The sequence below is a fragment of the Melozone crissalis genome, unplaced genomic scaffold, assembly GCF_028551555.1.
Source record: "Melozone crissalis strain CALT ecotype California unplaced genomic scaffold, PUWL_Pcris_2 ptg000016l_1, whole genome shotgun sequence".
Lineage (NCBI taxonomy): Eukaryota > Metazoa > Chordata > Aves > Passeriformes > Passerellidae > Melozone > Melozone crissalis.
In genome coordinates this window covers 43,269,311-43,336,934 of record NW_026535794.1, presented here as the reverse complement: position 1 = coordinate 43,336,934, position 67,624 = coordinate 43,269,311, and the positions used below count along the sequence as shown (strand labels likewise).

Sequence of the window (67,624 nt, the reverse complement as noted above, 5' to 3'; positions counted from 1 at the left end):
CCTCAGATGCAGCATATCAAGGGTGGCCTGTTGTTCATGAGCTGTTCATGTGCCCTTTTCCACACACAGGAGAGTGACCACAGCCTGCTGGAGGGTGTGAGCCAGCCAGTCCTATGAGTGTGTGAGCAGCCCCTCCTTCCCTGCCATTGTCCCAAGCTGCTCCTGGCATCTCCTGCCTGAGGAGCTCTCTGGCATCTCCACCCTTCCCACAGTTCTCAGGTACTTGGAATGTGTTTTGTGGAGGTGAACCATGCATAGGCAACTTCTAAGATCAGAAAAGGTGGCTGCCACCACCAGCAGCAATATGTTGACTTTTTTCTGAATACACCTGTGTGTTTTAAAGCCATTGCCAGCCTGGCATTTTGATTGAGGCCCTTGAAATTTTATGGTTTTTTATGTATTAAGAGACACTAACTGTTGTCTATCTGTTCCTATTGGATGCCTGCTCATTGGTTCATAACTTGCAGTAAGTTTCATTTGGATGAAAAATTGAATCCAAGCAATTATTTTGAATTTTCTTAATTAGTTAGCAATATATTTAACATGCTGGAAAAATTGTTGACTAACATGTTTTGATTAGGCTTGTTAATGAAATAAAGTATTCCTGATTATTTGTGGTAGGTTCTAACCCTGCAGGATTTTAGCACTAGCACATCTTATCACCACACAGTAATTCTTCCACATAAAGCAGGAATTTCTTTTATATGCCAGTTAAAATGTGGATTAACAGTGTATGTGGGGTACAATTATGAGAATGAATTGAAACAGGATTTCTGTGCATTCACAGAGCTGCCTGCTGGCCACGGCAGGGTGAGCAGTTCAAGGCAGCTTTGGTTTCTGATGGTTTCTGCTGTTCAGGGACTTCGTCCATTTCAGTGGTTTGGCTTTCCTTAAACTTCACCAGCAAACATGGCCTGCTTATGACTTCCCATAACTAGAATTGCTGTAGGAGTAATAAACAATCATGATTTAAGCAGATTGTCACAATTTCAAAAATTGTTACAATTTTTAATTCTTTTTTCATAAAAACGCTCGGTTTCCAAAGGGACAAATTCAGTCATCTGCTTGTCCGGGTGAGATGTCTTAAAATATAATTGCAGCAATGCCTAAGCTTGTGTCCCAGATTTTAGTCATGTGCAGAAAAACATCCACCCATCTCTGCCCTTGTTCCAGCCCCAAGGGCTGAGCAGCCCTGCCAGCAGGCACAGTTTGAATCATTCCAGCCAAACCAGAGGAACAGCCACCTCTGGGGAAAAGGTGTCCCAGGCCCCTGATGAGAGTCACATGTGGAACAGTGGGTGGCACTGCCCTTTCTTGTTCCCCCAAAGCATCCCCTCCTCTCACAAGTCTTGGCTGAACTGATTTTGTGGGGAAGGCAGCCTGATGGAGAAAGGTTTTTCTTCAGCATGTCTGGGAATAGCTCTGCGTTTGACTTTGGGTAGTGCATCTATTTTGAAGATGCTCTGCCTTAGTTGATGTGCAGTTTCCTGTATTATAGACTAGATATAGGCCTGTTTATGTATAGAAAGAGTTTGATGTGCCAAGCTTTACAGTCTTTTTTTCTCTTTCAAAGTCCATTTACCTGAGTTGTCAAAAAACCCTAAAAAGTTCAACAATCTGTGCACGTCAACTCTTTTTTTTTTTTTTTTTCATTTGAAAACTGAGAGAAACATAGCCTGGAAATGCATGTATTGGAGAACACTTATTTTCAGTAATTGTCTTTGCTTCATTATTCAGTGTGCTAGCTGCTGAGTCAGAGAGATCATGTGGAAAACACAGCTGCCCAGGAATGGGCATCTTGATGGGATGAAGGCTTCTGATGTTAACTGTGGATTCAGCTGCTGATGGTGAATGACAACATTTTGGGTCTGTCTGGTTATTTACAGTTTGTTATACTCACACGAATACGAGTGCCATCAAAAGGAAAAGAGTATTGCTGATGCTTGCCTCACAAACAGAAGCTGCCATGTGGAGGACAGACATGTGGACTAAAAGCTGTTGATCTACACCCAAACCCTGTTCTCAGAAGATAAATGATCAACAGAACTAACAGTCAGTTAGGCAATAGCTGCCTCTGGTTTATGTGAGAAGGGTGTGTATATAAAATGGGAAAGTCTCTGTTTAGCTGTTGCTTCCTATTCCCACTGCTTACACTCCCTTCCTTTCTTTCTTTTGTAATTCCATTGCTTCTAGCATAGTTATGCTTTCTGCTGCCAAAAAGTCCTGCAGGAATTTACAGGAAAGGGGGTAGGTGTTGAAACATTACAAATGCACTGGCTTTATTTATCCTTGCTCTAAACTTACTGTAAATACTGTAAATTACAAAGACCTTGTGAATGGACTCATCTTCCTGCCCCTCCTTGTCTTTGCTTTTTAGGACTAAGCATTATTCCTTTGGACAAGAGGAAGAAAGTGCAAGATGACAGAGGGTGAAAGACCTCAAGCTGATGCTGCATATGTTGAGGATGCTGTCATGGAGCCATGGCCTGAACTAGCCTGACTTGATCTCACAGCATTGTTGTGAATTGGACACAAAATTCATCGCTACCATTGTCCTGTGGCTGGGAGGAGTGGAGGTTGGAGAAAAATTAGGTTGAAAATACCTTGCTAAAGGAATTTGTGCAAGAGTTTTGAGGGGATGATTTGCCTTGCTAAGTTTTGTTTAGCTCTGTCAATGAGTTTTTGTGTGTCCTGTGTGTTGGAGTTACCCCCACTTCCCTAACTTTTTAGGCAGATGCTCGTGGAAGCAGGGACTGGAGTGAAGCTGACATGTTTTGTTCTTCTGTGTGCTGTTGGATTTAGTTCAACTGCATGTTTTTTAAATGGCACTGACAACTAAATGAGACAACTGATGGGATATCTCAGAAGGAATTATATGAATCTGACTTGAAATCCCACAGAACCTGTAGGTTCTGGTACCTCTGACTGCAATTTTCATTCTCATAAGCTTTTGTAAAAATAGGGCTTTGTGAAGGGTAGAGTGTAAAAATGCACTAAATACCATGTTGAAGGTTTTACATGAAAATTTTGACCTGTGTTTCTTCCCAGACCAGCTAGCTTTGTGGTAGGATGTTGGGTGAAAATCTTTGATGCACACTTGTACAGGCTCAGCTCTGAAGGAAAACATGCACTGTGTGCTCACAGTAAGATATGATTGTCTGCTCCTTTGCCACCCCAGTCAGCCCACAAATTCTGCCATCACCCCTCCATAACTTGGGAATTGGCTTTTTCCTCCATAGCTCTGACACCTCCTTAACGTTTTCTTACTGCCAGACATTAACAACACTATCAAAACTGAACAAGCACCTGCTCAGGAAAACAGCTACTGTTTTCGGTGAGCATCATGGATTTTGCTCCAGTGCTTCAAATAAGTATAAAGATTATGATAGTCTGCAAGGAACACAGAGGCTGTGCTATGAGCCCTGCATGCTCATCACACATAACAAAGATGACAAAAAATTGTGTAAGTGTATGGGACACATACCAAAATGGTCAATTACACTGGAGCCACAGGCTGTGCCACGTGTGCATTGGGAAGCTGAGTGGGAGGAGAGGTTTGGGAGTGGTTTGCACAGAGGAGGTGACAGCAGGGCCATTGATGGGACTGAAGTGGAGAGGACACAAAGGTGAGAGACCACCCAGTGATGGCAGTGTTCTGTCAGCCATCTTTATGGTGGAGAAGTTTTGAATGTGCTGAGAGTCACTGGTAGCTGTCACCCTCTCCTTCACAATGTAAGAAGTGTTTAGCTATGCAGTATTGTATATTTAGGTATGCAGTTATTGTGTAATTAGGGAAGAGACTCCAAGAAGTGACTTCCAAAGCCAGCTCTGTTCTAACCCTGTCTTACTCCAAATTAATTTTTCAGGTTTATGCAAGACACTAAGATGTCTTACCTCAGAAACAGAGCCAGATTTTTCTTCCATACTGCTGAGGCTGGACTCAACATCATAAACAAGATGGTGTAAACTAGAAAATAAAGCCCCTGATTAACCATTAGCCAGTCAAAATACCAAGCTTGGTGGTTAATTAATCCAGCCAGTGAACTCACCTCCCAAATGCCATGAAGAGATTTTAAGGTGCAATAAATATATTGCAGCTGTGTCTGTGCCAGCAAGCAGTACAGCCCGGGAGCAGATCCATAATGCAGGAGAGTGCTGAGATTGCAATGTGCACGCTGTCCGCCTTTCATCTGAGAGGAAGCCACCTCTTGTGCCCTCTTCATGATGCAAACCACAGCAGGGTAAGTAGGGATGATTGGGGCATTCACTTTGTAAGTGCTCTCCTGACCTGGGCTAACTATTAATGCGTAGGCACATTGCATGAACTGGCCCCATTCCAGCTTCTCTGCAAAAATACTGGAATAAGAAACACATTAAGAAATACTGCTTAATCCCAGAAGCATATTAGGCCTTATGGAGACATTCTTGGTACTGCATTAATATATGAATCATACTGAATAATAATAACAGAGGATCAAATACCTAAGACAACCATTTAAAAAAAAAATCTTTTTCTACATGAGAAACTCATATTTTCACAAGCTCTAAGGCATGAACAGTATTCCTAATTAATACACACAAATCTCCATCTTATAAGGTGCTAAAGGGACTATGCCAAATCAAAAGGAAGGCTGTTAGAGCACAGCTAGGACCAGGCTCGACTTTCCCATCTAATCCTATCAGCAGCCTCATGCCCATGACATCAGCACAGGGCTTGCCCTTGCAGGAAGGCATCCCAAGAGACTGAGGCTGTTTGCTTTTAGGAGCTTAGGCTAACCTTGGAAAGGAGGGCAGCTTTCTTTTCCACGGGGTGTTGGCCCAGCCAATGTCATTGCTGTCACTGCCTGTGCTCGGCTTTTCACTACTCTTCCCCTAAAGCAAGTGGCTGTGTCAGAAATAAGGAATGCTTCCAACATCAGTGTGGACTTACAGAGCAATTGCAGCAGAAGTTAGGGCAAGGTCTGGGCCAGTGCTGTGCTTGGGAAAAGACCCTCAGGGTATGATGTGCCAGATACTGTGCTATCTGTGTCAGTTCACACCAGTGCTTGTACCAGTATCCTTTTTTTCCCTCGTACACAATACAGTCAATTTTCCTCTGCTTCTCCCCTCCTTTAGAAGGAAAGTAAATTGCTGCAGTTAAAATCGTAAGTCCTCTTAAAAACCTGCTTGTGCCCAGAAAGCTAAGTATCAGAGCTTGCCTAAAGCTTAAGAAGAAGTGGCATCTTTTTCAATAAATTTACATCTCTAAATAGATGGTAAGTGTTGAATCAATTTCCATATGTTAAAATAGCAGAGCATTAAGGATTCTGGCACTTCAAGCAATCAACTAATTTGCGACAATTATGAGAATATCTTTTATATTAGTGGAGCAATTCATTTGGAAATCAGGGACAGTCTGCAGCTCTGTGCCCTCTCAATATCATAAAGGATCACAATTTGACAAAAAAATCCTGTTTGTTTGCCTGAAGAGATTATGGTGCATTATGACATTCAAGTCTTTGCAAAGTCACCTTTCAGCTCTTAATAAGCCAATTCATAATGTCTCCCCCACCTGGCTTTCCTGGCTACATGGTCTGCTCATGGATACACAGACCCAGCAATAAACAAGAGTGTTGACAGATCCTTCCTGGTGAAAAAGGCAGGAACTATGATGTACCAGCTTCTGTGTCCAAAAAAGATGCAGATGCAAGGGCAGAAGGTATCCAGTGCTCTGCTCCCAATTTCTCCCACCCCTGTATCCAGTCTGGGCTCACTAAGCCTCATGTCTGGCCATGTTGGCTGGCTGCTTGCTGAGCCTCAGCTGATCCTAAACAAAGTTCACAACTCCTCATTCCTACCTCATTCATACAGTTTCCAAAAGGACACAGAATGTGAAATGTGTAAGCAGCCTGAGCTTCAGAAAGCTTCAAGAAAAACCAACTTCTTTCAACATCAGCTGGTGCTGGTTTTACCAGCATGTGGCAGGATGAGGGCTTTGTACCAGGCTTTGAGGGTCAGAATAAAGGGAAGATGGATGAAAAGTTTCAGGTGAAGAAATACACAGTTAATCCAGCCTTGTATCACTCTCAGCTTGCAGAGTCATCAAATATTCCATCACATTTCAGTGCACTGTTCACAAATGTAACATGCCATTGCCAATACGTGCATGGCACTATCAAACCAGTGGGGGGACACTGTGCTGTTCAGGCACAGCACCCAGCAATGTGGTGTGATACACCACCATCCATTGCCTGGATGTCAACAGCAATACAGACCTCAAAAGTGTCTGCCTAAAGACCAGGAAGATGACAGTACATCAGTATATTCTCCCTCACATTTAACACACGAACCTCCTATTTCTAAAAAGCAGGAACTAGAAGGAGGACGGATGCAGGGGTTGTTTGATGCCTTTTTAAAATTTAAGTTCATATTTTGGAGCTGGCAATACCATCAGGAAAAGCTGCTAATTAAGTAAGTGAATTTTTCATAGCCCAGATCTTATCACTGTTTATGTGTTTAATTTCTTACTGCCAAATACATAGGATGTTGAACCATTGACTTCAAAAGGAGGATTTGTGGGAGCAGCAGGATCTTCATTTTATATAGATTTCTAACTAACATTTTAATTTAATTGAGAAATTGTGCATTTCTAACTCATTTTCCCTTTACAACATGTTCTTGGCTTGGATTATTCGTCAAAATTTTCTTGCTCTATCCTCAACTCCATTTACCATTGGGTTTAAAAAAAAAAATAAAGGGAACCCAAAACAAAGAGGACAGCTACAGCTGTGCTCCTCATTAGAGACAAGATAAACACAGACTGCTGTCTGGAAAGCTGAGTATCTCCAGGAGCAGGGAAGTAAGGTGTGGGAACAATTTGCAAGATACCAACATGTTAGCTCTTGGATTCCAGCCTAGAACTGATCTGTTGGCCAACAGTCACTCAGCTTGAGTCCTGGAACAACACCCTGCTGCTGTGCTGCAGCAGGACATGCAATGGTGTTAAAGGCTCAGAGGAAATGCTGTGAGGGTGCAAACACCACTGGAAGCCCTGTGTAGGCTTTTGCAGGGACAGCTCTCCCAGCACCTCTCTCAAGCAAGTGCAAGTGTGAAGGACACTCTGGATGTGTGAAAAGCATGCTTGTGAATGAACCAGTACTGGTAACAATAAGAAATATTTTCTTTTTAAAGGTCCATGGTATAAAGGTCTATGAGGGGTTGTCCATGAAGGAATCAACCCTCCTCACCCTATTTTATTTCCCCTAGGATTTCTTGATGCTTTTGTTTTCTGGAAGAAGGGAACCAATCTTTCCTTAGGAGACCAAGCTGAGGATACAGTGTAGAGATGCCAGAGAACAAGCTGACACAGCACAGCAGCTAAGGGTGTATCTCTTGTAATTTACTGGAGCTCACCCTCCTGACCTTTCTGTATTTGGATCAGCAGGGAGGGTGCTTAATGAGGGCTGCAGGAGGGCAATCGGGTTCTTACAGCTGGTCAGGCGAATTAATGCGAATTGCTTGGCAGTTCACCAGAAGCAGACCAGAATGAGGGCACTTCATCAGGAAAAAAAGAAAAAAAAAATCTTGAAGGTGGCCAGTTCATGAGTGGAATTTGTCAGATTTCTAACCCACTGTAGAGGAGAGCAGTGGCTTGGTGTTTCAGAGAGACACCACAGCTGCGGGTGAGTTATGTTTGTCTGGCACATTTCAGAAACCCTTCTGCTCCTCCACCTTCCACAGCTTTTCATTTTGCCTTCCCTACATGTCTTTTCGCAGTGTCATTGTGTCCAGGGGGAGCAGAGAAATAGAAAACACCTAGTAAGGTACTCTGCCCCTCCTTAGCCTTCTAGACCACACTCATCAGCAGGCATTGCACAGGCAAGGGCTTTTGTAAAGGTAACTCCTGTCAGCCAGGTACTTGGAAAACCTTCCCCTCCACACCTCCTCCAATCCATGAAAAAGGCAGAAAATTGGTTTATCCACTCAGCCCTCATGTTGACACTCCCCTCTCACCTGACTCTTTAATTTCTGTGGAGGTGTAGAACCTGCAAAAACCAGAAGTCACCAGTAGAATGCTGGTATTTATATTTTTTGTTCCAACTAGCATGGCTGTGGCAGTGCACGTGCTCTCTCTTCCTAATGCTCTCCATATGCTCTTCAAAGTGAAATGCCTTTTCTGGCTGGCCATAGTTACTGGCTACTGGCATCCCTCTGAAATGATCCAGCAACATTTCCCTGCCCTTTCTATGGCCTGGATCAGGGCAATGGCAAGCATCAGAGCTGCTACGTTCCAGAAGGAGATGGAAACAAAGTGCATCCCCTCAGGATAGGGGAAACTACTTTTCCTCTGGTTTCTCTTCTGTAAACCATCTTTGCTACAGCAGATAGCTCCTTGATCCTCCCCCCTTCTTCTCAAGAAAGTACTTGCTCCCCTTATGTGGCCACGCTTTGGGGCATGGATGCTCATGGGTATTTGAAACAAGTAGGAAGAAAAACCATGTGTGTGATTTCAGTAGACACTATTCCAGAGAAGCTGAGGCATTGTACAGCACTGTTGGCCATCTCCTCATCTCGTAAAAGAAGCAGCAGGTGCTTCTGATATTGACTTGCAGAGAGGCTTAAGGGTGTTGTGAGCATTGCACCTGCCTGACATCCACATGTCCATCCCTCAGCCCCTGGCATCAGCACAATGGTCAGGGCCACTGAGCCTGGCTTGCTCTGCAAGCAGCACTTCTGCATTGCCAAAAGCACTACCCTTTACCAGACTGTTTTTATAATCTGCTTTTGGGGTACAGGTGTTAGAGCAGAGAGACTCATCACATGTAAATAAACAAATAATCACATCTGTCTGATTTGAATGGCTTTACCCTCAAACGTGACACAGGATTTTGCAGTGCATGCTGCAATAAGATATTTAAAATCTCATTTGAAACCTGTCAGCTTCCCTACTCCACCAAAGGGAGTTAATGAATACCACATACTTCAAAGTGATGTTTTAAGGACTAAAAAGATGCTCATGTGGGGCTTTGAAAAGGCACATAAATCATAAGAGTTAACACTGAGACACCATTTATTTGAAACTGTGCCCATTTGCAACACAGCCATGACCTCCCCTTGCCGCTATGGGCCAGGGCACTGCCAGACAGGAGGACACAGCTGCCTGGCTGCCCACCTTGGGAGGCCCCAAACCCAATGGCCCCAACAGTGGCGGGAAAGGCAAGGCTTCACTCCCACCACCACATCCTCACCCAATGCCAGCACAGTCTTTGGGGAGAATAGAAAACAAAGCCAGATCTCTGGGAAGCACAAAGAGGCAGTGGGATTGGGATTGACCTTGGTGGCTGAGCCCTGTGGCAGGGGAGATATCTGCCCCAGTGGTGGCTCCCTGCCCACTGGTTGCAGGCAGGCTGTAAATGTCACATATTAGGAGAAAAGATTTTTCCATGTCCTGTTTTTGTGCTAACTATTTAAATGTGTTTGGAAAGGAAAACACCAAATACCCAACGATGAGTGAATATTAAAGCAGAGAAGTCCTGCACAGGACTCACAGCTGTGCCAACACCTGGAACCCTGACAGCCTGCGGTAACATTTTGTTTTCTGCAGGACTCCTGGCTCCGTCAGGAAGTGGCAAGAGGTTTAGGATTTCCTTTCCAGCTATTCAGGACTCACTGCTCCAGCCCCAGGCTGCCTGCAGAGCCACAGGTCTTCCACAGGTACTGCTCAGAGTGAGTGCTTTGCAGGTGTTACTGCACTCACCTCCCCAGACTTATGCAGGAGGTAGGAGACTGATGGTGCCTCATTTGCCAGGACCAGGATAAGTACCTACAACAGCACACCCAGATTCTGAGATTTGAGGCACCTAGACCTAGAGGAGTTTTGGAACACTGGTAATTTTTACCATGTTTTGCACATTCAGAGCACAGCTCTAAGTGTAATGAGGAGTGTTCGGCACTTGCCACTCTAAGAGCACCCCAGGAATGAGGGCATTATCCAAAATATCTGTGCAGAATAAATGGAAAATCTCTTGGTGGAAAAAACAGCAAGCACTGCCATCCCACCACGCATAAAGGAGCTGAGTTACAGTTGCACAAGCAGTCATGTTGCTGGCATTTCCTGACACTTCAGTGCTGGGCTGCAATGCCAGTGGAGGATTTTCTCCCTGGTATCACTCGCACCGAGTTCTGCTGCACCCATGCCCAGACCTGTGACAAGCCAGTGGCAGGACACAGTGACCATGGGGCTGAGCACAGCGCCGTGGGTGCTCTGGGTGTGCCCCAGGTCAGCCAGAGGCAGTGGGAATGTGTCCTTGTAGCAGCCTTGCTGGTGCCGCCATGCTCAGCCACATTCCCTCTGCAGCTCAGGATCACAGGATCGTTATTGCCACCACGCTGCAGCCGAGCCAACCTCAGGGTCATTAAGGCTGGAAAAGACCTCTGGTGACCTCACCATTACATCGAGTGATTTATGCACCAACTGATACATAGATGGGAGCACTCGATGTGTGACACCGACACAGTCAGCTGGGCTTCTGGTACCTGCCATGGGAATGCAGTGGAACAGCATCAGGAGACCAGAAACAGTCACTGGGCTGTTTCAGAGGCCAGTGTTCTCTTTGTCCGTGCAAACTTTTCTGCCTGCTGCCACGTATGGGCTCTGTGCTTCCCATTCACCTCTATGAATTCCCGTTCACCTCTATGAATTCCTGGGCTTCCCGCTGAAAACCCACACAGGCCTGTGAGGATTTGTTTTCCTTTGCAGCACAGTGTACGCTGATGCAAAGCTAAGGCCCTTTATAAATGCGGATCAGCTCTGCTATCTCCTATGCTTTGGCTGGACATATAGGTAATCCCTTGGGATAAGCTTGGAAGAGTAATGCAAACCTCATTGTAAACCCGCAGATCCACGTTAACAGGACAGTGGGCCAGGAGGAACCTCTATAAAGCTTTCCAATGTCACGGGGTGATTCTGCCTGTATTTGGGCAGCCCAACAGCCCACACGTGGGTGGCTCCCAGGGAACCCAGAGCAGGGGTACCCGTGTGCCCAGCACAATGGGCGCTGCCGAGGTTCCGGCCCAGCTCCAGGGAAGAGGGATGGGAAGCGGCGAGGCGAGGCACGGTGTGGCCGACAGCGCCTTCATGCGTGGGGCTTTCCTTTATTATTTATCTTTGCTTTCCCCTCTCCCCAGGTTGCCAGAGGGAGCCAATTGTCTGCGGCGATCCCGGCGGGGCCGGCGCCGGAGCGCGCGCGGGTCGCGAGGCGCGGCGCGGGGGGCGGGAGGGGCGGCGCGCGGGGCGGGCGCGGGGCGGCGCGAGGCGCGGGCGGCGCGGGGGACGCGGGCGGGAGGCGGCGGCGGCGGCGGCGGGGTCGGCGATGGCTTTCGAGGCGCTGGCGGAGGCGGCGGAGCGATGGTGCGCCCGCACGCCCTTCCAGCTCATCGCCGCCGAGGAGACGGAGCGGCGCATGGACTTCTACGCCGAGCCCGGCGTCTCCTTCTACGTGCTGTGCCCGGAGGCCGCCTGCGGCGACAATTTCGTGAGTGCCCCGTGAGGGGATCGGGGGTCACGGGCGTGCGGGCCACCCCCTGCGCGTCTGCGGGGCCGCGCGGGGAGCGCTGGCGCCGCTCCGGGACGCTCCGTCCGTGCGGATCCCCGGAGCCCGGCGGGAGCACCCGAGGGGGAGCGCCGGGGGAGGGGGGGCGGAGGACGGGGCCGTGCCCGGGAGGGAGGGATGCGGTGATGGAGGGCGGTGGGGCCGGGGGGATCCTCCCACCATCTGCAAAATGGAGTCCGCTGCCGGTGGGGGGCGGCCCCGCGGGCAGGGACACCCCCCCACCCCCCCGTTCCCCATCGCCCGGCCCGGGGTGGTTGCGGGCTCCGGGCGGGCGGGAGGAGCGGTGCGGTGCCCCCAGCCCGCCCCGCGCCCCGCGGGGACTGCAGCTGCCGCTTTCCCCCGCGGCCCCTCCATCCTCCCGGGGTGCCGGGGCTGGGGCACGGCGCGGGGACGGGAGGACTGGCAGGGCTGTCACGGCAAATGGAGAATGGGCAGGAATAAAATGGAGTCAGGATGACAGGAGGGCCGCGGCCCCCCCTACCCGCCCGCCGCTCCCCGGGCCCGCAGCGGGGTCCGTGCAGGTGCCGGCCCGGCGCCCCCGCCCCGCCGGCCCTCGCGGAGTTCCGCGCCGAGTTTGTGCGGAGAAGGCTCCGGCACCGCAAGCCCTGTCTTTGGGAAGGGTCGGGGGGTGCTTTTCCCCTCGGCCAGACCCTCCCGGTGGTGAGCAGAAGTGCAGGAAGAGTCACGGAAAAGCGGCGCCTCGCCACGGGGCTTGTAAGCTGCCAAGTGCCAGTTAACTTCAATGAAAGGATTTTGGTTTGCTTATTTTAACAAAACAGCTCCTAGCACCATTATTGTAGGTGTTGTAGGTTTTTCCATTCATGAAGCAAGTTTCATCCCTCCACTTGCTTGACAAATGTTCGCTAATTCCCTTTCCAACAGGTAAGTGGGGAGTGAGCCCATTTGACAGATGGGTCCGTGGAAACAAAGAGCAGTGGAGTGACTTCTCCAGGAGCACAGATCCCAGCGAGCAGGACATTTGTTTATTTATTTATTGTGCCGAGTAGATGGTGATGCTGAATTATGAAAGAAGATGTCTGGAGTTTAGTTATGCATCTGTCCAGGGATTCCTGAGACGTTCAGATGTAGCAGTGGGGTATCTCAGGATGTGGATTCTCTGAGTCCTCTGTGGGAACAGCTCTGCGCATCTGTCTTCCCAGCACCTCTGAGCCTGTCAGACCCCAGTGCTCATTGCTCTCTGGAGATGCCTGTACCCAGCAGGGGCCATGCCTGCTGCACTCCTAAACAGGAATACGTATGAATCCAGTGCAGCACTAGGCTAAAACTGAGATTGAACATTAATTATATTGGAAATGGCAAAGAAAGTCGATTTATTTTTCTTAGACATGTATTGTTTCTTTATATGCTGCTCAATAATTGACTGAACTCTTTCATACAAAGTCTAGTCAACTTCAAAAAAAATCTTAGGCAGCTTCAGACCCTATTCCAATGCTGGCTTTTTTTTTTTTTTTTTTTTTTTTTTTTTGGTGTTTGAAATCACATTTTCCCTTTGTTTTTTTTGAAAATATTTTCATTCCACGGTTGGTGTGGGAAGAACTCCCTGCCTAGAGTCACCACTAGTAAAAAGGAGCAAAGGGCCAACTCCTATCAAATCTGGAACATAAGCAGTGGAAAACTAGAAGTGATGTTTTCTTCTGTCTTTTCTAGCCTTATTAGTTGAGGCACTTTCTGTAATGCTAATACTTTTAAGACAAGCAGATAGGTGTCATTCTTAATTCTTTTTCTTTAAAGAGATGGTGTTTCTTTAATATGATTAAGACCCACTAATGATTAGATTCTCCAGCATCCTGTTTCCTTCTCCTAGTGCACTGTGGGACTTAATTTCTTCTCCCAGCTTGATTATCTTGGTTTTTTCCAGTCACTTTCCTTTTTTTTTTTAATGTTCCAGATTATAACTTTGCCTTCTGTGTGCAATCACAGGCTAAAGTTTATTTTAAGGAGACTTAATACAAGCCAAGGGACTGATTATCATTTGTGCTTTAAAGCCTTGTTGCATGGCTCCTTTAACACAGTGTGGAGTGTGAAAGTGAGTAAATATAAACAGAATTCACAATGACACACTTCACAGCCTTCTTGTACCCTGTGCTTCTTATAAAGGAGCCTCACATTTAATAAGCATCTGATGCCTGGTATTCTTGTTCTTTCTTTACGTCGTCATTTCATAATGATGCGACTTAAAAAGCTATGTAGGAGGTGCCAGAGAATTCCATGATAACCCACTTGTAAGGAGGAAATGATGAGCATGATGAACTTAAAAGGAAAGAGGAGAGGAGAAAAACTTGGAAAGATTGCCAAGATGCAATCTGGGGGAGAAAAACACTAAATTTTGTCTAACATCAGAGATCCCGCATCATATCAATCTGATAGTTTTCATTTCCTGAAAAGATATCTTTAGGCTAGGCTTTTCACATGCTAGAGATGCAGGAGACCCATGTAGATGCTTGTTGGCATTTTCAGTACCACCTGGACACTGAAACTCCAAATCAGCATTTTAGATAGCTGAACAATGTACTATTCAGCTCCTGATGATCCTGAGGTTCTCGAGAAATTAATTTGACTTGTGTAGCCATAATCAAGGAGAAAGATGTTGTGATGCTATTCTTTACAGTCTGTCATTTGTTTTGTCACCATGTTATTACTGGTATTCAAAGTATCTAAATAAAATAAATAAAAATATGATGCCATCTTGCTGCAAGATTTCCTGAAAATATTTCAGGAAATAAATAAAAATATGATGCCATATTGCTGCAAGATTTCCTGAAAATATTTCAGAACAGAGTCAGCGGGTCTGAATATTTTATGCAAGTCAAATTATCCCCATAAATAAAAAGTTTTGCTGTCATGCACAACAAGTGGGCTGCTTAGAGAAAGGTGGGCCAGCAAGTGGTTCTGTCATCCAGCTACACTGAGTCATCTAAAGGTGTGAAGGAAAGCAAACCCCTCCAGATACAACCCTATTGATTTCCTCAGCTATGTGCTGTGTGTGGATGCTGAACTAAATAATTCAACCGTGATATTGGGTGGAAATTAGTGGCTGTGTGCTTTTGTAGTGACACAAAGCAACAGTGAGCAAAACTGGGCAAGCTTTGGGAAAACAAATACTCTGATGATGGAGTTAATATTTTTTAATTGCACAGCCACAACCAAGCACTGTGCTCCACCAGTTTGCCAGCACCCACCTTCTCCCGCTGCAGAGAGATCCTCAGGCATCGGGTTTTCCAGGAAAAGCATGTCCATTTCAGCCTTACTGAACTTTCTAAGCAGGAGCTGAATCCTGAAATTGCATTTGTTTTTATTTTGAAAGGCTGAAATTCCTTTTGCAGGTTCCTCTGGAGATGGGTGAGTCAGTGCTGAGAGGGTTCCTGTGCTGCCTGGGTGCAGCACTGAGCCACCACAGAGAGCTGTAGATGCAGCTGAACCTACAGACATCACAGCCCTGCTCTTTATTATGGTTGAGGTTTTTGAGGGAGAAGATTAAATCAGCCCATTTCCGAATGAGATGTATGCACTGATGGCACATGAAACTTTTCATAATGCATTTGTTGCTACAGTCAACAGATGGGGAGATTTTTGGAATTGTTACTTGCTAATTGTCCTATGATGCTATGCAAAAAAATCTCCTCAAAAACTCAGTGATCAGGTTATTCTCTTAGGTTTTCCTCTTGTGTTAGGTCATCTTCCTCTGCCTACTGCTGATGAATTCACACTGGTGTCTAAAATGTGGTGCAGCTTGAAAAGAGATTGTAAAAACACAATTGGACAGCACGGGGTTAACTTGCCCTGGGGAATGAACCAGCAATGATTTATTAAAGGGCAGGGCCTGATTTTCATTTGTGTGGAAGCTCCTGTGTATAGCTCTGGTAGTCAAAAGAAGCCACAATTTAAACAAGAATGAGGATCTCAGCAGTCATAATTGTTTTATGTATATAAACAATTGCAACAGGTTTGGCATGAGCTAGGAATTGCCAAGCTGCAACAATCAGCTCTGACGTTTAGGAGTAACTAAACAGTTATTGCTAACCCCAAGTATGAAGAAATCATGGGCCAGACCTCCAAAACCTTCTCCAGGGGCTGTTTTTAAAATGTGATTTGGAAGTGTTCATTTGGTATTTTGAAGAGGGCTTATTTCAGTTCACTTCATGTATGTTCTGCCTTTTTAGGCCATAGGAATCACAACGTGCAGATTTTTTTTTCTGCTTTTTTTTTTTTGTTGTAAACAGAAACTGAGATTTAGTTGTATATTTATAGGATTACAAGGCCCATGACTCTTAAGATGGCATGAAGCATCATGAGACTTGTGGTATGTGTGTTTGAGAGTTGGCAAGACTGTAAAGAACTTATTTTTATTGCCAGAATGGTTAAGACATGACTCTGGTTATATGGAAAGAGCAGAACCTACTCGGTAATGCAGGGTTTTTTTCATAACAAAACATTTCACTGTGTTTATGCTTGTAAAGTGCAACAAGCAGCAAAGAAAATGTAGGTCAAGTGAGGTTCATAGCAAAGCAGCTACAGGTTTTATCTTAAAGGTGCAGTTTAGGTGATGTTAAATACTGTTTTCTTTCGCTAAGTGCAACACTGCGTCCCTGGCAGGTACTCACACTGAAGAGGAAGGCAATATGCAAGTCTTATGCTAGGGATTGAAACATCTGTAGTTTTGAGTCTTTCCCTGAATGTTAGTTAAGCTTTGGAGAGATCCTCCTCTTCCTTGTTTAAGCATAACCTGCTGTTTATAGCAAGTAAAAGGCACTCTGGGGAAAAGAGCTGCTGTGCAAAAAGAGAGGTACAAGAGTCTCAAACCAATTTGGCAGTATTGCACTTCTCTGTGTGACAGGCTGCCTAAGACAGTCCCATGCACCAAGTTTTCAAACAGAAGGTGTTTAAGATGATGCATTAGCGTGTGCCCTTGGGCACAGGAAGCGTTGTTGTTGTCTGGGTGCTCCTTCCATTGCTTGCCAGCTCTGTTTCAAACAACCTCCCAGCAGCAGAATAAACATCAGTTTTGAGAGAGGCTTTGAGTGTAAGGCTGGGGAACCAGCATCTCCAGAGCAGGAAGGTCTCAAGTGTGTTTAAATGTGCCTGCCTGGGAAGAGAAGACTGTGTTCCAGGAGGAGTAAATCTCAAAACAGGGTGGGAGGCTCAAAGTGTCAGGATGCTGTGAGTGCCCAAACATCTCTCCTTGGCTCTGTGTCTAGCCTGCAGGCAGATTCTGCATCTTTTCTTCTGCATCGTTGAGAGAATTACACATCAAATTCCACCTCCAGGGTCGCATCATATTTGCACTAATGCCAGAAGACAAAGAGATGCTTTAGCTCTTCCTGAGGGCTTCACTGCAGCAGATGATGCAGAAAAAGAGAAAACCCAACATGACTTCCAGGTCTGAGCAGGGCTGATGTTGAGCAAAAGCACCTTTATAGGTAAAATGTGTGTGTGCCAAGTGCGTGTACACTTTATGGTTGGTGCAGCCATGAGGATCCAGCTTCTGGATTGATTTCCCTGTTTTCTGATGCATGATGTTAATAAAATCCAGGTTCCCCCTCAGAAACACGGCTTCTGCAAGAGCCTGCAATGCCTGTCCCCAGGGCGGGTCTGAGCTGCAGGAGGCTCGGTGTACTTTGGCAGATGTTTACAACATGTCACCTTATAAAATCACATGGAAAGGTTGGCGTGAATTCCTGTTAATGCCTTTCCTTTCTTGTGTTGCTGTTGGCTTTCAGCATGTGTGGAGTGAAAGTGAGGACTGCTTACCTTTCCTGCAGCTTGCACAGGACTACATCTCCTCCTGTGGGAAAAAGACGCTCCATGAAATATTGGAAAAAGTCTTCAAATCCTTCAGACCTGTAAGTGCTTTTTTTCCCTTCTAAACATTGACAGTTAGCTGTGACTTTTAATAGGACAGCACTGGATAGAGCAAGCTGGTTTTTCTTCTCCAGAGATTTACTTCTCCAGTTAGCTGCCTAGGTACAGGAGTGTTAGCACATAAGCTAGCATCAGGCAATTGGAAATTGTTTCTTGGAAGTCAGCTGCCTTTTTATTTCCATCTCTGTGCTTGAGAGGACGAGATTCCTGTGTGGGATGGCAGGCCAACTGATGTGTCAGCTGGTGGCAGCGGGCAGGGGCTCGCATCCTGCTGATACAGCTCTCACTCCAAGGAACGGGATACGAGTCAGCGCCACGGGACTTTGTGGCAGAGTTGTTTCCTGGCCCTGGAATTGGAGAGTTTTGCAAGGATATGAACAGCAAGAGTAAACCTCTGGGAAACTGGAGGTTTCTCCTCAGGGTGGTTTATTTTATGACTGGGGCTTTTTTCCCCCAAGTGATGCAGATTTTGCTATTAGGATGGTTGCCACTTGGTATTTGCACGCACTGGCTTGGTCACTGCTTGAGAAGAAGCTGGAGGAGAAGCTGGGTTTTGTGTGGAGGGGGCCTGTATTTTCCTGTTTTGCTGCTACTCAGCTTTCTCTGTCCTTGTTTAACACTAAGATTTGTGCCACAGCCAGGATTTCATCAGGGTGAGGTGTCTTAGGCTGGCCGTTGTCCTTCATTTCTGCCAAATTCTCCTTTGGCATGTTTAGGGCTGGCTAAGGGCGTGGTGCAAAGCAGGGGAAGGTTTGTAGCCAGAGCCATTCTCCTGTCGTGTTCATAAGAAAGTTCACCAATGGATGTTTTTATACTCAACTTTCCCCTCCTGTCTTTTTCTGGCTGACTAGTTGAGAAGACTGGAAATGTATCCCAAGTATTTAGTGTGAAAGGGAGGGCCTGGAGCACCGATACGAAAACACTGGCCCTCCCTGTGTTACACCCTTGCACAGATCACCACAGCTGGTCGACATAAAAGAGCATCGTTTTAAAGAATCCTTTGAGAGGCTAGAAATAAATAGAACAGATGCACACTTTTCTTAGAAAGGACTGGAAATCTGATCTGTCACTACAGCTGCTTGTAATTGTGAAAACATGCAAAAAATATAATTATGCTTTCCGGAACAATATTGGGCTCTGAGATCTTCATAGCTGTCTTCTCCTGCTCAGGGAAGCTGTGCCTTTGATGAGGAACTTCCATTGGTTTAACTAAGGAGGACTTAAAAAAGACTTAATTAAATTGGTACAGATTACTTATTTCACTTAAACCACATTTATTGCAGCATCATTTAAGTTACTGAGAAATTGACTTCAGTCAAAGCAAGTTGAGCTACTCTTCAGAATAAAAAGGTTGAAAGCAAGGTGAACCAATTTGCTCATGTATCCTGAGCCCTTCATTAATACATCACATTTCACCTCATGGTTCCCACAGCTGACCATATAAAATGAGGCTAAACTAGAATGTGTCTTTTCCAAGGACACTGACTCTTGATGCAGTCTTCAGGTGACTAAAAGGATACAACACTGCTGGGCACTTTTTCTTCTCATGGCTGGTTACGGTGCTCTGAATAACTCTTTTGTTTATAATCTGCATTTTGCTAGTTTTGCTTCCTAGCTGTTGAATTTCATTTTGTTTTTGTTTGCACAAAAATGGTGTCCTCAGTTGCCAGAAACCTCTTTCAGACTGTAATCAAGTACCTCTTCATTTTCTCGTGGTTGTACCACAGATATTAAGTTTCTCAGATTCTCCTTTCACCCAGTATTGAGAGATTTGCATCAGCGTAAGGGCTTATCATTTGAGGTATGGCTGTGTGTGGACAAGTCTAATTAAGGAGTGTATTGACATTTTTTCCTAATAGTAACTATTAAAAATAGCACATACATGGGAGGAAAGATTTTAAAAATTGAACGGTATTACAGTAGATGTATGGAAACATCTACTTTGCACCCTCAGGCCTTTCCCAGAACAAAACCTCTTTTCTTTGAGATTGGGAAATTATTTCCTTGGCATCACTTCATAGTGTCTCCTGTCCTTTCTGAACTGGACCCATTTTACTAATGAGACCACCTTGCTGTCAGCTTCAAGGCAACAGTTGCATTTGCTGGGCATTTCTTCTCTTTCCCAGCAAATCAGCTGACAGAGACCAGTCTGGCAAACTCCAGTGTGAAAAATGGCAGGTCAGGAAGAAACTGCAACTGAAGGTCAGACTGGACTTTTCTGAAGTATCTGGTGGCTCTGGCTCTCAGTCTGGGACACTGGGGACCAGGTTTTTGGCAGGTTCTTGCTGAGCACTGTAAAGCACCTTCTGAAAGTCTTCTTCATTTTGGTATTCCCAGTAGACATCTGTGATTATTAGACAGTTCTGAAATTCTTTGCCGGGGTCCTTTGAAGGGGAATATTTAGAAGAAAACAGTGGCAATGCATCTGCAGCTTTTCATGCCGTTTTGCACAGCATGAGCATCTGCCTTCCCATAACTGAGGGCTCCAAAAACAACTTTTTCCAGTAACTCAGCTCAGCCCTGCTCTGCACGTTCACGATAACAGCCCAGCCGTGTCTCCATGAGCTTGCCCTGGGGCTGTGGAGTGGGAAGGGACTGGCTTCTCATGCTGCTGGGCCCTGTGTTTTGGAGACAGTGAGAATATGAATGCCCAGCAGTTGGCATCTCTCTCAGTGAGAGACAGAGAATTCCCTCTGCTCACCAGTCTTCCCTGGGCACAGAAGGCAATGAGGGTGGTGTAGGTCTGCTCACTGTCCCTCACTGCTCTCAGGATCTCTCCCTAATGTTTTATGTGCCTAAACACAGTGCCAAGCAGGATATTTATTTAGATAAGGCTTTTAAAAAGTGCTGGTTTGCCTGCAACAACTATCCACACCTCTCAAAGTGTTTCTTTACTGAAGATGATGAGGGGTATGCTCTCTCTACCCAAGGCAGGAAACTGCCTTCCTGGGTCAGTTTCCACAAAACTTTGTGATTTGTCTTATTATCCACTTCTTCACGGAGCATCCAGATGTGCCAGACACCACAAATGTACATGATATCAACCAATAGCACTGGGCTCAAATACTGTTATTTGCCTCAGAGCATCCCATCTCCTTCTGTGTTTTGGTCTCTCTGGTGTCCGAGGTGCCATGCTCTGGTGCCAGGAGGTGCCCATGCTAGTGCTTTCAAGCATATCTGTCTGGAGATGTAGTCCTTCCCACAGGGATTCAACAGAACTGGTTATCTCTAGTGTAGCATCACATGGGCTGCTAAAGTTCAGTCTTGTACGTGGTTTATTTTTCAGTGTGCTTGTGTGCCAGCTTTTGGTAGGAGACGGTGTCACTCTGCTTCTGTGAGTTAGTAACTGAGAGGTTATTTGTAAAATCAGGGCACTTTGAAAGGGTTAAGGAAGACAAATACAAGAAATGCCTGAAGGACATCACACCAACTGGCAAAGTTTGCAGGAAACCAAGGCATGAGTCATGCAACTCAGCAGCAGATTCCAGGGGTCCTACACTGAGCTCATCTTCAGCCTGGAAAGCCTACATCTGAAGTGGGGAGTCTGCAGTGTAAAAGCCATTTATTCCACGTGCACTGTATTCATGCATGTCCCATGACCTCTCCTTTACCTCCAGATGGGTGGTTTGGCCAGCAGAAATAAATAGCTGTCGTTCAGTCAATGCTGCTCCCTCCTTCCCTCCTCACCATGCCCCTGACCTCCTCCTAAGCTATGCATCCCTGCCTGGCAGTTTTGGTTCCCCTTGGCTTTTCTGCTGATGAATCAGCTCTCTCTTTTTACAGCACTTTTCTATTTTATGTCTTTTCTCCTTGTTTTTCTCTGCAGTTAAGTCCTTTCAAGTCTGCTGCATAGCTGATACTTCAAAATACGTAGCAGTTACGGCCTAGAAGCAGAAACTAGTGTGTGGGAAAGAAGATAAGGGAGTCAATCTAGGATCAGCCCAGGCCATCTTCATCATCTTACTTTGTCCTTACCTTTTGTACATCCTCCTTCTGTTTTGTCCCAATGTTTGTAGAGCTCCCTGCACTTTGGACCCTGATTCTCCCTTCATGTGTTGAAGGTGTGGGCTGATTTGTCACTGCAGTCCGGAGAGCAGTAAGAGGTTAATAGCAGTGAGGGGCCATGATAATCCTGTGGGAAGCAACAGGATATGACACCTAAAAGCAAGACCTGCATGGCTGAGGTCCTTGGTGGCTTGGAGGGTCATAAAATGTCTGTGAGAGAATGAAACTGCATCTCCCTTGGAGAAGAATCCCATCCCACCTCGCCCCCATTCTTCCTCTGTAAAACCACTAAAGCCTACAGCATCACTCTGATTTACACTGCTCCCTCTGATTTACACCTCCAGGGAAAGAGGAGCTGAATTTCCTGATGGCAAAGAGAGAGGGGATGTGTGAAAAGCAGGATGTACTGCCCATCCTTTGGGATTGTGTGTGTGTTTGGACTTCTTGTGGTGCATGTTGTGTTTTCCATGCTAATTTTGCAGTATAGTATCCCATAAAATGAAGATTCATGTGACTCATTTCCTTGCACATCAAAGAGGAATTATGACCAGAGGTGGGGAAAAAAAATGCAATCAAAACTCTTTCTGCCAGGTGATACAAACAGGAGTACAACATTCACATCTAATTTGAATATGCCAGATTAGTTTATCAAAAATAATACTGGTGTATAAGAAGGTCTAGAAAGAGTCCTTAATTTTGCCTTTTGAAAATTGAGTATTTTAATTTCAGCTTCAACACAAAATAAAACCCCCACATCCTGAAAATGAACTCAGCAGTTCATGTTCAGTTAAGCATTTGATTTGAAAAATATGTATGCAGAAGGAAAAATTACTTTGTTCTGCTCAGAAAACAAAAACGTTTTCCATTTGGGGTCTCTCTGTAAGTATTTTTAAAATGCGAAGGAGGGGATTTAGTCAGCAAATTTCTCCTTCCACTTCCCTGCCAAAGAAAGCCTGTAACAAAAATCTGATTTTCTCCCAGTGACAGTGAGGAATACAAGCTTCATTGCACCCAGAAGCTAATTCTATGCCTTTTATTTATGTCCACTGAATAATTTTGAATGTCGATCACAGATGAATTAGTTTAAGTCCCTGAAAATCTGCCTCATTGCAGCCTTCTCATTTCCATGCTCTCACCTAAAGAGTGTCACCCTCCTCACGATTTTTCTGAGCTTTGCCTCTTTCAAGAGCTAACAGCTGCATCACCAAAGAGGGTGTTAGATGCATCTGTGCTGCTCTTCCAGCCCTGCAAGCTAAATACATGGTATTCTCAGTAATGCCAGGCCTATGATTTTGCTTTGTGGCTATTAATAGCTGTTAGTGGAGGAATCTGAGATTTCCACAACAGATGTGTTATTCTGTCTTCCTGACTTCTGTTGGTGTGGCAACCTTTTGGGGGAGAGGGGAGAAGTTCAAACGTGGCTGTTTGCTCTTCTTCCTCTGCCGAAGAGGTGACATTGCAGTGGTTGGAGCCATCAGGTGGAGGCATCCAAACATTATCCAAGCAAGATGGACTGGCAATTGCTTGCAAGCCCAAATCTAATTTGCAGAAGTTTAAAGGGCCAGCATTTCAGTGGAACATGCAGTAATTCTTATTGCAAGGGCTTCACACAGCAGGCAAGACTTTATCTGGTGTGATGGAGTGAAGGTTTCAAGAGCATTTGACATGACAGGTTCTTTGGGCTTTTAGTGATTCCTTGCCTATTCCACACTAGGCAGTCCTTCACGAGGATGTTTTCTGCTTTACTTTTATAGGGCTGATGAAAAACAAACTTAAACCAAGACAACTACTGCTACAGTATTATCATGGTTCTTTCTGAAGTTAAACCACTGCCAAGTCTAAACACTCAACAATTCATAATGTGACCTCAGGGAAGAATGTGAAGCTTTTTGCAAGTGCTTTGTTTTGGTTTTATTTATCTTCCGGTCTCTGAGCGCTTAATTTGGTGTGAGGATGCATTTTCAAATCTTTCTTTATCCCAGGAGGGAAAAAATGAGAGTCAAAATCATTATGCAGTACTGTTATTCCAGGGTTTGAGGTTTTTAAGAAGTGCACATAGGATTTGTGTGAAGATTTGCAGCAAAGCTGCACGAGTGGGTAATTCACTGTTACACAGTATTTTCTCTTCTTTGTAGTTACTTGGGCTTCCAGATGTTGATGATGATGCATTTGAAGAATATAACGCAGATGTGGAAGAAGAGGAGCCAGAAGCCGATCACCAACAGATGGGTGTCAGTCAGCAGTGATTTTCTGAGAAGCTATAAAAAAATTCGGAAGCCTTTGGTACCAGGTGGGGTCAGGTGGTCCCACGTTAGCCTGTTTGAATTAGCACATCACAAGGGGATATCTGGCTGCCAAGATAAAAGTTTTACAAAAAATGGTTTAAAAAAAAATAATAATAATCCGTGATGAGCTTTGCTAAGAAGTGACCTGAATTTTGCTCCTGCTTCAGTGGGTTTTCTATGGAATTGTCTTGGTAGCATTCTGCCGTTATCAGTCTAGAAGTAGTTTTGTCGCTGACTTGTCTCTTCGATTTGTGTTCGGGAGTAGTGTTTGCTGACATGAATGTAGAGTACTGAGAATGTAGGAGGCGCGTGGGGAGAGTCCTCACCCATGACCTTTCCAAGGAAACCAGCGCAGAGAGCAAACACCACCTGCGCTTTTCTTTTTAGTTCAACAGCTATAGGTTTTTGACAAAGTACCAAACATGGAGAGACTTCTCCTGAAAAACAATAGTTTAGTAATGGTTGGTGCTGCAGAAGTGCATATGAAGGCTTAACAAAAATAATAGAACATAGGAAATCTGGGGGGTGTCAGACATATTGATGTCATTTCACTGACACCCGAGTTTTCAAGTGCTGAATTAATACCTGGGAATAACTGGCACCAGCAGCACACATTGTAACCAGCCCTGGCACTTCGACGCCATGGGATCCAAAGGCAAGTGCTGCTTTCTACAAATCAAGTAAAAAATAGCTGTCGCCTGTCCCACTTCTGCATGGCAACTAACTTTAAGCTTTGCTGGTTTTGATACACTGCCAAATTATTACTCAAACCTTGTGGCATTGTGCATTAGAGTCATGGAATCATAGAATATGCTGAAATGGAAGACACCCATCAGAATCCTCGAGTCCAACTCTTGGCCCCTGCGCAGGGCAGCCTAAGAGTCAAGCCATGTGCCTGAGAATGTTGTCCAAATGCTTCTTGAACTCTGTCAGGTTTGTGCTGTGACCACTTCTTTGGGGAGCCTGTTCAGGTGCCCAGCCACCCTCTGGGTGAGGAACCTTTCCTGATAACCAACCTAAACCTCCCCTGACAGCTTCAGGCCATTCTCTTGGGTCCTGTCACTGGTCATGAGAGTGAAGAGACGTGTAGCTTCCCCTCCTCTTCCCCTCCTAAGGATGCTGAAGAGCACAATGAGGTCTCCCCTCAGTCTCCTCCAGGCTGAACAAACCAAGTGACCTCATCCAATCCTCACCAGGTTTCCCTTCCAGACCCTTCACCGTCCTTTTTGCCCTCCTCTTGACATTCTCTAATAGTTAAATGTCTTCTTTACATTGTGGCTCCCAGAACTGCCCCCAGCACTTAAGGTGAAGCTGCCCTAGTGCAGAACAGAACAGAGCAGAGCAGGACAGTCCCCTCCCTTGCCTGGCTGGAGATGCTGTCCCTGATGCTCCCCAGGACACGCTTGGCCTCCTGGCTGCCAGGGCACTGCTAACTCACATTCAGCTTGCCATCAACCAGGACCCCAGGTCCCGTTCCACAGCACTGCTCTCCAGCCTCTCATTCTCTGGTCTTTACACGCAGCCAGGGTTGTCCTGTCCCAGGTGCAGAATCCAGCACTTGCCCCTGTAAACTTATCACAGTTGGTCATTGCCCATCTCTCTCTGCCCTCTAGAGAGTTGACAGCTCCTCCCAATTTAGTGTAATCAGCAAACTTACTTCGTATTCCTTCAAGTCCTGTGTCCTGGTTGTTAATGAGATGTTGAAGAGCACAGGGCCAAGGATGGAACCCCACTGGTGACACATCACCAGTCTGATGTCACCCTGTTCACTGTAACCCTTTGTGCCCAGCCTATGAACCTTTACTGACCCATCCCATGACATGTTTATCCAGCTGTGTGCTGGACATTTTGGTCAGAAGGATACTTTTGATATAGTATCAAAAGTTTTACTGAACTCCAAATATATGGCATCAACTTGCTTCCCTTGATCAGCCAGATGGATTACCTTGTCATAAAAAGAAGTCAGGTTTCACAAACAGGACTTTGCCTTCATGAGGCCATGCTGGCTGTGACCAGTACTCCAGGTGTTTTTATATACCTTCCAGAATAATGTTTTCCGTGATTTTACTGGGCACTGAAGTGAGACTGATAGGCCTGTAGTTTCCAGAATCTTCCTTGAACGCAACTTGAATGCAACTTAACACTGAAGCCATAAGGGTATCAACCAGCACCTGGCTCTTAAAATTCTGCCAGACCTCTTCCTGGGCCTTTGAGCAAGTCTGGGCATGTACACCTTATTTGAGGGGAGCTAAAATATGGCTTCAGCTGATATAAAATCTAATGAGGTTTTACTTATCAGGGGAGTTGCTCCCCAAGGGGTTTGGTGAGGCTCTTAGTATGAAGGAGAAGATGACCCCTCATACTTTTTACCTGTTTTATGTAGTTCCAAGTAACTTGGATGAGTGCCAGACTGTGAAGGTGCAGGGTCTCTTTATTTACTTGCCTTTTGTACTGAAAATATAAGAAGCAAAGGTAATTCTGTTGTAATACAGCTGTTTTCCACAATCAAGAATGATGTTTCTAAATTTACTCCTTTTTTTCCAGTTTTTTAAAAATTGTAAAATGAAGGTCACACGCTTCAAAAGCCCTTTTATACAGAATTAGCTTTGTAAAAACAGAGAGTGAGCGAAGAGAAAATGCTTGGACAATTCCTATAAATAACTCGCATCATTTTGAAAACCCTGTTGTTAATGATGTTTCCTTTTCCATAGATTTTTTAAAGACTCTTTTTCCAGGGTTACTAAAGAGAGCAAGTTTTCTTGATGGTTTACATTTATGATGGTTTGAGAGATGCATAGCACATGATTTTTCTGTCAGAGGCAAAGATCTTCCATAACTGGGATGATGTGTGTTACCGGAGTCTGCACCGAAGTGTCTGCAACACTGTAAAAGCCAGAGTCTAAGAATATAAAAAAGAAATATGGAAGAAACCAGAGCTTAATGCAACTTTGTACATTCTTTCAGCATGCAGGCATAGACATGGTAGTTGCAGCACCTTTTCTATGGACTAGTGATGTGAGAACTGTGGCAGTTCACTGTATAACACTGTAGAGCAGCAATAGGCTTTTTGCTTACTGAAATAAAGTGTAAGACCAGTGGTTTCCACCTCTGCTTTAAGCCCCTAAATTTTTCTTTCTTCTGCAGCTAGGACAGATGCTACAACCTTAAACAGAGCCTTCCATTGGAAGAACCACTCTCTTCATAGCATCCAACCCTTGGGTTGTGGCTCACACAAGTAGACCTTACAGGGCTGACTTTCCTCTGCTCTACTGTAGTGCAAGAGAGCATTTTACAGTTGTGCAGGCTGGAGGCAAAGTCCTGCTGTTCAGGTTTGCTGGGCACTTCACCCATTTGTTTGAGGGGCAGGTGGCTGGCACCAATGTGCAGGTGCAGGCGCCCTACTCACACCTGCACAGTGAGCTGGGCTGAGAGCCTGGCCTGACTGAGACACAGCCCTGTGCCTTTTACAGACAGGCAGGCCTCCAGCTGGATTGGTCCCACAGCCTGGCTCAGCGTGTGGCTGCACAGAGTGCTGGCACAGCAGAGGGGAGGGTGCAGGGTGGACATGGGTGGTAGCTGAGGGCCTGCTGCTAAATGCACCTTGCACGGTGTCAGGGGCCTGTGGCGGAGATGGGGATTGGCCTAAATGCTGTGAGGGATTGACTCCACAAGTTTCAGTGGGAACTGGGCGCTGGTGGCAGCAGGATGGGCAGGAATTCATGAAATGAGGAAAGACTAAGATCCAGTGCTTGTAATTGCATGCAGGTTGTAATATGTACTGCACTCTGCTACCTTTCCCTGCATATTGATTGAATTGTTAATGAGTAGTTGAGCATTAGTACAGTTGCAAGCAAACAATGCTGTAAATTATGTAGATATGTTATTATGATTTTCTGTATTCACTAACTCACTTTTCTTTGTAATGTCATGTGCCATTTGAGTGATTTCCACACAGACTGCAAGTGCTGGACAGCCAGCCCTTCTGCAGTGCTGTCCCCTGCAAAACTCCCACTGAAGGCAGGGAGATTTTGTTCAGGCAGGACCTGCAGGACCAGGGGATGTGTGAGGAGGCTTGGCCCTGCAGAAAGCTGAGCACTCTCGTTTCCTCTCACTTCGCTAGGAGCCGAATGTGTTGAGCCCTGCTGCTGAACTGAAGCGTGACCAGGCAGCACTGAGAATAAACTGGAATTTTATACATAGAAGATTTAATTTACATGTAATAAATGTGAATGAGCATTAATATAGAATGTATTATATCAAAAAATATTGATTCCTTACTTTGACCAAATACATTTCTGTATTACTGTGTTACTTTTCCATACTTGCCAAATGATGCAAGAGGTGTGGAGCTGGTTTGGTTGTACTACAAAATGTTTTTGTATTTCATTTTGATATTTCACTTCATTTAATTTTGTATTTTATTTTTCCTTCCCTTCTACCACATCTTGCCATTAGTAGCCATTCAGTAATTAATCAGGGGTAGCATGACCCTGTGACTAGGCTGCCAGACTGAGACACAAAATTTGCCAACACATGCATAACTGCTTGCAGGCCTGGGTACTCAGTGGGATGTGGGTTTGTAGCTCTGCCATTGCCTTGCCCTGAGCTATAGGTGGGTCTCAGACTGAGAATTCAGGGCAGGGCTCCAGTTATGCATGCAGGCCTCTGGAAAATTTAAGAGGTGCAGGATAACTCCTTTGAAAGTCCCACCTTAAGCCTTTTCTAAAAGGGACTGTTAGTATTATTTGTCCAGCAGTGTATACAGCACTTTAGGTCTGTGGATGAAGGGGGATAGACGTAATCATTGCCTATCCTCAGAACAAACTGGTAATGAAAGGACACAGAAGGGTTTCCCTTTTCCCTCGGCCTTTCTCATAGGCATTTCATGCTCTAAGTAAATATAAATACAGCAGAGCAGAGCCTCTTGCAGAACTGGTGCTTCTGAATATGAGTTGCATGAATGCAGTAAGCAGAGTGCTGCTTGGGTGATGAGAAATACATGGGATTTCCATCTGCCAGATGGAAAGGCAGATTTCAGAACTGTGACAGGTGCAGGGGCAAGAGTGAGCAAAGCCCCTTCAGAGAGAGAGATGCTGATATTTGTGAGACAGCCAAAGCCATCCTGCCAAATATCTGCATATTGATGACCATTTATGATCACGCAATTTATGAAAAAGCTGCTCTGGACACTACTGAGGCCTTGAGCTCAGTGGTATTTTCCTGTTAGTGTCCTGCCTGAATTAATGCATTGAGATGGTAGAGGAAGGAAGGGATAGAGAAGGCAAACTGAAAAGCCTATTCCTCTTCTCCAGCATTATGATATTGTGTGAGTTGGTAGGAGCAGCAGTCAGGGTGCAGGAAGCTCCTTTTTTAGGTGTATAGTATCATCTCTTTAAAAGGACTTGTTCATGAGAGAAAAAAATTTGTGAGAGTGTTACCTCACAGAAACGGGGGGAATAGCTCAGCCCTGAGCATGATTACCTGAACCATTACCAGACTTCAGCTCCACCTCCTGCCCTGCTCTCAGCTCTTTTCCAGGCAGTTTCCCTCCATGCATAGTGCTGTGCCTTTGAAAGTCTCATGCGTGTAAGAATGCCACTTTTTCTGGGAATAGCCATAGTTAGCTTGCCTGCATCAGTGGCACGCATGTCAGCCGCTGCATCTTGCCACCGTGACCCACGGAAGATGTGCTGTGTCATAGGGTGGCTGGGGGCAGCAGGGAGGAGTTTCTGCTGCAATATTGCTGAGTAGGTCCCTGCCCTTTACCCCTCTGCAAGGTGGGACATGAGACTGTGACAGGAAAAATGATTACAATAATATTGTTGACATTGTTTTGGAAAGCTGCCATTCAGGACATATTCCCAGCCTCTTTCAGCATCTTTCCCGATCTTTGTCTGGGATCCAGGGCTGATGTCTATGGCTGTTTTACTCAGTGTTAGCTTTAGCAGTGGCAGGAGGTGAGGTTGCATCCTTATCCTGTGTCCATACTTCCCTCCTGTCCATCCTTACCATTCTGTTCTTCTCAGAAGTTCTCACTCCCAGAAGAAGGGAAGCATAGGAAGGAGGAGAGAAGCACCTCTTACATCCCACAGCTTGAAGCCAGGTGCATCAGTGGAGCTGCAGTTCAGCACAGTGTGAGTCACACTGTCCTTTCTGTACAGGAGGATGAGGTGGCATGGGAGATGTGTTATCTCTTGAGTGAGTGGTCCATGCCAGACAGGGGTTGTGCAGAAGACAGCAGTCATTCATGTGCCAAACCCAGTGTCTTTTCACAGGCAGTTATGTCTAGCCAGATAATCCAGTCTCTGAAAATCATAACCCATTGAGACTCTCCAGGTTGGACATCAGAAAATGAGACTTGTCTGGTTGCCTTAGTCACTGGGAGGTCTCTTTCTCTGCTGGCTGTTTTTGGTCTGGCCAGAGGACATGGGAAATTGGGAAAGATCCCTTCAGGGGCATTAGCTGGATGCCCCTTTCTGTAAATTGCTGAGCAGAGGCAAATGCTTTGTTTTATGTGTTTAATTCTGGCAGGATCTCCCCTCCTCCCCAGCAGCTTGTCTCTGCAGAGAGCTGCAGCTGGGAAAGCTTTGTGTGAGAGCCAGGCAGGAGTGACTCAGGGCAGCAATTCCTAGACCCTGTAACAAGCTGGACTTGATGTTGTGCTTGCAGGGTAACCATAGAGCTGAAGGCTCAGGGGACATCTTCCAATGCAGATATTTAAATAAAGTCCTTAAATTTGGTCCTTAGAGGGCAGATCCTGTCACTTTGGGGTTTTATTGGACTTCAAGACTTAGTTGCACTCTTGGTGTCTGATGTCTGTGGCAGGTGGGCAGAGGAAGCCTCTTCACTTAACCACATTTACCAGTTCAGTGAGCCACATTGTCTTTTACATGATCTGTTTGACTTTTTTCTCATTGCTGATTTTTTTTGAAGAAAGACAGCCCCTAAAGGCACATCTGCATTATTGCAAACCCCAGCTTTTACAGAGCTGTGTAACGCTACACTGTCAGTACGAGCTTGGACATAAAAAAAAATAGATTAACAAAAAGGGCCTTCATTTGTCTACAAGAAAAAACCCCAAACTTCTTTGAACTAGTTATTGCTGACTATAATAAACCTTACTGGTTTCATGTAAAATACATTGAACTTTGAAATTCCCTTTCTGTACCAGCATGCTCCTGTAGGCAAAGATCTGTGGTAACACTGCATGTAAAGGAAGCTTTCATCTTCAGGGGTGGTAGAAGTGTCAGCTCTGGATTTCAGTCAGTGCAATTCTTTTGTCAAGTTTTCCTTTACTAATGCAGGGACTAGTCAGCCCTCAACACACCAAGCAGAAATCACGTTGTGCCATGCCATGCCAAGGCTGTCTTTGGTGTGGTTTCCATAATTTTTCTGGCTGGAAGACCTCTCTATCTTCGGGACTATTAAGCTGTGAAAGAAGTCAGGCAAAAGAAGTTGCCCTTTTGTTCAGCACTTTCAGAGGTGTGAGCCTACAGTGGAGCACTGCCTGCCTTCTGATCCTCCTTCCTCGTCCACCACCAAGGTGTCAAATCCAGCAGTGTCATAACACCATGAGCTTCCCATTAAAGAGCTTACCAAACTGATGACTGATGGTGTCTTTTCTCTGTGAGCAAAATCAACTCAGTTGTGAATCTGAGAGGGACTAAAACACAGCTACAATGCTTATGGTACAGGCCTGACTTTAATGGGCACTGCTGGTGCATGGTAGGATAACACACAGTGTTTATAGGTGTAAGGAGGAGAAAATGATGTCATCTGAGCTTTGGGCACTGCAAAGCCAGCCCTGATGGACCCAGAATCATCAGGTGGTTTGGTTTGGCACAGTCTGAGGCAGTGGATTTGCTGTCAGAAGCCAGGAATTTGTGGTAGTATTTGTGTATGAGCCAGTATTTCAGACCTCGCAGGTCCTTTTCTGTTTTGCACAGAATAGGGAGACATCTGTTCTAATTAAGAGACATGTAACGATGCTGAAATGAAAATGGTGATTCTGTTCAAATAATTTGTCTCTTTTCTTTAAACACTTCACTCTTAATTGCCACTTTGACATCTTCTCACCCTGATTTAGTTGAAAGAGTCAAGTCAGTTGTTATCTTTTGTCATGAGCCTCTGTGGGTTGACATCTTCTAGCCCATGGAAGAGGAATTGTTTTAACTTAGCACTTGCCTTGTATTTTTGGCACTTCCCAGGGCATGAACACCGCATAGGAGAACACTAATTACATGTCCTGGTGTGCCCACAACCCCAAGCACTGCCTGTAAAGTCATTCCTGTGGCTGGTGGAGTGCGTTCCAGGACTGCCTCCCTCGTGTTGGAGCATGATCCCAACAGCACAGGCCCCACAGCCTCTTGAGACACCTTTGCATAGGGTGGAAGCCACTGGGACACTCAGGCTCTGGCTACAGATACAGCTGCTCTTGCAGAAGCAGTGCTGTTCCCAGGCACCTCTTCAGCTGCTTGGAGCCTGCTGCCCTCTCAGCTCTGCTGGATGGGCTTCTGCCTGTGTCAGAAGGTCAAGTGAATTTAAATTGTTTAGACATCAGCTGTCTGTAACATGGACCTCAGCCCAGGGACAGCCATCTGCCCTGCTGTGGTGGGGAGCTGCCCTGCAAGGTGGTGGCTGCAGCTGGGGGCACTGCCATGAGCACAGTTTTTTCCCCAGCTCAAGTCTGTCCACACTTCAGCTCTCCAAAGTTATGTCATGTCACACCTTCCCTGGATCAAGGAATTAGGATACTCTAGGGCTGTGATAGGCTTTGGCTTTGTATCAAGAGCAGGTCCATTGGAGGTAGGCAGTATGTGCTGCCACTGTTGGCTCCTGCCTAATGCTCATTTCCCCAGCACTGCTGTCCTCAGTCAGCCAGCTGGGAAATGCTGATACTGCCCTTGGCACCACCATGGGCTGTTTTAAGGAGCACATCAGATTTTATGTTTTCTTCACATTCCTTCTATTCTGTGACAAGGTTCTTGCTTCTGCCACTTGTTTACTGAGTGATGAAATGCCATAAAAAAGCACATTTAACTTTATTTCCAATGCCTAGATATATGCATCCATGGTTTTCACCAAGTAGTGCTGCACTTGTGACACCAAGGCAAGGCTTTTATACCTTTTATTAGACGAACTGATACTGAAACCCCCAAACTCCCAGAGTGCTTCTCCATGCTGAAAAGCAGCACTTACATGAGGCAGTCTGATAGCAGGCAATATCTCCCCAACAACCTAACCTTTCTTGTACACATTTCTTGAAGTATTGCTGCCATAAGGGTGAGATGGAAGAGGCAGTGTGGTAGCCAGGATTTTATTTACAGCTCCTAGTAGTGCTAAAGAGACCAGGAGTGGGTTGTGTCAGCTGTGTTATCCCCACCGCAGGGCTCCTGAGGAGCCTGTGAAGAAGGGCTGTAACGTGCCACGAGCTTGGAAGCCTTGATGGTTTTGGGTTTGTAGCAGTCCCCTAGAGGTCAGCAGAGCCTACATTTTGAAACAGCTCTAGCTGATGGTAGCTTTGCAGGAATGATGAAAGCAAGCTTGCTGCTGCCCTGTGACACCCTGCTTGTTCTCTCTGACAGTTTCAACTGTTGTTGGAGAAGGGATCAGGCTGGGGAAGAAAATAATCAGCTCGTGGGACAGGAAGTCCTGCTTTGGAGACAGGCTTTTCCTTTGCAGACAGATAGACAGGTTGAGAACCTGAAGCAAGGGGGAGAAGCAGCTGGAAGATGGGTGCCAGCATTGTCAAAGCTGCATGGGGCAGTGGAAGGTGGTGCCTCCCCCTCTTGGCTCCAATGGTACCCATTCCTTCTGGGATCACAGCTGGACTGTACAGCAGCAGAAGCAATGTCCCAGCAGAGCTCTGCCCCAGCCATACCTGTGTGGGTGTGTGTGCACTCCAGTGCTGCAGTGGTGTGGCTGCTGGTCACACTGCTCTGCTCTCAGTGTTCCCCTGTGTGCACCATGCCACGCTGGCCTCAGCCACGCTGCAGCTGCTGACCAGATGTTACCTCTGATTGCACAGATCCTTGCAATCCCAGCCTACTTCATGCAGGCACTCCTTCTACCTGCCACCCCAGCCCAGGACTGGAGGTGGAGCTGAATTTTCCCTGGACTTTTTCAGCTTCTGGGGTTGGAATGGCATTGTAAGGGATTCAATCTCTGCCACATTGAAATGACTTGAAGCTGACAAGCAGGTTACAGTCATTCCATATCCGGTCAGCAGACATTGTCCATGCATTCCATGTCTTTGCCTTGCAACAAGCAGCCCTGTCGGGGGATACCTGAAACCAGTGCCTGCAGGACACTGCCAACATGTGCATCACACTTCTCAGTAATGAGAAAATGAGTTACCTTGAGTGGACGTGAGCTTGCGTTCACCCTACATGCTGCTCACTGGGCGTGCAGTTGGCAAATATGCCTCTTTCCCCCAGCTCTTCTCCTGGTCAGCATACTCAAGCCTATGGCTGCCCTTTTCCCTGTTGTTTAGCTGGAAACCCTCCAAGCACAGTTCTCCATTTTCTTCTGCATCCTTAAGGATCATATGCTCAGCTCTAGTGAAGAGCAGAGACTGGCAGTCTTGGTTCAGGAGGACACATAGTGCTAGAAATGCAGCAATTCACACAGAAAATCAGTGCCAGCTTTTATGCCTTCACACTGTCTGGTTTGGTTAATAAAAGTTTGGAAATTTTCATTTTGGCTCTTCTTGAAGGTTTTTCTTTTTTATTTTCCTATTACTCCCTGTTTACTGTATTGCTTTTTGTTTCTGCAAACCCCTTATCAGGGAAGGTTTTGAGCTGCCTGTGAGTCATGTAGCAGCGATGGGGAGTGGCAGCTCTGGGAGCTGAGCATGTGAGTTTGTGCCCAGCTCACATAATCTCATGACAAAGGCTGCTGATGTGTCACCCAGCTGTCAATGACCCTCTTGGCTGCCATGCCTAGGGTGGTCAACCAGTTGCTGGTCACATATCTCCTCCTCCATGTGCCTCTGGCTATGGAAAGTGAATGCCTTGACATTGATGAATTCAGCTCTGTTTTGGAGCCTTCTGAAGTCAGTGTAGCAGGCTGCAATAAAATTATTTATGCAAAACCTAAATTACAAAGCACAGACCATGGACTCTTTCTTGCCATCACAAAATATCTGAGCCTGAGGGCATGATAGTTTTATGGATGCAGCAATCCATGAGCTGCAGATATAAAGTGGATAATGAAATGTTTGCTGAGACCTCTCCCAACTGTGCATCAGGACCAGTGCATGAGTGTGTGTTTTTCCAGTTCTGCAGGATTGCAGGAGGCACCTTTGTGGGCATCACCAGAGCAAGGCTCTTGCTAAATTCCTTTAGATTTTGTCAATATACAATTTTTTTGTTATGTCATCCAAAAAAAGGGAGGGCACTACCTGCAGAACCAGTAATGTGATCATTAACCAGGGTTCATCAGCACTCCCTAAACCCTCCCAGGAAGAGATGAGCAACCAAGTAGGTAACAGGCCCCATGCAGCATCCCTGCTAAAAGATAGATTGCATTGCAGCAGCAGATCAGCAAAGGCCCTAGAAACATGCTTTTGTCCATCAGCACATAAAAGAGCTCAAGAGGGAAACTGGGAATAGACTTGGGTTAGAATCTCTGGGTTAGAATCATTAAGGTTCAAAAAGGCCTCTAATTAATCATCGAGTCCAGCCTTTTACCTAACACTGCCAGAACCACCACTAAACAGTCTTTAGAGACACTTAAGAAGTGAAGGAGATAACATCTCAAAACTGGAGTGTTTCTGGAGAAAAGAAAAGTTGTCAGTGTGGAACCCAAGCAATGAACAGCAGCCACTGCCCCTCTTCCTCCTCACCAGTCCCCAGTGAGGTGCTGTGCACCTGATCTGCTCCAGGAGCTGCAGCCAGCCTCTGGCCCCTTCCCCTGTCACTCGGCTTCTTCAACCTTTGCAAAAAGAGCATTGGCAGGACCCCAGATCCTTACAACTATCCTTATGTGCTATCCTGCTGCCAGAGTGCTCCACACCCAGCCAGGTACCACACTGAACAGACAGGGCTATTTGCTGGTCTGTGAGGGAGGCACTGCTGCAGTTCTGAGGCTAAAGTCCTCTGCACCTTTGGCACAGCTTGTCACCATGTCCATTTGCATGAACTTGTACGTGTTATCACACATTTCACCACCAACTGACGTTCAGAACAATAAAAGTCATGTTTTCCTTCCTAATAAAGTCTTCTCCCTCCCACTGGCCCTGCAACAGCGCTGTTTGTGCATGGTATGGCAAGCCTTACCCTACCCTTACTTATGGAGAAGGGACCTGCCCAGGCCTACAGGTTGCTTAGTGGGATGATGATGCTGAGAGTTAGTACAATCAAAGCAAAGTGACCAAGTTTAGCCATTCAGTCATCTGCAGTGGCCTGACACTTGCTGCTGTGTATCAGACATTTAGACACGCAAGCAAATCACACAGGAGATGTGACTAGCGTGCTCCTGACTACTGCCCCTGAAGCCAGCACTGAAGTCTGATGGGCAGCTCATGCAGTCTTGCACGTCCCTGAACCCCTGCTCTTCTTTGCCTTTGCAGCTACTGCTTGGCAGAGTGAACCTTCCAGTCAGTGCCTGTCACCTAGCTGCCATTTCTCAGAATGCATGCACTCTTTTCACTCTTTTCCAGCAATGGTCTCAATCTGCATTCCCAGTATCTCATAAAAATCATTCATTAGCTGTGATGGCAGAGGAGTAGAACTTCCAAGAAGGAGAAGACTGATGAAGTAACCAATGTTCATATTAGCTATGCTGGCAATGGAGATGGGGGGCGTATGCTTCTGAATGGACAACCATGTCAGAGTCACATCTTTACTGGCACCTCCACTGTCACCCCCCAAACAGGTCACAGTTCACAGCCTTTCTGATGGACAGCACCGCCCCTCCTAGCTAAGGTGGGCATTTCTTTCAAGTATCCATTGAACGGTCCTCTGTCTTCTTCCCTGCTCCTGTCTGCTGCTGCTGATACTACTGCAGCAAATGGTATCCAGTGCATGGAATGTGGGAGCAGGGATGTGGCTCACCAAACCACAGCCAGCCAGAAGAGCAGGTCAGATCCAGGCTCAGGAGCCACTGCCAGCAGCTGAGCAGCAGCTTTGCATGTGGAGCTGTCTTGACCACAGCAACACATCAGGACTTTGCAAAGTCCTCATCAGTGTTGGAGGCCAAGAGAAGGTGGGGTGGCAAACAGGGCTTGCAGAGACAGACCTGCCAGATCTGCAGTGTGGACCCTCCTGGCTATTTTCTCATGCATATCCTGTTGGTACCATATGAGAGACTCCACGTGAATCTGGATTGACTCATCCATGGAAGAAGGCCCTGTGTGCCGAGGAAACAACTTGATCTAACGACCTGTTCTCTGTTTGATGACAAAGGTCTGGTTTAATTCCCCTCTGCTGTGATTGACTGCATTCCTTCAACTCCATGAGGGTTACCTCAGAAATCACAGAATCATAGAATTATAGAGCCACTAAAGTTGGAAAAGACCTCTAAGTATCTCAACTCCAAAGGCAAGAATCTTCTTTATTTCTTAAATAAATACATGTTTTGTGACAAAGAGCAGGGAATTAAAGTGTTCCAGGTCTGCAGGTAGGCTGTTACTGGGGTCACCCACTGGATTTTCAGTCTATGAGAATAGACTGGGCCGTACCAGCTTAGTTCCTCTGCAGTGGCTCTGACCTCCTGGCAAGATAGCACTCAAGATATTAAGGATTCCACTGTGTTTATTTATTGATAAACTTGTTAGGTTGTGAAATGTGTGTGAAAATACACAGTTAAAGCTGATTTTACTGACATAGCTCAGTGGTTTACTAAAAGAGTAAAATCCCAGTTTCCTCTTCAGCTTAATCAGTGAATCTTAGAGCTGGTTTTCATCCAGCTCCTGCTCTTTTTGTCCATCTAAACAATTGCTTTATGGCTACATAGAGAACTCCAAAGAATATTTTGGTGTTGCCTTTTCTATTCATCTTCAGGATTTTCTGGGTCATGGAGTCCCCTGTCATGCTACCCTGGCACGTGTCCATGACTTCTAGAGGTGCCTCAGAGGGCAGACAACAGGGATGGACCTTGAATAACCTGGCTGTGATCCAGGAGAACTGGACAGTCCACCTGAAAGCCTGGGCAAAGGCTCAGGTGAGGAGCCACGTGCTGACCAAGCCCTGCTGGAGTCATCAGCTGGGTGAGCCACAGCTCCATGAGCCAGTGTTCCTGTGCAGAGGTGGCAGAGCCATGCTGTGTGCCAAGGCAGGCACCCTGGCATAACTCCACATCCTTCAGCATGCCTGCTCCCTCCTACGCCAGTGTAGGAAGTTTTCTCCCCAGCCCTTCCCTAATTGCTGGTTCCTGGACTCTGGCCCTGTGTGCTGCTGCCAGTGCCTCTGGTACAGCTGTCTGCAGAACTGTGAAACGAGCTGGGTTAAAGACCAACAAGGGCAACCTGGTTTCTGGTTTCTTCTAAAGGGGTGATTTAAACCTCAGGCCTATGAGCAGCTCATTTTCACAGTTGCTTCAACTCAGAGAGCAGGGGATGACAGCACAAGGGGACAGGGATGGCAACAGGATAGATGGGAACATCTTCAGTTGTCTTTGCTGCCAAAGCTGGCAAAACAACATCCCTACATTTCAGCTCTGCTAGAAGCTCTCTCTACCCTTCACAGGCTCCCATCACTTTGCTGGCAGATCATACATTGCTTGAAGGATTTACTCCATTTTCCTTTAAGGATTAAATGGTTCACATAGTTTGACATTTATTCTGTCATGGCGTATGTGGGACTATCATTAACATTAAAAGGAAAGACACATCCATCCAGCAGAGAATAATCTGCTTAATGGCTAAATAGGAAAGCTGTGTACATTAAACTGTAGTCAGCTTCATGATGTAGTTTTCCCTATGATAAAAATGAGACTCATTTCAAAACAGGAAATGAATTTTCCCTCTTTTTATTCATTGGGTGCCATAAATACAAACCTGCTCCTTAAACAACCTATAGAAGTCTCCACTATAATGTATTTATAGGATCTGATAATGGATGCCTTAATGTAAAATCAGCTTCTCATTTTTTTGGACTGATGGCTTTTGAAGTGACAGGTAGCCTGGGACAACATTTGTCTCAGCTCACACTCTGTGCCAACCCATGAACAACTTTTACAGGCTGAACTTAAGCATTTGAAATTTTCTCTTCTGGAAAGCAGGAGATAAAGTGATTTGAAAGAAGGCTGAAAAAATTTAGGTGGACAATAAGTAGTTGATTTGTAGAAGTATAAGTTACCACCATGTATTTCATTGTTCTCAAGAAGGGAGTAAAATCTGGATTAATTTCATCAGAAAATTCACACCAATTATACTTAAGTCCATGCTATTTCAATAACTAAAGTTCTGGCTACAAATTTTCATAAACAAGGATAGAAATTCTTTGTTATGTGTTTTAATGTATGAAATTGAAGTAGAACTAGAAAAAATGGGAATTAGGGAGAGTCACTGAGGAGCCAACAGCAGCAAAACTTGAGATTACCACTTGAACTACTGCCTTCTCCATTACACATTCAGTTCTTCAGCAGATGTAAAGCAGTTGCTGATACTCATATTTAGAGTGCATTTACCACTGTGCTGCCCACGCAGGTTCTGGAGAGTGTGAGCAATAGGCAGCCCCTGTATGCATAGCAGCAGCAGCATGAGCAGGAAATAGCACCTGGATGGCATGCACACTTGTGGAGGAGGTCTTGCTCAAGTGAGACTTCATTCTGCATTTGCCCACTCATTTCTCTCCAGCCCTGTTCTCTCGGTTGTGTCAGTGAGACTGTTTGTCAAGACACACAATGAAGAGACTGAAGACTTGATTTGTGTTGAAAACAACCTCCATACAGGTGAAGTTATTGCTAACCCAGGTTGGTTCACCTTTTGGCCTCAAATCAGAAAATGATAGAGTAACAAATGGAGATTCTTAAGGGGTGAGGAATAGCAAGAAAAGAAGCTGCAGCTGAAAGCAATGTGAGTCAAATGGCTGCCTGAGATGGTGGTGTGTCACTTCTTGTGTACGTGCTTTGCAGCTGGTTGGCTATGGCCCATGATGTTCATCCCCATCCTCAAGTGCTGGTTGAAGTTACATCTAAACCACAAGTGTTCAAGTACTTGAATGCACAATGGTGTTAATTAATGACTATTAAAATATCATCAAAAGTGGAAGAACAGAACTGAAGCTTCTGTCACTCATCTCAAAGTTACAAAAGTATCTGGGGAAATCAGATACTCCCCTTAATTCCCACTGGACAAGCACTTCTACTGCTGGACACTGAGCAGCTCTCAGCTGCTAAAAACCAATTCAATCAGGCCAGATGTGTGAGACCTACACCTGGGTTAGAATGACCCCCTCAGCCCCCCTCAGCATCTTCCCTGAAGACAGGGGAAAAGTGTGAGGTCGAGTGGAACAAAATCCAGCTTCCCTGACTGCTCTCCCAGCCCATCTGCAAACCTGGGGGATGGCTCAGGCTTCTTCCCAGCTAAATTCTGGTTAACTGGAAATGTACCAGGCTTGTACTAAAGTACCAAGCAACATGCTCAGTACAGGCAAACCAGAAGCCAAAGGAATACCATGTTTGATATTTTCTTTAAACAACTGTTTCCAGTAGAAACCATGTATGCTTCAACTGTATGTGCTACAGTCTGGTAATTAACAGCTTGTTGTTTATGTCTGGGGTGGATAATAAATATATTGTGTCCTGTCTTCTCTTCTTCCTCTCCCCATCCCAAATAAGTAGGTTCTGTGAGTGCTTTTCAGGGCTGCCACTGGCTGTGAACATGAGCTATCCTCAGCAGAAGGTACATTGAAAGGGGATAAGCAACCACCACAAGTGAGTACCTTGGTCCCCTCTCTGGCCCCTTGCCTCCATCTGTCTTTGCAGTCTCTGACACTCCATGGGGAAAGAAGCTGCAGCGGAGCTTCCTCCCTCTTTCCCCCCATCCTCACTGCTCCTGGGAGAGCAGGGAGGGGAGCTGGAGCCAGGGTGGTCCCATCCAGCCTCACAGCAGCTGCAGCAGCTGCAGCCCTTCAGCCCTCAGGGTCAAAGTTGCTGGATGCTGCAGTGTGAAACCAGGGGAATGGAGAAATTGGTGCCTTGCAACATTTTGTATCAATATACAAGCTGTGTCTTAGTTGTTTCCCTGCAATTATAATCTCAAAAGCTACCTCTCCATCATCACTTTTGAAATAAAATATACTTTTCTGTCTGATATCAGGATAAGAAACTTCAGCCACAAAGCAAATGCTCCTTAGAGCTTCAGACTTGGAAGTGATTTTTCTTAACACAAGCAACAGGCAGCATTCATTAAAAACCTTAGCACTGGAGCAGGGTCAAGCTGAAAAATTTAATATTCTGCTGCTTTACAAGTACTAACCTGGCACAAATTCATCCTGGCTTCTGCAGCTGCCCAATATGATTAGAAGAGATGAAGAGGGAAAATCTAATGAAGAAGGAATGGACTTTGGGCTAGTAGATGCACTGGATACAGAGGAACTTCACAGATACTGCTTCTTGTTCCCAGAGGAGAAGGAGCTCAGATGGCTTTAGGCAGTTTGCAATTGCAAGGGATCATATTTTATTTTTCACTTGTGGCCAAGTCAGCTGCTGTATTAAAAAATGACCATGGTCAAAATCAGCGCTGGATACAGCTACGATATGGGAGTAAAAACCATGCTGTAGTACATCTGCTCCCCTGGCACACAGCCCAGCACGTTAACCAGAAGTGTTGGGGAACAGGAGGAGAGAGAAGAAGGAGCTATGGCCTCCAGAGGCTTCCAGGTTCTGGCAGCAAGTGTCTCTAGGGCAAAATCTTCCTGTTTTGGTGTGTTTGTGCATCCCTGTGCAGGACACTCTTAGACATATGATTAGACACTTTCCTGAATGGGAGCAGTCTCAAGTGCAGGTTCACAAGCTTTTGTCCTGATCTCTGGCTGGGACCCATGAAAGGACAGGGTGTAAGATTCTCGTGGGAGTGTGTGGGGGGATGCAATGACCATGCTTGCCAGCCCAGGCAGGCATACAGGGAGGCATCCAAGGGAGACTGGGAGGTCAGTCTGGGAGCTTCCCTGAGAATGCCCTGTGGTTGGCAGCCAGAGCAGCAGGGCCCTATTATTCTTCTGAGTAACAGCCTGTGTTTGCTGCAGGAAAGCAGATCCCTCTGTGCTGCCTCATCCTGCTTGTCCTACGCAGCTGCTGGAGACTGCAGCAAAGGGAGTCCCAAAGGCAATGATTCGGGGTCAGAAACCTCCTGACCCCCACCTGCCTTCTGCTAGAGCTCTGCAAGCTCTCACACATGCTGCCAGACCCCAGGGAATGATAATTGTGGGATGGGGTCTTGCAGTGTGAGTGCTTGGGGAACTATTTCTTTGTCTGGATTTCTCTGCTGCTGCCACAGAGGGGTACTGATCTCTGCCTGGGAGCTCTGTGTGCAGTCACTGTGTAAATATTTAATCATGGTAATTAGTAACAGGCTGGGTGGCTCAGGAATTCACAGCTCAGCATTTACCTCATTCACCTCACCCCTCTTTTGGGCACGTAAGGGATGTGTCTACAGCAGAGAGAAGCAGACGCTCGTGGAACTGCAGCTGCCCCTTTTTTTTTTTTTGGTAAACGTTTTATTTATAGCCTTTCACAAATCCTTTTGCTCTGGTGGCACATGATGCTGTGAAACTAGGAAGAGAGGAACTTCATTCCAGGTCAAAAGAAGTTCTTTTTGTATCTAACCCATGGGCAGCTGCCCTTTGCTACTAGTGTTTTAAGGCTTTTTAAAACCACAGACTACTGGCAGAGCAGCAAGCTGCCTCTTCCCTCTGAAAACTGGGTTAAAACAAGACCCTGCATGTCTCACCAAGCTCTATCCTTGCACTATGGCAGAGCAGAGCATATATCCAGTTACATCAATCAATGCCCTGCACCTCTGCCAAAGGCACTGGCTACCAGGAGTGGGTCCTCTCTGTTTCAAGGCATGAGGCTCAGACAGCAGAGTGGGGCTATAACTGCTTCTGAAATCTTTAGGAATTTCTGTTCAGGAGTTACAAATTAAGCTCTCCCTGGAGACATCATAAATCAGACCCAAGGCTGCCTGCTTTGAAGAGTGCTTCCAACACAGCAGAAGGACTCTCACTTATGATGTACGTGAGCCATGGCTCCAGAATATTCCCATTCTTCATCTGTGAAAGTTCAGGTTAATAGCTGTAGGAAAATGAATTAATAGGTGTAATAAAATCAAAACCAAGTGCAAAGAATTGCAAGGCAATAAAATGGCAGATAAAACTGAATATTGATAAGTGTTTCTGGGACTCTTTTTCTTGTAAAAGAGAAAATGCAGAGGGGAGATCCTAAAGGTCTGTGAAGTCATAAGTGATGTGACCATGGAGAAGAAGATAAAGGTTTTAACTTTCTCCTCCAATAGTAGGAGCCACTAAATAAAAGTAGCAAAAGGCAGGTTCAATTAAGTTCTTCACCAAAATGTACTCAAGTGCTGGAATATGTTACTTAACACAGGATGTGGATACCCAAAATTTCACTCAACTAGTATTTGTGGAAGAGCAGATATCTGAGGGGATCAGAAATGGCTGTAGTGACCTTCCTCCCCTTTTCTTCTTAGCCTAGTTTCTTTTTAGTAGCAGGGGAGAAATGGCATGTAGCCATCAGAATGGGAGCTGCATTGAGTCCTGAACAGGTGAGACCTGTCAGACAGGGAAACAAAATTCACAGTTCATATGAGAAAACACACATCTCCATCACATACTGAAACTCCTGGTGTTTGCACTTAGTGCACAACAGAAGACAAGTCACTGGGTCAGTGTCTCCTCCTCATCCATCCTTTTCCTCTCATATCCTCATCAGGGCACTGATCACACCACATCAGGTGTCTAGGATATGACTGATAGGAGATGTAGGTTTGAGGTGGCCACACCACTCTCAGTCTCAGCACTCTGTGGAAATATGGATCAGTGGGCCAGGTACTAATAGCAGTGCTTCATGACACTGGGTAAGCTGTGCTCCTGCTTTTTTTAGAGTGCAAGTACTACAAAATATTGTAAATACAGAGCGATAAGCCTCTCTCCTTGCTGCTGGCCTGTGGGACCACAAACTGGGAGCAGGTCTAAGACACTGTGGTGTAGCAAAGGGGGCAAGCAAGGCATGGGTGATCCATCAGGGGCCAGTGTGAAGGGATGCAGCTACTTGACTCTCTCCCCCTACACAGCTGTACTGAGCTGTCTTCTCTCTGATGCCTGCTGAGATCCACCTACCACCATATCAGCTGCCCACTGCCTCACACAATGCAGGAGATCTCAAGATGTCATTATCACCTTTCTCTGATGCCTGTGTGCACATGCCAGTGTGTATGCATTAACTACTGTCATGTGAACACCTATGTATGTATTTTTTATAGAGATATAAACAGGGATTTTGGGCCCACTGCTTTCCAAGCAGATGAGGATTTGGAACTCTTTCCTTCCCAGAGGAGGCAATTAGGAAGTCTATTTTAATAAGGACAGTATCCTGTTGTGCCAGTGATCAGTGAGGATGACTGCCACAACAGCCAAGTGGTACAGCCAGCGAGCATTTGACTTAATCACTTCTTGACAGGAGCTGGTCTCTGTGGAACATTCATAAATAATTATGCTGGGGGCACGGGAGCTGGCTCATTGCTGCAGACCCACAACAAGAAAGACAACAAAACCCCAACCAAATTCTGAATATTTTCTAATTATTGCTGTGAGGCTTCCTACCAAACCGAGTTCAGAACAGAGCTTCTTGTTCATGCTGCAGGGGAGAGGGTATGGCATTAGCATCCCTGGGGGCTCATGAGTGACAAGCAGAGGGAGGGGGGAACATCTGGAGCCCCCACGAGCATGGATGGCAGGAGGTGAGTGAATAGGGAGCCTCACTCGGAGGGTGACAGCTGCGAGGCTCTGTGTCCCCTCTGCTCCTGACAGCAGTGCCTCCTGGAGCTTTTGTTTCTCTGCAGCCAGCATGACAGCTTTGTGCCACTCTTCACCAGAGCACGCCTTCCTTGCAGGCATGGGTGCTGTGCACATGGCATTGAGCATTGGTAGTGCCTGACAAACAATAGGGCATCAAGGAAAAACAAAAAGGTGGCTTTCTTCTATCACAGACTTTCTCATTTCCAAGCATCTTACCTGACTAGACCACTCCAAATAGTCAGAAAATATGCTCTGTGCTGGTGATGATTAGAAAAAAAAGCTGCCTTCTCAATGCAAATGAAAATTGGTAACAAGAGAGCATAATATGCTCAGAGCTTTCCAGGTTCTGTTCTCTCATTCCCCACCCTGCCACCCTTGCTTGCATCAGTCATTCAGTCATCCTTCCTGTGCTGTGATCTCTCTGACTGCAGCACTGCACCCCCTGACCCATTGCTGTGTCCGTGAGAGGAGCAGGGGGCTGTGCTCAGCCCAGCCGTGGCACAGTGCTGCACAGACTGTGAGTGAGCCTGACACACCCTACAGCACCTGACAGCACCTGACAGAGGGTTTGCTTTGCTGGCTGCTGGTTTCACTTCTGAACCACGCTCTGGCACGGCACAATAACACTCATGGAGCACTCCGGGTGTGTATCTGAATGTGATAACCAAAAAACACCAAAAACTGCTCAGTGACCAAATAGAAAATTCCCCAGTGCACACCTGTGGCTCCCAGTATGGTCTAACCCTAAGGGACACGTACTCAGTAGCACACAGGGCATCAGGACAGGATGTCTGCAAGGACCCTCAGTGTGGTACAAACAATGCTCAGTGTGCTTGGTGCTTGTTCCCCTCTCAGGAAGGCAGAAGTGGTTCCTAAGTAATTGTTCACAAATGTCTGAATAATTCATGCAGTGCTTACACAGTCCATAGGTAGTTCCACGCAGGCATGCACTCAGCCTTTCCCACACTGGCTTTTCAAACAAAGACTTTACAGAAATATTTGGTGCTGAATTAGTTGGAATATTGTATGGCCTTCACCCCCTCATGGACCTCTTTAAGGCTGTGAGTGCTAGATTAACTGCTTTGGTTTGTCTGGAGCAAACAGAGAAAGCTCTGGGATGGGCTGGAATGCAGGAGAGTGGTTTGGGAACTGGCTGCAACTGTGATGAGGGCTTTCCTAAGAACCCTTGACACTTGCATTCCCACGTTCTGTTCTTTCCCTCCTTATCACAGTTCTCTAAAACCAACTCCTCTTGCCTGTTCCCACGCCTGCCTCTGATCTGGAGGGGACTGCTCGAGCCATTTTGCTTCTCTAGCTCTTTGTGTTCCTAGCCAGCAGAAGCTCTGCAGACCGACCTAAGGGTGATAGTTTCCAGTTTTGCATGCATGGATGGTAACACACTGTGGTGAAAATGTGTGGGAGACACTCAATTCACTTGGGTAAGTGTTATCCACAGGATACTGGGAGCACCACAGCTCTGCTGGGGACCTGTATTTGGCATCCACCAGCACACCAAAACAAAAGCACTTGATATATCTCAGTATTCAAAGGACAGCAATGACCCAGGGGAGTAGGAGTGTCTAAACAACACTACCAATAAGAAAAGACTGTACAAATGGGCAGTGCTCAGTAAGACCAGAAAGGAAAACAGAAGATTTAGAATGAGGACTGCAGCCCTCAAACATGCTGTTGCTGATGGGCAGGAAATCGTCTTTCCACCCCAGGCAGGACAAGGAAAAGTGAACTTGAACTTCAGCAAGGGAGACTTAGACCAGGAAATTAAGTTTCCTAACTCTAGGCATTGTGAGACATTGGGGGAGATCGCCTGGTTGTTTATTGAGTCTCTGTCACTAAAGGTTTCTAAGAGCAGACTAGAAAAACTCTTGTCAAAAATCTAGTTTACATCTAATTGATTCTATCATGGAGCAGAAGGGTAGACTAGATGGATACTAAAGGCAGTCCTATTTCCTGAGGCACTTTTAGATATGCTAATGATCTAAATAGTTCCTAAGAGCTAAGTATTTGTTTATAATACCAAGCATAGCTGGTATATTTGGCGTGGTCTTAATCATGATCTGGCTAAAAAGAGACTCTTCCCTTTCAGTCAACTAGCAATGTTCCAAGCAAATTATCTGTATTAAAAATGCTATTCATGGCACATATTTTAAAAGCAGCATATTCTTTAGTTTGCCAGCTAGGCGCCGCCTGAACATGAAGCACATGAAATCCTTGAGTCACACATTTATGAAACCTGTGTCCCCATGGGCTCTTTCAGTTACCACAGATCTGTGATTTATGACAAGAAGCAGCCTTGCCTGGCTTTGACCAGGGTTAGAAATGCTCATACATGCAGGTAAGGTGTCAAGTCACAGGGGCTGGGAATCCCCATCACAGGCTGGAAAAAGCACCAGGGACACTCCACTCTGGAGACTTCCAGTTACTATCCAGTACAGTACAGAACTTTCCAGAAGAGTGTGAGCTGGCCTGGTTTGTCTTACTGTGCTCACCAAAATCACACAGGTTCAGATGAGGCAACATACCAAAATCCACTGCTAAGGTGGCACCATGGAAAATTGAGAACAAAAAGATGGAAGAACAAAGGGAAATAAGTACACATGAGGCACTGCAAAGCCAATCACCTGCTTGTGCCGCCAGCCCTCTCCCTTCGTGTGTGGATCCTGCAGGAATGCAAGGCAGAGAAATGCACAAATGTAGGGGAAATTATCTCCCATGCTGGTGATGCAGAATGAAGAAAACTCTATCTCCAAACCCATGTGGGGAGTAGGATGGTGCTAAGCTCTGCCTTAAGTCTTTTTTGTTGGCAGGATGGATCAGGACTTCTGTGGCAACCTGATTTAAAAATGAAAACATACAGAGTACGTATGAAAATTAATGCACAATTCAGAGCCCTCTGTGCTGGGCTGGGGCTTGCTTCTGACAAGCTTACACTAAAAAGCAGTTAACTTTGAAAATGAGCTGATTGGACCAAGAAAGTGAGGCAAATATTTTCAGTCTGACAGCCATTTCAGGCCAATTTCAGTTCTTTGACACTATTTCAATAAATTCCATTTTTCATCTGCCATTATTGTGGTTTTCCCCAAAACAGTGCACAACCTTAAATTCCGCAGGCCTTGGGGATTTTGGGAGAATATGGATAAACTCATTAGCAGGAGCAAAATGATCACTGAATTAATTAATTTGCACAGACATTTAAATGGCTGCTTGCAGACATTTATTTCACTGAAAGGAGTAGAACAGTTTCCATTTGGAGTTACTGTCTCATGCTTTGGAGAAGAATTTGCCAACAAAGTTCACATTGAGTTTTCTTCATGAGATGATGGTTAGTTTGAAAATAACGGAGGTAAAACTTCACCAAATGCCGTGTTCCCAGGCACACTAGCTCCTGAGCTTGTCTCACTGAAAGTTTTCACTTCTTGTTCTCATCCCAGTTTTGGCATCCCAGTTTTTCAGCAGGGTATGGAGACTTTGGCAGTTGCCGGGAATGGAAGTAAGGTAAGCGTAAGCCTTTGGTAAAGGTAAGGAGAGAGATGCCTTAGCTACCTGCCAGAATGGAAATTTACCAGGGGTGTGTCTGTCTGACCCAGCTCAGCACCAGGTTGTTTTGTGCCACAGATGTGCAGTGTCTGCCTTGGCACTCAAGGCTGGCACACAGTGAGTTATTGTGTAAAGGATGGAAATAATAGAAAAGGTGACAGCAGTTTTAGTCTTCTTTGTCTTCTGGGAGCCCTGGCTGCTACAGCAGATGAGCCCTTTTGTTTTGATGACAGCACACTGTGATAAGGCCCCATGAGCAGCTCCAGGTTCACTGATGCTCCTACAGGGTGGTACCCACCCTACAGATTCAGCTGTCACTGGCAGCAATCTGGTCCAGCATGTGGACTGAGCTTTGAGGAGTGTCTTGGACAACATGCTCTAATGCCCTTACTAATAAAATTATAGTTCCTGAATAGGTGTATGTGGTATTTCCAGTGAGTAAGACATATACTCATCCCCATTAATACACAAACATTGACTAATATTGCCCTGCTATGTGTGCATTGGTTATCCTGTCAATGAGATACACCATGGGTAAGCAGCAAAGGCACAGCATCCTTGGCACTGAGACATGTGCCTGGATGGATAGTGGTGGGCTGGTGAGCAGTCACAGGCTGCTCAGCATACATGGGAAAGCAGCAAACCTTCAGATTGCACCTCGTACAATAACCATAATCCTTATACAACCATTTCTGAGTCCCACACAGCACACACAGAAACAGCTAAGCAAGCAATTTGTCCTCCATATGACAATAAAGGAAGTCGAGGAAAAATAAAAATACAACAACAGCATTCATAAAGCTCCACATGCTCAAGGGCACTGGGATCAGGCAGCTGTGCTGCAAGGCCTTTCATGCCACTTCACGTGTGCGTGCAAACTGCACCCTCGCGAATTGCTAACTTGTCCTTTAGGAGCGAGGCAGATAAATGAGATTGCAATATCAGAGCTAATGCTCCTTTGAAGTGTCGCTTTGCCTTTGTGCACTTCTGTCTCTGCATTATCAAAATGTCTTCCACGAAGCTTTATTATCACTGATAACATAGAACTAAGAGGAAAAATTTTCTATTCAAGGATTGAGTAGTTAAAAAAAACAATACTTCCCTGGATACTGGAAAATCAAATAGAAGACTCCAGGGCAGAAGGGCTAATTAAAAAAAAAAAAAGCCTGCTTTACTGTGAAAACCCTTGAGGGGAGATAAAAGCTGAAGGGAGGTGCATGCTTGAATAATAAAGCCTTAATGAGTTTGGGTCCGTGTCTAATACAAAGCATTGATTTTGGCTGCTTGATGAAGTTAGCTATTTGATTAGAAAAATTTAATTTAAATGGACACTGCCCACTAAGATCACTCTATTGGAGAAGTCTCTATTGCTGTCATAAGTAAATGCTATTCTTTTTTTTTTTTTTTTTTTGGAAAAAGAAAAGAGACAGGAGTGAAAAAAATCCTTTGGAGAAACACTTTTTCATACAGCTTGCAGAATTAGTTGTATGTCTTAGCTTCTCTCTTTGCTGTGTCCACTCTTTGTGTGCTTTGTTTGGTCTCTAAGTAGTAGCTCATAGGGAGTAGAAGGTGGCTGGAAAAATATAATTTAAAAGATAACAGGAAAATATGACTGTAAAACATCAGCAAAATATAGCTGGCTATCATCTGGCTGTGTAGAAGCCAGGGACAGGAGGTATTTCCATGATATTTACACTTTACATGAAACTGGGTTATTTCCAGTTTGAGAGCACCCACTCAAGTAGGTGCGAATCCGACACATCATTGTCAGGGCAAATGCTTTGTTTTATTTAGAAAGGACAGGCTGGGACTGGGCCACTGACATACCTCAAGATATGAAGAACAGTGCTCTGCTAGTCTTAGTATCTTGAGGTGTTACCTGAGCTTGGGTTTGAGCTTCCTTTGTAGTAAATGGGAAGAGCGTGAGTCATCTCAGCCCAATGCAGACATTTCAGAGAGGGCAGATGACTTGTGCCTACAGGTACCTGCTTCACCAATGACAAAGGCCAGCTCAGATGGAGACACCTGGTAGCAGATGGGATGACCCCCACCTTGACTTGGGACATTACTGATGCAAAACATGGAGTTAGATAAAGAACAAGAAACAGACTGCTCAGCGCCTGTATGGTATGTTACCCTAACTGGGGACTTGATGAGAAATCTTGTGCATGATTGCTGTCTCACATCAGTGTACACCAGCTAGAGAAGAAAGTCATCATCCACTCAGATCTCTCCTGCTATGCTTCTACCTTACAGGAATGACCACTGGGTCAGTTTAGCAGAGGTAAGGCTGTGGGTTAAACCCCGTGGCTCAGACTATGCAATCATTCAGAGGCATGACAATCAGTGGCTGTAGTGGTTAATTTTAGTCTGAGCATCTGTGAGAGCCGTGCCAGCAGACACGAGTACATGGTGTAGGAACACGAATGTCAGCAAGGCAGCAGGTTTTCAGAATTAAGACAGGACCAAGTAGTTTTTCCCTTTTTCAGTCTCCCTGTCTTCAGCCACCAGGCCTTGTCCTGCTCAGACTGTGACAAATGGTGACAGTGGTCACTGGTTCATCCACTGCAGCTGAGATCCAACTGCAAGGGTCACTGAAGAGATCATCCAGAAACTCCTGTTGGTGACTGTAACACCATCACATGCTTAGGAGGCAACCTCTGTAGCATCACCCAGGAGCTCAACCTGATCTTAAGTATAGACAAAGACCATCTTCTGCCAGGGTCACAATCTCCCTGAGGGGTCATCTAAATAGGGGTTATCAACTTTATCAATTGTGGTACCATCCCTTCAAATCAGCAGTACATGCTGCATTCCAAAAGCAGATCTGTCATTTAGTCATCTACAAAGTTGTCTTTGGAATGGATGAAGGATTCAGGGCTCAGCCAAAATGACTGCATGTCTGATGCATGTTATTTCTGCTCTCCTCCCCAGATGGTTATTTTGGGCTCTGTACAGTTGCCCAACTCAGCTCCCCCAGTTGCTGCGCATACTGGGTTCTGGGTATGTGTTGCATGGACATGTCATTGACACTGAGACTGTCTCAGGCATCTAAAATTCACGTGTCCATCTTGTAGCTCTGCACATTCCTTAGACTGGTGTGTCTTCACATCCAGTGATTTTTTGACTGCACAAAGGGTTGATGCATGTTGCCTAAAATTAGCTACAATACATCTAGGAAATGGGCAGTATAACAAGATCCATTAATCATAATAATACTTGTAATACTTCCTCTAGTTTCTGAAACAAAACCTTTTTAATTATTCAAACGTCACAGGGAAATTCTGCTGTTAGGGCTCACCAGCATTACAAAGCAGACCCTGATGCTGAAGTTTGCTGCAAGTGTTGTCTTGTGCAAACACGTTGCTCTGTCAGAAGCAGAACAAATAGATATTTAATTCTTACAGATTTTTGTCCTTTTTCCCCTCATTTGCTTCTAGATATGCCCTTAACAACACTCCCAGCTTCCACCCAGGTCATCTGATAAAGTAACGAGGTCTGTGATGGTGTCCTTTCTGAGTCCATGCACTGAAGGAAACTAGGATTACAGAGGGCTGATCTCTAAGTTGCTGTTTATGCATATAGTTTGCAATTTCACCACTTGTGGAGGAGGGGCAGGCTAAAATGAAGGGTCAACATATGCAGTTTTGCACCACTGCAGAATCTGGTATGGTAGAAAACAACACTGCAGACACAAAGTCTTTGCCTCAGAGACCAGAGGAGGAAAGGAGTTGTGTGCCAAATTGTCCTTTCTGATATCAATGAAAAACTTTGAAATCCTCTAATTTAAAACTACTGTGGCATATTTCTTTTCTCTCAGGCTTGTTGGTGATGTTCAGTCTTGAAACCAACTCGTAGTTTGCTCCATCCCTGGCAACTACTGAGTTCCACCTGCATGCCAGCAATTGCACCTACTGTGGGCAAAAGGGTTTAGAGATCCAACTTGCCAAGGCCTACATTGTTCTAGTTCAGGGACTATCCATTTTTATGAGCACTCACAGACTGTTTAGATTATTTTTCTTAACTATGCAAGTTCCCAAATAGAAATATTATTACTTATATCCATCAAGTCTCTCACTAATTCAAATTCTGCCCTCTAACAAAAAAAACATAAAATGACTCCTAAGGGAGGAGGTTGCTTCTGAGTCACTGACAGAGCAGCTTGTTCCCTGTTCTCCTGGGCTTCCCAGCATATCTGGCCTTTATTACCCTCACTTTCTGGTTTTATGAGTCCTCTCTTGGATTACAATCAGCTGCCAGAGTCCTGCAAGGTGGCAAGAAATGAACAGGAACATCTGGGTATTTCTCTTAGAGCTGCCAATCACTGTCACTGCTGAGTAAATTACCTGAATGGTGCTTATTCACACTGCCAAGCAGCACTGAACATGAGTTTGGGGCATCTTTCAGTAAAGAATTGTAAAATTATGTATCTGTCCTTATTTTTGTGTTTTGGAGGCTGTTGGTCTGAAGTGATTAGGCATTGGAGTGTGTCTGTTATGACACAGCATGATAGCTAGCCATTCAGTGACCTAGCTAATGAGGAAAGATGATCTCACTCTGTTTACGAGAAGCAAAATTCTTCCTGCAGTGTCCAGATGGCAAAACAACTTGGTGTGTGGTAGCATTTCACTTCCCTATGACTGGGTGAAATCCTGTGTGAGAAACAACCATGCTGAGCCTTAGCCCTGGAAATCCCCACATGTGCCACGCTCTCACCGTAGAGGCAGCGCCTTTTGAACCAAGAGCAGAACTTTGGCCTGACCTTTAAATGCAGTAGCCAGGCTTGTGATTGCCTGCAAAGGCAAGTTACATCCAAGAGCTTCTTGCTGCTGGAATATGAGGACCATCGTGGGCTGTGGTATTTTCAGGGACCCCTGTTGAAGGAAGGAAATTATGATTCTGACTCCATGTTCTTAGAAGGCTAATTAATTATTTTAATATATTTATTTTATACTGTACTAAACTATACTAAAGAATAGAGAAAGAATACAGACAGAAGGCTAAAAGATACTAATGAAAAACTCGTGAGTCTCTCCAGAGCCTCGACACAGCTGGGCCATAACTGGCCAATAAGTAAAAACAATTCACATGAAACCAATGAACAATCACCTGTTGGTAAACAATGTCCAAACCACATTCCAAAGCAGCAAAACACAGGAGAAGCAAATGAAATAATATTGTTTTCCTTTTCTCTGAGGCTTCTTAGCTTCCCAGGAGAAGAATCCTGGCGAAGGGATTTTTCCAGAAAATATGATGGTGACAGTGGGCCACTGCTGCTGTGTGGCTTGCCATTCTCTTGTGACAGTGATGAGTGTCTCTAATGAACATCACAGTTGCTCCCCATCTCAGATGAAGGCAAGAGCAGGCCTGACTAGACATGTTAGCATCACTGCTCACTTTCTGGCAAGCAGGGCACTAACTGATTGTGACATGGGGAACAGCGAGATTGGGTTTGTAGTTTCTGCTTGTTTGTTTTATTGTTTAAGTTAAGAGAACTGTAATGAGATAAAGTACCCTCTAGGAAAAGCTAATTGGATTTGAATAGCTTAATTAATGGAGACAGTCACCTACATAACCCTCTTTTCCCCCCAAGTAATGGGGATCTGCAGTCTGCAAGGAGCAAAAATCAGCACAGTTTGTTATACAGCACTCGGGTATTGGTTAACAATGTTATTAATGGTTGGCGAGGAACTGGAAATAGTTTTTCTGTTCAGGTAAGACATACATATATTTCAATATCATGAGCCATACAGCAAAATATTCACCACCAAGAGGTGGTGATATATATTATATTATACCTCAGATTATATTCTGAAGGTTTTTTTCTTTTCAAAAAAATACAACCCAGTTATAAACAAGAATTAAAATATGACAAAATGATGAACAACCAGCAGATATCTACTTCATGTTTGAAGTGCTGGTTAAAGGTCTTCATCTGAAATGAAAACATTTCCCATTTAACATGAAGAAATTTTCTTATGATTACTGTTTATATTGATTAAGCTGATGAACTTGCAATTGTAGCATTCTTGGCCACAATTTAATGACCGTGAAAGGAGAATATTTGTGTCACATTCCTGCTGCCTGTTGGAGCAGGCAAAAGATATAATCCAGGAATGGTAGTAGAGCTGTGGCTGTTCTCTAAACTGTCACCTCCCATAGTCTTCAGGAATCACCTGAACCAGGCAATGCTTAGCTGATAGTAAATTTGGTAATGTCTTTCTCAGAGTAAATGGGGAATTTACAGAGAAGGAGCAGAATTTCCCCTCCCTCAGACTCCACAGGAAAGAGGTATCAGGAAAGAAAGAGCATTGCTTTAGGCTGCTGGGAGGGAGGGGAGAACAGTGATGGGATGGGACACACAAAAGACCACTGTCTTGGGAGGGACTTCAGAGATGCTGGGAGAAATAGGCTAAAATACACATTAATGGAGCGTACAGGCTGTTTGAAATTTCCTTTCAGACTGCCTAAAGTATGGCCTGCCAGACTGGTACTTTGACGGACCAAGGGACGGAGTTAAGGTTGTAACACTGACAATTCCAGTGCTCAGTCATGGTGCTCCACACCATTTTCTCAATGTTAGGTGGGGTGTTTCTAGGAAACACAGCTCTTCTGTTTCAGTAGGGTTTTCCTTTAAAGTAGAACCACACTCTTAGCAGACGTTCAACATACCCAGGACTTACCTTCTGTCCTGCTGGAAGGAAGCTTCAAGCTGTTGAGTCAACTGGAATGTTCCTGCCTCCTGAGGTATCTCTGACTATGTCCATGATGAGGGATGGCTTCCCAGAGACTCTTGTTTTGGCACTTACACACTGCTGATTGTAGTGCTGACTGGACTGCCTGATGAAATCAAGCATCTTAATTGTCTTCCAGGATTTAGAATTTTTAAGTGCTCAGTGCTTATACCCTCTGTGGAGGTCTCTTTGGAGATGAGGTTTATCAGTACCAGATTGCCTTTCAAGTGCAAAATAGAAAAAATGAGCTACTGTGCAGCAGTGTAAGAGAACATCTCTTCCCATTGTTTTCCCTTTGATTAAGAGACAAAGGAATCCATGGCTGAACTTCTGCCACTTGTTAGATGTCCTTTGGCTACCCTGCTAAACTGCATGGAACACCATGATTTGATTTGCTTACTCTTTATTATTATTTTCTTTTTTTTCAGTCATAGTGGCCTGATAGTGAGAGGAAATATTTGAACCCGATTGTTCAGCAGATTTCTGGACATTTTAACAAATGCTTCATGAAAAGTCATACTGATATGGTGAGGTAATCAAGTGATCTTAATGTCACTCTAATATTTCAGATTTCTGCAAGTCTGTTGAAAGTGTATCCTTCTGAAAAGAAGCTCAGAATACCTTTAACCTATGTTACAGCTTTTTGAGTCACTAGGCACAGCTTCTAACATACATGATATCTAAGCTTGGCTCCTACTTCTCCTTTCCTTTTTTTTTTTTCAAATCTTATTTGTTTTCACCCCTACATTTAATGCATTGAATGTCCTGAATATCCTTAACAGAGTAAATATGTTAAAGGCCTTGTGCTCTTGAAGCATCCTGTCACAAAGGGATTTTCCTTAGAATACAAATGACACCTTCAAATTTGTCTTCTTTAGGCCAATAAATATTCTAATGAGATCATTTGTGCCAAGAGCATTTTCTGTCCCCCAGTGTTAATCCCCTTGCAGGTCTCCTCAGGTCTTAGGAGCAATCAGGCCCATCATTGTTGATAATCAGTCACAGCTCCCCTGAACAAACATGGGCCCTTGGTCCACAAACCAATGCCAGGCTAATGAGGCAGCACCAGCAGGGCTTTTTTCCTTGATTGAGCTTTGGGAATGCAAATTCCCTTCTCGCCCTCCTTAAGCACTTTGGTTTTTGACAGATGTGGCAGAGAAACTCTGGCAAGATATAGCTCTCTTTAAAGCAGTACTTTTACTTTATCATGAGTATTTGCCTACAAGAATGCCCAGGTTTTGTGCTGCAAGTGTAGTCATAAAAATGGACAATCCATGCTGGGACAAGAGACCCAGTTGCACTGTACACAGAAAAGGGATTTAAGACATAAGTGGAGCATGAAGGGGCCAACCATCTGACCAGGAATTATACAGAGAGTTCCCAGCAGATGTCCATTTCCCAGACTTAACAGAAAACCTTGGGAAGCAGAAGATATTGTAGTCAGGCCTTGGAGCCCCGTTGTCTAAGGTGTCTGGACAAAAAAATAGAGCTTTTCCCACAGCTTCACTCCAGGTACCTAACTCAGTAGGAACAGAACCCAGTTTTTTCTTAGTGCAGAGCCTTATGTTATGTCTGGTAAACAAATTTATACATCTTATTTTGCAAACCTACAGTCACAGAGATTAACAAAGTCCAGAGGTGACAAAAGTATTTAAATTAAACTCTTCCTCAGCAGCCACTAACTCTACTGCTTTCCAAATGAAATGTATAAAAGTATATACTGACTATGTTTATGTACAAGAAGAGAGTCTGTGTTTGCAAAATGTCCATTTACATAACAGCCAACTCTTTTTCTGAGAATTCATATAGGGAAACTACTAAAATAAATCACAAAGTAAATTAATAATTCAGACATCTCATTTGTATGAATCCACTTCATAAAATATGTGTATGTGTGAAATGGAAGTCAACTGACCATAAAACAAAGCAAAAAGACATGAGCTCACTGTGGAAGGAAAGCTATTTTTAGTCAAGTTTTAAAGAAATGCATTCTATTCAAGGCTTCATATCATGCTCTATTAAATTATAAGAGTGAAAACAGGTTCTGATTTAAGAAGAGATAGCACAGCAAGATGCAACCTGTCAGAAATATAATGGTGTACTGTGTGCTGATGTTCTGCTTGTCTTCAATTTGTTGGAGCTGACCAAACAGGGAAGATGATCATAACCAAGAGAACCTTAACCCTCAAGAGTCCAATTTCACAGCTCTTACATACAGCAGCAATATTTCCCCCTTGTGTAATCAACAGAGAATTATTTAAGAATTCACAGGAAGTAAATCCCCCAAAGTACAATTTTAGTCACTGGGGCTGGAGGAGACAGCTATCTTTGAAAATTAGGCTATAAAGATTAAACTCACAAATAACATTGGCATGGATAAGGTACCTCTCAGTGGCAAATGAAGCCTGGGTGTCATGCAACTAAATGTGTATTGCAAATCTGGCTCCAAGTGCTCAGACCCATCCCTGTCTTACCATGTTCCAGCACAATTGGTGGAATTCTCCAAGGAGCTTGACTTGTCCCCGAGACACTCACGACTTCTCTTGTGGCACAGCAACCTCTTCTAGTCCCTGTCCCACACAGTTCTTTTCCTGTCAAGGATGCCAAAATCTGACATACAGACAGCTTGAGCAGAGGCAAAGAAACGTATGTTTAAAGAAGAAAACTATTCTGTGGGTTAAAATGCTATCTCCAACACAAGATTTGACAGCCCTGATCATTTGAAGGAGAGAAAGGAAAGACACGTTTTAACTTCTGTAATCCAAAATGGCCAAACTTAAGCTTCTTACAATGTCACTGGAGAAAGGCAATGCCCAAGAAATGGAGGCTGCAATACCAAATGAGGGGTTACAGTGACCAAGCAGGGTACAATCTGTGGTGATCAAGTCCAAAGTATTAATAAAATCTTATCATGTAGGAGAACGTTCATTTTACCCAAATTTAGTCTTCTAGGTACCAAACATCTACACAAACCTTGACACAGAGTTTATTTCTATAGCCTGTGGAGCCCTGTCCACCACTGGGGGCAATTATCACATCCTAAAAAAGGAGTGTAAGTTTGGTGGGCTGAAAGGCTTTTGGAAGTTAACCATTGACCAAGTGGAGGATGCCAGCCTTTTCCTCCTTAGTCTCAGGACAGATTTGCATTCAGAAAACTACCTTTCTGACTAAGATTTATAATTCCAGCCTGTACCACAAGATAAATGCACATGTAGAGAAAAGAGAGTACATTGCAAAAGAGGCTTCCTTGCCCAGAGCTTTTCAAAACCACTTGAACCACAGTTTCTTCTCAAACTTCCCAGTTTTGATGAGATCCCCAGGTACCTCTGGAGTGAGGAAGGAGCAGCCTGTTCAAGATTATTCTTCCCCACAGACTCTGAAAAAGGACTCCTACAGTGACAGAAAAGGGACTTACTGAAACCCAGATGTCTTCATCCTTCTCTTGAGGTTCCTTCTAGTGCAGCAGGCAGGTGGCAGGAGGTTCAGGCTAGAATTTGCCATCAGAGGCTCTTCTGTGTTCTCTCCAAGGTTAATAACTGTTTGTGCCCACAAGTTGTACTGCTTTAGGCATTCCAGCACAAACACAAATGGGCACAGCTAACCTGAAGAGAACATTTAGGACATACATCTATACTGCCCTGAAAAGTACAGGAAAAATACCTAAAATTGCTTTTGAAGTTATTCCTGTGTCTCTTTTCACTGCCAAGTCAGAGAAACAATTCATTGATTCCCTACTGACAGCAATAAGTGACTTTTCTTTGGAAAATAAATGCTCCTGGTGACTTCTGAGGGTGTTGCAGAAAGCTGTTGGAAAACTAACAGGTCCTTAATATTTGTATTCTTATGGTTATAATCAGGGTGAGGAGGACCAGGGAGAGGCCCTCAGTATGCCAAAAAACTCAGCAACTGTTCCACATTGTTCACAAATTAGGACATCTTGTATCTAGAGAGGAGTTGAATAATGGACTCATTAAGCTTCAATTCATAATGCTTTGCTCCTGTACTGCAGTGGTCAGGAATGGAACAATTCTGAAAAATTCAGCCAGAAGAGCCAGCATGTGGTTCCAAAGTACTCCTATTTACCAAGACAACTATTCTGAATAGGTAGCGAATCCAAAGGCAACAGGAAAAATGGGAAGAGAGGGAAAAGAACTGAACATTTAACTTGATAAACATCTCAGGAGGCCTGCCTGAGATTAGTTGGTGAATACATGGGCTGCTTGGCAGTGTGCTTACGTCAAGCCTTGCTTTTTTCCTAGGCTTTTCCTCTTAACCCATAATATGACAGGGCCATATTTATTTGGTGGTGCCCACACAGCTAAAGGTCATTTGCTGATGGGTAAAAGATAAAGAGGAAATCTCAATAAATGTCATTTGCAATCTGAGGGAGGGAATAACAAGAGTGACTCATTTTGAGAACACTGAACTTTCTGAGCCAAGGTGTCCATTTACCTGGAGGCCTGATGTAGCTCATCTTTGCTCCAGAATTTTGTCTGTGGTGGGTTCTGCAGAGGTCTGGGAAAATAAGATGGAGGGAAAAACAAATCAGGTGGTTTTCCTCTCTTGCATCCATGCTGCCAAAGGGAAAGATAAGCGAAACCTTCAAAAACTCTCAGGAGACCTGTTTCCCTTCAAATTGCTCTATGATTAGCACTGGTGTTTTTCTGCAAGTTGTCTGTTGCATATGAGTAGGTCATTTCATCACAAGCATGTATTTTACAAGCCATAAAATGAAATTTTTAGCTCCCTCAAAGTTCCTGCTGCTTGTCAAAAGCTTTGCTTTCCCTTTAAAATTGCTCACATGCTTTGAATGCAGAGTGCCCAGTGTCTGACTTCACAACTCCATTAGACACAGAGAGGGCAGATCAAGGCACATAATGGGGCAACAGATTGGCCAGTGTGCGTGCAGGGCTGGAATTGCCTGTTCCTGCCTCCTCTGGAAACCATGAAGGAGCAGAAGCAGCTGCTCTGCAGAGGAGATGAGGTGTGACATCTCCCTGGGAGCGCTGCCTGCCCAAGCACCCCTGGCCCTGCCATCCTGGCGAGGGCAGCCCGGCTCCAAGGGCTGCTTTGGGCTCTGGTCTGTTCCTGTCTGGCTGCCATTTGCTACCATTGCCCAGCATGGACATCTTGCTCCAAACTGCTGCACTTCTCCATGTGCTGGTTCTGACAGGAGCAGCAATGATGCTGGTAGGGTCAGGCACTGGACAACCTTGGAAAGTGAGTTTGGCCCTCTGTGTGTTACAAGAGGAAAACAAACAGCATAGAAAGCACAAAAGTGTGGCTGAAACAAAAAGACTTGCTAAAGACATGTCTTTTTTCATGTCCCCAGCTGGACTTGCTGAGTTCATTGATTTTAATGGAGTTATTCCAGCCTACCTAACTGAGATTACAGCCCATTAGATGATGTATTGCCATGTAAAATTCCAGTGAGTGGTACCGTTTATTTTCTCATTTGTTGGTTCTGCCATCTGGCATGGCTTTCTTATATCCTTCTCCATTCACTATCCTCTGAAAATATATTTTGTGTTCTCTACAGACTGTCACTTTTCCCTTGCCAAATATTAGCTTCATGACTGAACACTTCTGGTTCCTTTTGAAATCACTTCACAACATCACTTTTTTCCCTGACAATACCCTCAGGTGTCTATTATGAGATGCTGGATTGTGTTGCCAGGTGCACTATGAGTTAAAAGAATACAGCTCCAGTTTGGCAAATATTTGTGCAGCTTCACAGCTTTAATGGGTCCTGGTGACTATAAATAATAAAGGGAAACTAAATAATACACTACTTCTTGTAAGTCACATGTAGGTTGGCTCCATTTTGGAATTCACCTCCTCAGAGAAGAAGGTTTGCCTCCATTCTAGGACAGGTATCATCCTGTCTGATGGCACAGGATCATCCTGTAGTGGATGAAAAGTCATGGACATCACATACTCCACAAGGACACATTTAAACTGTAAACTCTGTGATTGATACAGAACATGTTCTCCCAAAAGGGTTTGTGCTCAGCTACTGAGAGGTGAGATTTGGAATTTTCCTGCAAATATTCCCACATTTCATTTCCTTTGACTGGATAGCTACAAGAGGTTGTTCTAAGTATGAAAGAGTGCTGCTGAGCCCTTCTGTCTTTGAGACACACCTGAAGAAATGTAACCACAGGTACTGGTGGGTACCTGTCAGCTGATGCTTGGCAAACAGGAAAGGTGGGAAGCAGAAGCATCAGGATGAAACCTCACAGTCCTGCTCTGACAGAACAGTCAAGGCACAGCACAGGGGTTACTCTGAGCCCTCAGCTCTCATGGAAGTGGGAAGTACTCAGCAATTCTTGGGTGGTCCTCAGAATGTTTCAAAGCCAGGTCTTTTTTTTAGGACATTATGTATGGGTTGAACCACGTAGAATGGATAAACAGCAATTTTAAAATAAATTGTGAATATAATATTCAGGGGAGGTCACCTCTAAGAGCAAATAAAGCAGAACTTTTTCTGCCCTGGAGGGTGTCCTTTGGTTGAGTCTGTGTTTGTAAAATGATGAGAGAAAATGAGATATATTTAAAAAGATCAGGAGCAGCAAGAACCAAACACAAGAGAAAACATTTAAGCACAAAGGCAGGGTGGCAGAAGGGCCATGCACAGAGCTCTTCTGCACTTCATTGCTGCTTCTTTCACACTTGCAAATACACCACTGAGAAATTAACTGAATAAAGTAAAAGCAAGGATGGAATGCAGAAAAGAAACTGTGATTCCCTAATAACTGACTTGCAAGATGGTGTAGTGGGTCAGTGAATGCAATGAATCATTTGCAGACCAAGATCAGAGAGTAAAGGGGACACAGTCCATTTAGCTGGGCATCTGTGCAGGGCTTTGACTAACTGAAGCATTCAGAGTACCTTTGTTTTTTCCTCTTCTCACTTATAACCTCTTTTCACCTCTGTTCCTTCCAGATAAAGCCAAGTACTTGTTAGTCTACCTTGCCTAGTTCTTACTTTGTTTCATCATGTTAATGGAGAAGCTGAATTTCAGTTTGTTTCACTTGTTTTTTACTGAGAGGAAATCACACCTAAGCATTTCTTATAACATCATATTTTGTTCCATTTCTTCCAAGTGCTGAACCTTTTATTGGGTGAAATAGAAAAAAAAATCTCATATTGGGAAAAATACGCATTGACTGGGACTGTGCCTGATACTATTTCATATTTTGCCTCCATCTGATTGTAGCATATTGTAATTGGAAGACCTATGGAACTTGGAATCAAATTATTCTGGTGTACATGGAGTTCATATCCAAAGAGTCAGATATGGGCATCCCATAAACATAAATCAAATAAATCTGTAGAGCAGGATAAATTTGTCTTATCAAGATATCCAGAGCTGTCTGAAACCTCTCCTAAAATCAAAGTGTCATGCATAGCAAACAGCTTGGAGGAAGAGTAGCAATCAATACATCAGAGACAGACAAGAAATGGAAAACAGGGCTGTAAATTTAAGCATCCCTAATGCCACAATGCTTCTGAAGCAAGTTTGACACACCTCTCATGCTTTTACATGAGGTACAGCTAAGTCATGGCCAAGATTTTCAAAATCCCCACTTGAATCTGCAGTTCTGTCAGATCTAAGCTGACCAAGGTTGCTGTTACCTCTTGACTACCTGCCCCTCTGCCCCGTGACACTGATTGGATTTTTCACTTCTCCCTCACACTGGCAAAAACTAATCCTGCAGTGAGTTGGAGAGCTAAACTGGAAGAAAGTGCTTCTTTTCCCCTCTGAACACCTCAGGAAATTATTTGCTTGTTTCTCCCCCTTAAGTGACTCTATCTATGATCACACAAGAGGAGAAGGAGAAGGAGAAGGAGAAGGAGAAGGAGAAGGAGAAGGAGAAGGAGAAGGAGAAGGAGAAGGAGAAGGAGAAGGAGAAGGAGAGGAGAGGATGCAAAAAAGGAGGAGGGCAATCCCACTTTAGGTCATATACTAAAGTGCTGTGGAATTGCAGCTTTAGGAACACAGCCCCACTCCCAGTCATGCATATTTGTGGATGAGGATGTTCCAAAAGGACTGCACATTCACTTTACTGCAGTGGCATATGTTTACTTTGATACAGGATTCTTGAAACACTGGGTCACCTTGATTCATGAGTTAACCATAGAGAACCACCATATTCTTTGGCATTTATACTTCCATTAAAGCACAAAAATTGATCTTATCTATCATGGTTGTTCAGGAAATGTTCCTAGTAGGTCCAAACTGTGCAGTGTTTCCTTTCTTCAGTCCAAAAATAGTCTGAAATTATACTGATGAGATAGAAACACTGCCCAATTTGCTTGTTTCTATTCAGGCTTTGACTCAAAACCTTATTGACAACATTATAAATGTCAACATTTGATACATAATACATGAATACATTTTAGCAGATGGAGAGGAATAGAAATGAAGCCAAGATGCAGTTGAGGCTGGGCTTGGAATTGCTGGAAGGAGAAGGATGAAGAAAGGAGAGATGCCAAGAAGGAAGTAGAGCAGAAAGAGAAAAAGGAAGATGGGAAGGAAGGGAAGAGAAATCACTCCTACTGAGTTTTGCTGAATCAAATACTAAAAGAGGGAAGGGATAATAAACAATCCATTACTTCCTGCAGTAAAAGGTGAGGCTTTGCCTTTGTTCATTCTGCAAAGCTCTCTTTGAGACAAACAGGAGCTGTGCAATGGACAGAAGGCAATCTCCTTGTCCATACACATACCACAGCCCATTCTTCTTATCCAGGGTGGAGTTTGCTCTCTTCCACAGGATGAACAGGGTACCCCCCTTGGTCAGAGACAGTTCAAGTGAAACAGCTTGTTAACCACCAATTTTATATTAGCAAGAGTAACCCACTGCCTAGAGCCAACAGCTTATACCAATACTACAAACTGCACTAAGCTGCTGGATAAAAATAATGATCATTCTAGATTAAACAGATATGGAGTGCTACCATTCATCACTCAGTCTGTAAAAAAATTCAAACTATTTTAAAAGGCTAATTGCTGTGCAGAAGAAACACATGGCATAGGGATGAGCTGCCTGCAAAACAGTCATTGCAATCTGCCAATGCTAACTATACTTTTAGGGGCTAACAAAAAGATGCCGGAGGACAAGATGAGAAACAAGGTGAAAGTAAAAGGTAAACTTATGGTTTTGCATTCTGGGAACCAGTTACCAATAACTATTATCACTACCTGTGCATCAAGCAGGCACAGAATGTGATTTTCACAAACCCCTTCAGATTTTCTAAAAAGGAGCTCTATGAACTTTCTCTTTTCTTCTTTTTCCTATGTTGTTTCTGTACTGAATATTCACACTTCTTCTCTTAGAAAGACAGTTGATTTGTCCCAATTGTCTGCATTTAAAATATAAGTGCATTACTTTTGATATTCACTATTCCCATGCTTTTCTTTCTCAAAATTTAAAACAACAACAACAGTGCAATACTAAGAGGAAATTTCCCTAGGAAAACAAGGAATCTTTTCTATTTTAGATCTTTGGTAGTTCAATTTTCAGAGCCGATCAGTTTGTCTGCTTTCAGTCTCAGAATTGCTTTTCTAGCCTTCAGCAAGTGCAATGCAGAAGTAAAAGTCTGACAAACTTGATTTATGTTAGGAAATAATTTTTCTGTTGTCATAGAAACCACTGCAAGACAATCCAGGCATGAGTAAAAAGTAACGATGAAAAGCAGGTTGCTGGTTTCACCAATGAATTTCTCTTCATTGCTGATGTCCCATCAGTAATTTCCTTGCCCTCTAAGGCAAAAAGGGCAAAAAGATGGTATCCAGAAGATTGGCTGAGAGGAAAAATTTGCCTAGAGGGTGGCTTCATTGTCCTGAGACAGGCACATCTCAGTCCAGAAGAGGGTGTGCAGCCAGCCCAACTTCTCCTGCAAGGCTGCACTAGGGGAATGTTCTTTCCATGAGGGAGCAAAGCCAGACTAGAAATCCGTCAAGCCTCTTATAAAGACGTCCATGCCATGGTGGAATAATTTCCTTCTCTTATGCCATGGGTTTTCTTCCATCAGCAGGAATGAATCATATCCACATTTTAATGTTTGCACAGCTCTTGGCACCGTGTTATGCATAAACAATTTCTGCTTCAATAGGAGGAAGCATTCACCTACACAGCAACAAATACAAGGGAGTAAAAGCATCAATGAATGTTGAGGATCACAACATGCTCACGTAGAAACTCTGCACCCAGCCCAGCCCTGCCTGCCCACGAGCTCTGTGGCACAGCACAGGCAACTGCACCCTGCCCAACAGAAATGATCACTCAGCACCATTGTTGCTCGATGAGAGCACAGGACTGCGCACTGTGTACTACAACACCTACCCTCCACCATCAGGCACGTTAGGGGTGTTTATCCCCAAGATTTACAAGGGCAATGAGCATTGCTAGTACTTGCCACTACAGCTGTCAGACTGACTTGACATTATTTCCCAAGGGAAATCTGTTTCTGCATCTGCTACTGTTGGTTCAGTTTACAACAGGCTTTCAGCTAAAGGGCTGTTGCTGCGCATCCCTGGCCTCACAAAAAGGCAGAAGGACAAAAGTATTGCTGCAAAAAAATCAGAAAGCCTGCAACATTTTGTGCAGCCTTTGAGTTCCTTTAAGTAGAAAAGCCAGAGGATTTCAGTCCAGAATGCTCCATTCCCAGTATTAGTACTGAGAACAGTCCAAAAAGAGGAGGACGTGGATAGATTGTAACTTTTTTTGCCTCTCATACTGAGTAGCTGCAGTATGTCAATAATTAGAAAAGAGTTTTGTGAACCAATATTGCCACTTTTTCAGCTGGTGCACTGTCCAGACAGTATTGTTTCCGTGTATTATTTATCATTTGAAAATATCTGCCAGACAATCTCTCAAAGTCCTTTCTGAGATGAAGCTTACTGGTATTAATTTTGCAAGTGTAAGAAACAGAGGCAGATCTAGCTTTGGTTCTGATTCCTGATAAAGTGGAAGCAGCTTTTAGTACTGGATGTGCCACAGATTATGAAAAGGGAATTCTGAACTGGTATTTTCCAATGTTCTCTGTAATATGCATTCTTGTAGGCTTTCCATGCAGCATTCTTCTTCTTAATAAAGAAAAAAATACAGACTACAAGGGGCAGCAGGACAGATGAAATAAATGTGCCTGATCTTATAAGTGGATATTAGTGGACATTTTTGACAGGGCTCACTGAACCTTAGTTATAAGAATCTGAATAGGAAGCCTCATTTGCTCCTGGTCATTTGCTCATTGTAAATGACCATTTGCAATGTGGTCATTTGCTTCTTTTCTCGAGAGACGCAAAAGTGCATGGAGGATGGAAAATAAAAAAGAATTCAGTTATTGTCATGATTATTGTCGCCAGATTATAAGAAATCTGCCGCTTCTCCCGTATGTACACATGTACATGTCTCTTTTTATGTTCACTGCCTGTCCACAGCTTGTCTCACACATGCATCTCGTTACGTCTCATTATCACATTTCATTCCCATGCTCTTTACAGTGCAAAACAAGTGAGTACTTGGTTATGAAAATGCTAGAGGGGGTTGAGGGCAGTTTTGCATGGGAGATGCTGTATTACCATGTCAATCACTGCTCCTTCTCTTTCCCAGTCTTTGCAGATGAATCCTGGATGAGCCTCAGTTGGGCACTGGGGAAGGTGAGATTCGGAGAGCAGGTTCTCAGCCCAGGTCCCCTGGCATGTGGCTCACACACTGCTGTCAAACTTGCACTGAGGGGCCTGAAGGTCTCCTCCCACCATGCTGAACACCGAGTTTAGAGCTCATAAATTTATGGATATAAATGTATGGGTTGCTGCGGGAAGATGGTCCTTCCCAGTTGAACTCTTTCACTCTAGGCCCACATATAATCCTTTTATTTCATTTTTTTTTCCAGAGGGAAGGCTGTTGCCTATTAACCAGCCTAGCTACCAAAAGGGGAGTAGAGTGTCGGGACCCGGGACATTCCTCTGGCTGCCCTGGAGGACTCGAGACCCTGGCAGGGGGCTCAGAGACCTTGGCACGGAGTCAAACACACCTGTGCCTTTGATTTTAGCCCATGGAAACAATTAACAACTTTGTGTGAAGAGTTACAAGCCACAAGGGTTTGAATAAAATGGTAGTGAATTTATCACAGGGTGAAAATGTAGAATTTTGGGGTTTTAGAAAGGGGGTTCAGGAGGCAAGATGGAGGAATCTGGGCGTGTCCTGTCCTTCTTCTTCTTCTTCTTCTTCTTGTCCTCCATCTTCTGCTGTGATGGTGACACTTTTGGATTGTTTTAGAGACAAACTGTCTAACACAGGCGATAGGTATTGGAAAACTATTTTTTGTAAATATTTATTGTAAATAAAGTACACATAGTTTTAGTATAAAAAGATGACACTGCCCTGAGGGCAGTCACTGTGCCTCAACCCGACCTGCCAGACAGACCTCAGTGGGTCAGAAAAAGAATGTGTGAGTATAAGAGAAAATAAACAACCTTGAAAACCAGAGCTGAGGAATCTCGACTTCTTCCTCGATCGCGGGGCTGGAAAAAAAACTTTTTAATACCTTGGGACCCATTTCAGCAACAAAAAACCCGAGAGTAG

General features: G+C 44.7%; 1 protein-coding gene across 1 annotated transcript; it reads left to right on the top strand.

The window, feature by feature from the left end:
* The first annotated feature begins 11,335 nt into the window (after window positions 1-11,335).
* MTURN (maturin, neural progenitor differentiation regulator homolog) lies at window positions 11,336-28,049 on the top strand. The gene is made up of 3 exons (XM_054273311.1): window positions 11,336-11,513; window positions 17,330-17,452; window positions 23,612-28,049. The coding sequence occupies exons 1-3, from the start codon at window positions 11,352-11,354 to the stop codon at window positions 23,720-23,722; spliced, it is 396 nt and encodes a 131-aa protein (XP_054129286.1). The 5' UTR covers window positions 11,336-11,351; the 3' UTR covers window positions 23,723-28,049.
* The last annotated feature ends 39,575 nt before the right edge of the window (window positions 28,050-67,624 follow it).

Coding starts and splice junctions, on each gene's coding strand:
- MTURN (XM_054273311.1), top strand. CDS start 11,352: ATGGCTTTCGAGGCGCTGGCGGAGGCGGCGGAGCGATGGTGCGCCCGC. Junction 11,514..17,329: donor CCGCCTGCGGCGACAATTTC/GTGAGTGCCCCG, acceptor GTTGGCTTTCAG/CATGTGTGGAGTGAAAGTGA. Junction 17,453..23,611: donor TCTTCAAATCCTTCAGACCT/GTAAGTGCTTTT, acceptor TCTTCTTTGTAG/TTACTTGGGCTTCCAGATGT.